The sequence below is a fragment of the Anser brachyrhynchus genome, assembly GCF_964034855.1.
Source record: "Anser brachyrhynchus genome assembly, contig: SCAFFOLD_267, whole genome shotgun sequence".
Lineage (NCBI taxonomy): Eukaryota > Metazoa > Chordata > Aves > Anseriformes > Anatidae > Anser > Anser brachyrhynchus.
In genome coordinates this window covers 79726-150539 of record NW_027663604.1, presented here as the reverse complement: position 1 = coordinate 150539, position 70814 = coordinate 79726, and positions in this window count along the sequence as shown.

Below are 70814 nucleotides of genomic sequence, written 5' to 3'. Positions count from 1 at the left end.
CCCAAGTGGTGCCAATGCACTCTCTGGACTCACTGCAGTGCATCCCCAGTGGTGCCAGTACACTCACTGGACTTACTGCACTGCATCCCCAGTGGTGCCAGTGCAGTCTCTGCACTCACTGAAGTGCATCCCCAGTGGTGCCAGTGAACTCTCTGGACTCACTGCAGTGCGTCCCCAGTGGTGCCAGTGCACTCTCTGGACTCACTGCACTGCATCCCCAGTGGTGCCAGTGCACTCACTGGACTCACTATACTGCATCACCAGTGGTGCCAGTGCACTCTCTGGACTCACTGCACTGCATCCCCAGTGTTGCCAGTGCATTCACTGGACTCACTGTACTGCATCTCCAGTGGTGCCAGTGCACTCTCTGGACTCACTGCAGTGCATCCCCAGTGGTGCCAGTGCACTCTCTGGACTCACTGAAGTGCATTCTCAGTGGTGCCAGTGCACTCTGTGGACTCACTGCAGTGCATCCCCAGTGGTGCCAATGCGCTCTCTGGACTCACTGCAGTGCATCCCCAGTGGTGCCAGTGCACTCTCTGGACTCACTGCACTGCATCCCCAGTGCTGCCAGTGCACTCTGTGGACTCACTGCACTGCATCCCCAGTGGTGCCAGTGCACTCTCTGGACTCACTGCACTGCATCCCCAGTGGTGCCAGTGCACTCTCTGGACTCACTGCACTGCATCCCCAGTGGTGACAGTGCACTCTCTGGACTCACTGCACTGCATCCCCAGTGGTACCAGTGCACACTGTGGACTCACTGCAGTGCATCCCCAGTGCTGCCAGTGCACTCTCTGGACTCACTGCACTGCATCCCCAGTGGTGCCAATGCACTCTCTGGACTCACTGCACTGCATCCCCAGTGGTGCCAGTGCACTCTCTGGACTCACTGCACTGCATCCCAAGTGGTGCCAGTGCACTCTCTGGACTCACTGCACTGCATCCCCAGTGGTGCCAGTGCACTCTCTGGACGCACTGCACTGCATCCCCAGTGGTGCCAGTGCACTCTCTGGACTCACTGCACTGCATCCCAAGTGGTGCCAGTGCACTCTCTGGAGTCACTGCACTGCATCCCCAGTGGTGCCAGTGCACTCTCTGGAGTCACTGCACTACATCCCCAGTGGTGCCAGTGCACTCACTGGACTCACTGTACTGCATCATCAGTGGTGCCAGTGCACTCTCTGGACTCACTGCAGTGCATCCCCAGTGGTGCCAGTGCACTCTCTGGACTCACTGCACTGCATCCCCAGTGGTGCCAGTGCACTCTCTGGACTCACTGCACTGCATCCCCAGTGGTGCAAGTGCACTCTCTGGACTCACTGCAGTGCATCCCAAGTGGTGCCAATGCACTCTCTGGACTCACTGCAGTGCATCCCCAGTGGTGCCAGTACACTCACTGGACTCACTGCAGTGCATCCCCAGTGGTGCCAGTACACTCACTGGACTTACTGCACTGCATCCCCAGTGGTGCCAGTGCAGTCTCTGCACTCACTGAAGTGCATCCCCAGTGGTGCCAGTGAACTCTCTGGACTCACTGCAGTGCGTCCCCAGTGGTGCCAGTGCACTCTCTGGACTCACTGCACTGCATCCCCAGTGGTGCCAGTGCACTCACTGGACTCACTATACTGCATCACCAGTGGTGCCAGTGCACTCTCTGGACTCACTGCACTGCATCCCCAGTGTTGCCAGTGCATTCACTGGACTCACTGTACTGCATCTCCAGTGGTGCCAGTGCACTCTCTGGACTCACTGCAGTGCATCCCCAGTGGTGCCAGTGCACTCTCTGGACTCACTGCAGTGCATCCCCACTGGTGCCAGTGCACTCACTGGATTCACTGCACTACATTCCCAGTGGTGCTAGTTCACTCTCTGGACTCACTGCAGTGCATCCCCAGTGGTGCCAGTGCACTCTTTGGACTCACTGAAGTGCATTCTCAGTGGTGCCAGTCCACTCTCTGGACTCACTGCACTGCATCCCCAGTGGTGCCAGTGCGCTCTCTGGCCTCACTGAAGTGCATTCTCAGTGGTGCCAGTGCACTCTCTGGACTCACTGCAGTGCATCCCCAGTGGTGCCAGTGCACTCTCTGGACTCACTGAAGTGCATTCTCAGTGGTGCCAGTGCACTCTCTGGACTCACTGCACTGCATCCCCAGTGGTGCCAGTACACTCACTGGACTGACTGCACTGCATCCCCAGTGGTGCTAGTGCAGTCTCTGCACTCACTGCACTGCATCGCCAGTGGTGCCAGAGCACTCTCTGGACTCACTGCAGTGCATCCCCAGTGGTGCCAGTGCACTCTCTGGACTCACGGTACTGCATCCACAGTGGTGCCAGTGCACTCTGTGGACTCACTGCTGTGCATCCCCATTGGTGCCAGTGCACTCTCTGGACTCACTGCACTGCATCCCCAGTGGTGCCAGTGCACTCTCTGGACTCACTGCACTGCATCCCCAGTGGTGCAAGTGCACTCTCTGGACTCACTGCAGTGCATCCCAAGTGGTGCCAATGCACTCTCTGGACTCACTGCAGTGCATCCCCAGTGGTGCCAGTACACTCACTGGACTTACTGCACTGCATCCCCAGTGGTGCCAGTGCAGTCTCTGCACTCACTGAAGTGCATCCCCAGTGGTGCCAGTGAACTCTCTGGACTCACTGCTGTGCGTCCCCAGTGGTGCCAGTGCACTCTCTGGACTCACTGCACTGCATCCCCAGTGGTGCCAGTGCACTCTCTGGACTCACTGCACTGCATCCCCAGTGGTGCCAGTGCACTCTCTGGACTCACTGCACTGCATCTCCAATGGTGCCAGTGCACTCTCTGGACTCACTGCACTGCATCCCCAGTGGAGCCAGTGCACTCTCTGGACTCACTGAAGTGCATCCCCATTGGTGCCAGTGCACTCTCTGGACTCACTGCACTGCATCCCCAGTGGTGCCAGTGCACTCTCTGGACTCACTGCACTGCATCCCCAGTGGTGCAAGTGCACTCTCTGGACTCACTGCAGTGCATCCCAAGTGGTGCCAATGCACTCTCTGGACTCACTGTACTGCATCCCCATTGGTGCCAGTACACTCACTGGACTCACTGCACTGCATCCCCAGTGCTGCCAGTGCAGTCTCTGCACTCACTGAAGTGCATCTCCAGTGGTGCCAGTGAACTCTCTGGACTCACTGCAGTGCATCCCCAGTGGTGCCAGTGCACTCTCTGGACTCACTGCACTGCATCCCCAGTGGTGCCAGTGCACTCTCTGGACTCACTGCACTGCATCCCCAGTGGTGCCAGTGCACTCTCTGGACTCACTGCAGTGCATCTCCAATGGTGCCAGTGCACTCTCTTCACTCACTGCACTGCATCCCCAGTGGTGCCAATGCACTCTCTGGACTCACTGCTGTGCATCCCCAGTGGTGCCAGTGCACTCTCTGGACTCACTGCACTGCATCTCCAATGGTGCCAATGCACTCTCTGGACTCACTGTACTGCATCCCCAGTGGTGCCAGTGCACTCTCTTGACTCACTGCACTGCATCCCCAGTGGTGCTAGTGCACTCTCTGGACTCACTGCAGTGCATCCCCAGTGGTACCAGTGCACTCTCTGGACTCACTGAAGTGCATTCTCAGTGGTGCCAGTGCACTCTGTGGACTCACTGCACTGCATCCCCAGTGGTGCCAGTGCGCTCTCTGGACTCACTGCAGTGCATCCCCAGTGGTGCCAGTGCACTCTCTGGACTCACTGCACTGCATCCCCAGTGCTGCCAGTGCACTCTCTGGACTCACTGCACTGCATCCCCAGTGGTGCCAGTGCACTCTCTGGACTCACTGCACTGCATCCCCAGTGGTGCCAGTGCACTCTCTGGACTCACTGCACTGCATCCCCAGTGGTGCCAGTGCACTCTCTGGACTCACTGCACTGCATCCCCAGTGGTACCAGTGCACTCTGTGGACTCAATGCACTGTATCCCCAGTGGTGCCAGAGCACTCTCTGGACTCACTGCACTGCATCCCCAGTGGTGCCAATGCACGCTCTGGACTCACTGCACTGCATCCCCAGTGGTGCCAGTGCACTCTCTGGACTCACTGCACTGCATCCCAAGTGGTGCCAGTGCACTCTCTGGAGTCACTGCACTGCATCCCCAGTGGTGCCAGTGCACTCTCTCGAGTCACTGCACTACATCCCCAGTGGTGCCAGTGCACTCACTGGACTCACTGTACTGCATCATCAGTGGTGCCAGTGCACTCTCTGGACTCACTGCAGTGCATCCCCAGTGGTGCCAGTGCACTCTCTGGACTCACTGCACTGCATCCCCAGTGGTGCCAGTGCACTCTCTGGACTCACTGCACTGCATCCCCAGTGGTGCCAGTGCACTCTCTGGACTCACTGCACTGCATCCCAAGTGGTGCCAGTGCACTCTCTGGAGTCACTGCACTGCATCCCCAGTGGTGCCAGTGCACTCTCTCGAGTCACTGCGCTACATCCCCAGTGGTGCCAGTGCACTCACTGGACTCACTGTACTGCATCATCAGTGGTGCCAGTGCACTCTCTGGACTCACTGCAGTGCATCCCCAGTGGTGCCAGTGCACTCTCTGGACTCACTGCACTGCATCCCCAGTGGTGCCAGTGCACTCTCTGGACTCACTGTACTGCATCCCCAGTGGTGCCAGTGCACTCTGTGGACTCACTGCTGTGCATCCCCATTGGTGCCAGTGCACTCTCTGGACTCACTGCACTGCATCCCCAGTGGTGCCAGTGCACTCTCTGGACTCACTGCACTGCATCCCCAGTGGTGCAAGTGCACTCTCTGGACTCACTGCAGTGCATCCCAAGTGGTGCCAATGCACTCTCTGGACTCACTGCAGTGCATCCCCAGTGGTGCCAGTACACTCACTGGACTTACTGCACTGCATCCCCAGTGGTGCCAGTGCAGTCTCTGCACTCACTGAAGTGCATCCCCAGTGGTGCCAGTGAACTCTCTGGACTCACTGCAGTGCGTCCCCAGTGGTGCCAGTGCACTCTCTGGACTCACTGCACTGCATCCCCAGTGGTGCCAGTGCACTCTCTGGACTCACTGCACTGCATCCCCAGTGGTGCCAGTGCACTTTCTGGACTCACTGCACTGCATCTCCAATGGTGCCAGTGCACTCTCTGGACTCACTGCACTGCATCCCCAGTGGAGCCAGTGCACTCTCTGGACTCACTGAAGTGCATCCCCATTGGTGCCAGTGCACTCTCTGGACTCACTGCACTGCATCCCCAGTGGTGCCAGTGCACTCTCTGGACTCACTGCACTGCATCCCCAGTGGTGCAAGTGCACTCTCTGGACTCACTGCAGTGCATCCCAAGTGGTGCCAATGCACTCTCTGGACTCACTGCAGTGCATCCCCAGTGGTGCCAGTACACTCACTGGACTCACTGCACTGCATCCCCAGTGCTGCCAGTGCAGTCTCTGCACTCACTGAAGTGCATCTCCAGTGGTGCCAGTGAACTCTTTGGACTCACTGCAGTGCATCCCCAGTGGTGCCAGTGCACTCTCTGGACTCACTGCACTGCATCCCCAGTGGTGCCAGTGCACTCTCTGGACTCACTGCACTGCATCCCCAGTGGTGCCAGTGCACTCTCTGGACTCACTGTACTGCATCCCCAGTGGTGCCAGTGCACTCTCTTGACTCACTGCACTGCATCCCCAGTGGTGCCAGTGCACTCACTGGATTCACTGCACTGCATCCCCAGTGGTGCTAGTGCACTCTCTGGACTCACTGCAGTGCATCCCCAGTGGTACCAGTGCACTCTCTGGACTCACTGAAGTGCATTCTCAGTGGTGCCAGTGCACTCTGTGGACTCACTGCAGTGCATCCCCAGTGGTGCCAATGCGCTCTCTGGACTCACTGCAGTGCATCCCCAGTGGTGCCAGTGCACTCTCTGGACTCACTGCACTGCATCCCCAGTGCTGCCAGTGCACTCTGTGGACTCACTGCACTGCATCCCCAGTGGTGCCAGTGCACTCTCTGGACTCACTGCACTGCATCCCCAGTGGTGCCAGTGCACTCTCTGGACTCACTGCACTGCATCCCCAGTGGTGACAGTGCACTCTCTGGACTCACTGCACTGCATCCCCAGTGGTACCAGTGCACACTGTGGACTCACTGCAGTGCATCCCCAGTGCTGCCAGTGCACTCTCTGGACTCACTGCACTGCATCCCCAGTGGTGCCAATGCACTCTCTGGACTCACTGCACTGCATCCCCAGTGGTGCCAGTGCACTCTCTGGACTCACTGCACTGCATCCCAAGTGGTGCCAGTGCACTCTCTGGACTCACTGCACTGCATCCCCAGTGGTGCCAGTGCACTCTCTGGACGCACTGCACTGCATCCCCAGTGGTGCCAGTGCACTCTCTGGACTCACTGCACTGCATCCCAAGTGGTGCCAGTGCACTCTCTGGAGTCACTGCACTGCATCCCCAGTGGTGCCAGTGCACTCTCTGGAGTCACTGCACTACATCCCCAGTGGTGCCAGTGCACTCACTGGACTCACTGTACTGCATCATCAGTGGTGCCAGTGCACTCTCTGGACTCACTGCAGTGCATCCCCAGTGGTGCCAGTGCACTCTCTGGACTCACTGCACTGCATCCCCAGTGGTGCCAGTGCACTCTCTGGACTCACTGCACTGCATCCCCAGTGGTGCAAGTGCACTCTCTGGACTCACTGCAGTGCATCCCAAGTGGTGCCAATGCACTCTCTGGACTCACTGCAGTGCATCCCCAGTGGTGCCAGTACACTCACTGGACTCACTGCAGTGCATCCCCAGTGGTGCCAGTACACTCACTGGACTTACTGCACTGCATCCCCAGTGGTGCCAGTGCAGTCTCTGCACTCACTGAAGTGCATCCCCAGTGGTGCCAGTGAACTCTCTGGACTCACTGCAGTGCGTCCCCAGTGGTGCCAGTGCACTCTCTGGACTCACTGCACTGCATCCCCAGTGGTGCCAGTGCACTCTCTGGACTCACTGCACTGCATCCCCAGTGGTGCCAGTGCACTTTCTGGACTCACTGCACTGCATCTCCAATGGTGCCAGTGCACTCTCTGGACTCACTGCACTGCATCCCCAGTGGTGCCAGTGCACTCTCTGGACTCACTGCACTGCATCCCCAGTGGTGCAAGTGCACTCTCTGGACTCACTGCAGTGCATCCCAAGTGGTGCCAATGCACTCTCTGGACTCACTGCAGTGCATCCCCAGTGGTGCCAGTACACTCACTGGACTCACTGCACTGCATCCCCAGTGCTGCCAGTGCAGTCTCTGCACTCACTGAAGTGCATCCCCAGTGGTGCCAGTGAACTCTCTGGACTCACTGCAGTGCATCCCCAGTGGTGCCAGTGCACTCTCTGGACTCACTGCACTGCATCCCCAGTGGTGCCAGTGCACTCTCTGGACTCACTGCACTGCATCCCCAGTGGTGCCAGTGCACTCTCTGGACTCACTGTACTGCATCCCCAGTGGTGCCAGTGCACTCTCTTGACTCACTGCACTGCATCCCCAGTGGTGCCAGTGCACTCACTGGATTCACTGCACTGCATCCCCAGTGGTGCTAGTGCACTCTCTGGACTCACTGCAGTGCATCCCCAGTGGTACCAGTGCACTCTCTGGACTCACTGAAGTGCATTCTCAGTGGTGCCAGTGCACTCTGTGGACTCACTGCAGTGCATCCCCAGTGGTGCCAATGCGCTCTCTGGACTCACTGCAGTGCATCCCCAGTGGTGCCAGTGCACTCTCTGGACTCACTGCACTGCATCCCCAGTGCTGCCAGTGCACTCTCTGGACTCACTGCACTGCATCCCCAGTGGTGCCAGTGCACTCTCTGGACTCACTGCACTGCATCCCCAGTGGTGCCAGTGCACTCTCTGGACTCACTGCAGTGCATCCCCAGTGGTGCCAGTGCACTCTCTGGACTCACTGCACTGCATCCCCAGTGGTACCAGTGCACACTGTGGACTCACTGCAGTGCATCCCCAGTGCTGCCAGTGCACTCTCTGGACTCACTGCACTGCATCCCCAGTGGTGCCAATGCACTCTCTGGACTCACTGCACTGCATCCCCAGTGGTGCCAGTGCACTCTCTGGACTCACTGCACTGCATCCCAAGTGGTGCCAGTGCACTCTCTGGACTCACTGCACTGCATCCCCAGTGGTGCCAGTGCACTCTCTCGAGTCACTGCACTACATCCCCAGTGGTGCCAGTGCACTCACTGGACTCACTGTACTGCATCATCAGTGGTGCCAGTGCACTCTCTGGACTCACTGCAGTGCATCCCCAGTGGTGCCAGTGCACTCTCTGGACTCACTGCACTGCATCCCCAGTGGTGCCAGTGCACTCTCTGGACTCACTGCACTGCATCCCCAGTGGTGCCAGTGCACTCTCTGGACTCACTGCACTGCATCCCAAGTGGTGCCAGTGCACTCTCTGGAGTCACTGCACTGCATCCCCAGTGGTGCCAGTGCACTCTCTCGAGTCACTGCACTACATCCCCAGTGGTGCCAGTGCACTCACTGGACTCACTGTACTGCATCATCAGTGGTGCCAGTGCACTCTCTGGACTCACTGCAGTGCATCCCCAGTGGTGCCAGTGCACTCTCTGGACTCACTGCACTGCATCCCCAGTGGTGCCAGTGCACTCTCTGGACTCACTGCACTGCATCCCCAGTGGTGCAAGTGCACTCTCTGGACTCACTGCAGTGCATCCCAAGTGGTGCCAATGCACTCTCTGGACTCACTGCAGTGCATCCCCAGTGGTGCCAGTACACTCACTGGACTCACTGCACTGCATCCCCAGTGGTGCCAGTGCAGTCTCTGCACTCACTGAAGTGCATCCCCAATGGTGCCAGTGAACTCTCTGGACTCACTGCAGTGCATCCCCAGTGGTGCCAGTGCACTCTCTGGACTCACTGCACTGCATCCCCAGTGGTGCCAGTGCACTCTCTGGACTCACTGCACTGCATCTCCAATGGTGCCAGTGCACTCTCTGGACTCACTGCACTGCATCCCCAGTGGTGCCAGTGCACTTTCTGGACTCACTGCACTGCATCTCCAATGGTGCCAGTGCACTCTCTGGACTCACTGCACTGCATCCCCAGTGCTGCCAGTGCACTCTCTGGACTCACTGAAGTGCATCCCCATTGGTGCCAGTGCACTCTCTGGACTCACTGCACTGCATCCCCAGTGGTGCCAGTGCACTCTCTGGACTCACTGCACTGCATCCCCAGTGGTGCAAGTGCACTCTCTGGACTCACTGCAGTGCATCCCAAGTGGTGCCAATGCACTCTCTGGACTCACTGCAGTGCATCCCCAGTGGTGCCAGTACACTCACTGGACTCACTGCACTGCATCCCCAGTGCTGCCAGTGCAGTCTCTGCACTCACTGAAGTGCATCTCCAGTGGTGCCAGTGAACTCTTTGGACTCACTGCAGTGCATCCCCAGTGGTGCCAGTGCACTCTCTGGACTCACTGCACTGCATCCCCAGTGGTGCCAGTGCACTCTCTGGACTCACTGCACTGCATCCCCAGTGGTGCCAGTGCACTCTCTGGACTCACTGTACTGCATCCCCAGTGGTGCCAGTGCACTCTCTTGACTCACTGCAGTGCATCCCCAGTGGTGCCAGTGCACTCACTGGATTCACTGCACTGCATCCCCAGTGGTGCTAGTGCACTCTCTGGACTCACTGCAGTGCATCCCCAGTGGTACCAGTGCACTCTCTGGACTCACTGAAGTGCATTCTCAGTGGTGCCAGTGCACTCTGTGGACTCACTGCAGTGCATCCCCAGTGGTGCCAATGCGCTCTCTGGACTCACTGCAGTGCATCCCCAGTGGTGCCAGTGCACTCTCTGGACTCACTGCACTGCATCCCCAGTGCTGCCAGTGCACTCTGTGGACTCACTGCACTGCATCCCCAGTGGTGCCAGTGCACTCTCTGGACTCACTGCACTGCATCCCCAGTGGTGCCAGTGCACTCTCTGGACTCACTGCACTGCATCCCCAGTGGTGACAGTGCACTCTCTGGACTCACTGCACTGCATCCCCAGTGGTACCAGTGCACACTGTGGACTCACTGCAGTGCATCCCCAGTGCTGCCAGTGCACTCTCTGGACTCACTGCACTGCATCCCCAGTGGTGCCAATGCACTCTCTGGACTCACTGCACTGCATCCGCAGTGGTGCCAGTGCACTCTCTGGACTCACTGCACTGCATCCCAAGTGGTGCCAGTGCACTCTCTGGACTCACTGCACTGCATCCCCAGTGGTGCCAGTGCACTCTCTGGACGCACTGCACTGCATCCCCAGTGGTGCCAGTGCACTCTCTGGACTCACTGCACTGCATCCCAAGTGGTGCCAGTGCACTCTCTGGAGTCACTGCACTGCATCCCCAGTGGTGCCAGTGCACTCTCTGGAGTCACTGCACTACATCCCCAGTGGTGCCAGTGCACTCACTGGACTCACTGTACTGCATCATCAGTGGTGCCAGTGCACTCTCTGGACTCACTGCAGTGCATCCCCAGTGGTGCCAGTGCACTCTCTGGACTCACTGCACTGCATCCCCAGTGGTGCCAGTGCACTCTCTGGACTCACTGCACTGCATCCCCAGTGGTGCAAGTGCACTCTCTGGACTCACTGCAGTGCATCCCAAGTGGTGCCAATGCACTCTCTGGACTCACTGCAGTGCATCCCCAGTGGTGCCAGTACACTCACTGGACTCACTGCAGTGCATCCCCAGTGGTGCCAGTACACTCACTGGACTTACTGCACTGCATCCCCAGTGGTGCCAGTGCACTCACTGGATTCACTGCACTGCATCCCCAGTGGTGCTAGTGCACTCTCTGGACTCACTGCAGTGCATCCCCAGTGGTACCAGTGCACTCTCTGGACTCACTGAAGTGCATTCTCAGTGGTGCCAGTGCACTCTGTGGACTCACTGCAGTGCATCCCCAGTGGTGCCAATGCGCTCTCTGGACTCACTGCAGTGCATCCCCAGTGGTGCCAGTGCACTCTCTGGACTCACTGCACTGCATCCCCAGTGCTGCCAGTGCACTCTGTGGACTCACTGCACTGCATCCCCAGTGGTGCCAGTGCACTCTCTGGACTCACTGCACTGCATCCCCAGTGGTGCCAGTGCACTCTCTGGACTCACTGCACTGCATCCCCAGTGGTGACAGTGCACTCTCTGGACTCACTGCACTGCATCCCCAGTGGTACCAGTGCACACTGTGGACTCACTGCAGTGCATCCCCAGTGCTGCCAGTGCACTCTCTGGACTCACTGCACTGCATCCCCAGTGGTGCCAATGCACTCTCTGGACTCACTGCACTGCATCCCCAGTGGTGCCAGTGCACTCTCTGGACTCACTGCACTGCATCCCAAGTGGTGCCAGTGCACTCTCTGGACTCACTGCACTGCATCCCCAGTGGTGCCAGTGCACTCTCTGGACGCACTGCACTGCATCCCCAGTGGTGCCAGTGCACTCTCTGGACTCACTGCACTGCATCCCAAGTGGTGCCAGTGCACTCTCTGGAGTCACTGCACTGCATCCCCAGTGGTGCCAGTGCACTCTCTGGAGTCACTGCACTACATCCCCAGTGGTGCCAGTGCACTCACTGGACTCACTGTACTGCATCATCAGTGGTGCCAGTGCACTCTCTGGACTCACTGCAGTGCATCCCCAGTGGTGCCAGTGCACTCTCTGGACTCACTGCACTGCATCCCCAGTGGTGCCAGTGCACTCTCTGGACTCACTGCACTGCATCCCCAGTGGTGCAAGTGCACTCTCTGGACTCACTGCAGTGCATCCCAAGTGGTGCCAATGCACTCTCTGGACTCACTGCAGTGCATCCCCAGTGGTGCCAGTACACTCACTGGACTCACTGCAGTGCATCCCCAGTGGTGCCAGTACACTCACTGGACTTACTGCACTGCATCCCCAGTGGTGCCAGTGCAGTCTCTGCACTCACTGAAGTGCATCCCCAGTGGTGCCAGTGAACTCTCTGGACTCACTGCAGTGCGTCCCCAGTGGTGCCAGTGCACTCTCTGGACTCACTGCACTGCATCCCCAGTGGTGCCAGTGCACTCTCTGGACTCACTGCACTGCATCCCCAGTGGTGCCAGTGCACTTTCTGGACTCACTGCACTGCATCTCCAATGGTGCCAGTGCACTCTCTGGACTCACTGCACTGCATCCCCAGTGGTGCCAGTGCACTCTCTGGACTCACTGCACTGCATCCCCAGTGGTGCAAGTGCACTCTCTGGACTCACTGCAGTGCATCCCAAGTGGTGCCAATGCACTCTCTGGACTCACTGCAGTGCATCCCCAGTGGTGCCAGTACACTCACTGGACTCACTGCACTGCATCCCCAGTGCTGCCAGTGCAGTCTCTGCACTCACTGAAGTGCATCCCCAGTGGTGCCAGTGAACTCTCTGGACTCACTGCAGTGCATCCCCAGTGGTGCCAGTGCACTCTCTGGACTCACTGCACTGCATCCCCAGTGGTGCCAGTGCACTCTCTGGACTCACTGCACTGCATCCCCAGTGGTGCCAGTGCACTCTCTGGACTCACTGTACTGCATCCCCAGTGGTGCCAGTGCACTCTCTTGACTCACTGCACTGCATCCCCAGTGGTGCCAGTGCACTCACTGGATTCACTGCACTGCATCCCCAGTGGTGCTAGTGCACTCTCTGGACTCACTGCAGTGCATCCCCAGTGGTACCAGTGCACTCTCTGGACTCACTGAAGTGCATTCTCAGTGGTGCCAGTGCACTCTGTGGACTCACTGCAGTGCATCCCCAGTGGTGCCAATGCGCTCTCTGGACTCACTGCAGTGCATCCCCAGTGGTGCCAGTGCACTCTCTGGACTCACTGCACTGCATCCCCAGTGCTGCCAGTGCACTCTCTGGACTCACTGCACTGCATCCCCAGTGGTGCCAGTGCACTCTCTGGACTCACTGCACTGCATCCCCAGTGGTGCCAGTGCACTCTCTGGACTCACTGCAGTGCATCCCCAGTGGTGCCAGTGCACTCTCTGGACTCACTGCACTGCATCCCCAGTGGTACCAGTGCACACTGTGGACTCACTGCAGTGCATCCCCAGTGCTGCCAGTGCACTCTCTGGACTCACTGCACTGCATCCCCAGTGGTGCCAATGCACTCTCTGGACTCACTGCACTGCATCCCCAGTGGTGCCAGTGCACTCTCTGGACTCACTGCACTGCATCCCAAGTGGTGCCAGTGCACTCTCTGGACTCACTGCACTGCATCCCCAGTGGTGCCAGTGCACTCTCTCGAGTCACTGCACTACATCCCCAGTGGTGCCAGTGCACTCACTGGACTCACTGTACTGCATCATCAGTGGTGCCAGTGCACTCTCTGGACTCACTGCAGTGCATCCCCAGTGGTGCCAGTGCACTCTCTGGACTCACTGCACTGCATCCCCAGTGGTGCCAGTGCACTCTCTGGACTCACTGCACTGCATCCCCAGTGGTGCCAGTGCACTCTCTGGACTCACTGCACTGCATCCCAAGTGGTGCCAGTGCACTCTCTGGAGTCACTGCACTGCATCCCCAGTGGTGCCAGTGCACTCTCTCGAGTCACTGCACTACATCCCCAGTGGTGCCAGTGCAGTCACTGGACTCACTGTACTGCATCATCAGTGGTGCCAGTGCACTCTCTGGACTCACTGCAGTGCATCCCCAGTGGTGCCAGTGCACTCTCTGGACTCACTGCACTGCATCCCCAGTGGTGCCAGTGCACTCTCTGGACTCACTGCACTGCATCCCCAGTGGTGCAAGTGCACTCTCTGGACTCACTGCAGTGCATCCCAAGTGGTGCCAATGCACTCTCTGGACTCACTGCAGTGCATCCCCAGTGGTGCCAGTACACTCACTGGACTCACTGCACTGCATCCCCAGTGGTGCCAGTGCAGTCTCTGCACTCACTGAAGTGCATCCCCAATGGTGCCAGTGAACTCTCTGGACTCACTGCAGTGCATCCCCAGTGGTGCCAGTGCACTCTCTGGACTCACTGCACTGCATCCCCAGTGGTGCCAGTGCACTCTCTGGACTCACTGCACTGCATCTCCAATGGTGCCAGTGCACTCTCTGGACTCACTGCACTGCATCCCCAGTGGAGCCAGTGCACTCTCTGGACTCACTGAAGTGCATCCCCATTGGTGCCTGTGCACTCTCTGGACTCACTGCACTGCATCCCCAGTGGTGCCAGTGCACTCTCTGGACTCACTGCAGTGCATCCCCAGTGGTGCAAGTGCACTCTCTGGACTCACTGCAGTGCATCCCAAGTGGTGCCAATGCACTCTCTGGACTCACTGTACTGCATCATCAGTGGTGCCAGTACACTCACTGGACTCACTGCACTGCATCCCCAGTGGTGCCAGTGCAGTCTCTGCACTCACTGAAGTGCATCTCCAGTGGTGCCAGTGAACTCTCTGGACTCACTGCAGTGCATCCCCAGTGGTGCCAGTGCACTCTCTGGACTCACTGCACTGCATCCCCAGTGGTGCCAGTGCACTCTCTGGACTCACTGCACTGCATCCCCAGTGGTGCCAGTGCACTCTCTGGACTCACTGCAGTGCATCTCCAATGGTGCCAGTGCACTCTCTGGACTCACTGCACTGCATCCCCAGTGGTGCCAATGAACTCTCTGGACTCACTGCTGTGCATCCCCAGTGGTGCCAGTGCACTCTCTGGACTCACTGCACTGCATCTCCAATGGTGCCAATGCACTCTCTGGACTCACTGTACTGCATCCCCAGTGGTGCCAGTGCACTCTCTTGACTCACTGCACTGCATCCCCAGTGGTGCCAGTGCACTCACTGGATTCACTGCACTGCATCCCCAGTGGTGCTAGTGCACTCTCTGGACTCACTGCAGTGCATCCCCAGTGGTACCAGTGCACTCTCTGGACTCACTGAAGTGCATTCTCAGTGGTGCCAGTGCACTCTGTGGACTCACTGCAGTGCATCCCCAGTGGTGCCAGTGCGCTCTCTGGACTCACTGCAGTGCATCCCCAGTGGTGCCAGTGCACTCTCTGGACTCACTGCAGTGCATCCCCAGTGCTGCCAGTGCACTCTCTGGACTCACTGCACTGCATCCCCAGTGGTGCCAGTGCACTCTCTGGACTCACTGCACTGCATCCCCAGTGGTGCCAGTGCACTCTCTGGACTCACTGCACTGCATCTCCAATGGTGCCAGTGCACTCTCTGGACTCACTGCACTGCATCCCCAGTGGAGCCAGTGCACTCTCTGGACTCACTGAAGTGCATTCTCAGTGGTGCCAGTGCACTCTGTGGACTCACTGCACTGCATCCCCAGTGGTGCCAGTGCAGTCTCTGCACTCACTGAAGTGCATCCCCAGTGGTGCCAGTGAACTCTCTGGACTCACTGCTGTGCGTCCCCAGTGGTGCCAGTGCACTCTCTGGACTCACTGCACTGCATCCCCAGTGGTGCCAGTGCACTCTCTGGACTCACTGCACTGCATCCCCAGTGGTGCCAGTGCACTCTCTGGACTCACTGCACTGCATCTCCAATGGTGTCAGTGCACTCTCTGGACTCACTGCACTGCATCCCCAGTGGAGCCAGTGCACTCTCTGGACTCACTGAAGTGCATCCCCATTGGTGCCAGTGCACTCTCTGGACTCACTGCACTGCATCCCCAGTGGTGCCAGTGCACTCTCTGGACTCACTGCACTGCATCCCCAGTGGTGCAAGTGCACTCTCTGGACTCACTGCAGTGCATCCCAAGTGGTGCCAATGCACTCTCTGGACTCACTGCAGTGCATCCCCAGTGGTGCCAGTACACTCACTGGACTCACTGCACTGCATCCCCAGTGCTGCCAGTGCAGTCTCTGCACTCACTGAAGTGCATCTCCAGTGGTGCCAGTGAACTCTCTGGACTCACTGCACTGCATCCCCAGTGCTGCCAGTGCACTCTCTGGACTCACTGCACTGCATCCCCAGTGGTGCCAGTGCACTCTCTGGACTCACTGCACTGCATCCCCAGTGGTGCCAGTGCACTCTCTGGACTCACTGCACTGCATCCCCAGTGGTGCCAGTGCACTCTCTGGACTCACTGCACTGCATCCCCAGTGGTGCCAGTGCACTCTCTGGACTCACTGCAGTGCATCCCCAGTGGTGCCAGTGCACTCTCTGGAGTCACTGCACTGCATCCCCAGTGGTGCCAGTGCACTCTCTCGAGTCACTGCACTACATCCCCAGTGGTGCCAGTGCACTCACTGGACTCACTGTACTGCATCATCAGTGGTGCCAGTGCACTCTCTGGACTCACTGCAGTGCATCCCCAGTGGTGCCAGTGCACTCTCTGGACTCACTGCACTGCATCCCCAGTGGTGCCAGTGCACTCACTGGACTCACTATACTGCATCACCAGTGGTGCCAGTGCACTCTCTGGACTCACTGCACTGCATCCCCAGTGTTGCCAGTGCATTCACTGGACTCACTGTACTGCATCTCCAGTGGTGCCAGTGCACTCTCTGGACTCACTGCAGTGCATCCCCAGTGGTGCCAGTGCACTCTCTGGACTCACTGCAGTGCATCCCCACTGGTGCCAGTGCACTCACTGGATTCACTGCACTACATTCCCAGTGGTGCTAGTTCACTCTCTGGACTCACTGCAGTGCATCCCCAGTGGTGCCAGTGCACTCTTTGGACTCACTGAAGTGCATTCTCAGTGGTGCCAGTCCACTCTCTGGACTCACTGCACTGCATCCCCAGTGGTGCCAGTGCGCTCTCTGGCCTCACTGAAGTGCATTCTCAGTGGTGCCAGTGCACTCTCTGGACTCACTGCAGTGCATCCCCAGTGGTGCCAGTGCACTCTCTGGACTCACTGAAGTGCATTCTCAGTGGTGCCAGTGCACTCTCTGGACTCACTGCACTGCATCCCCAGTGGTGCCAGTACACTCACTGGACTGACTGCACTGCATCCCCAGTGGTGCTAGTGCAGTCTCTGCACTCACTGCACTGCATCGCCAGTGGTGCCAGAGCACTCTCTGGACTCACTGCAGTGCATCCCCAGTGGTGCCAGTGCACTCTCTGGACTCACGGTACTGCATCCACAGTGGTGCCAGTGCACTCTGTGGACTCACTGCTGTGCATCCCCATTGGTGCCAGTGCACTCTCTGGACTCACTGCACTGCATCCCCAGTGGTGCCAGTGCACTCTCTGGACTCACTGCACTGCATCCCCAGTGGTGCAAGTGCACTCTCTGGACTCACTGCAGTGCATCCCAAGTGGTGCCAATGCACTCTCTGGACTCACTGCAGTGCATCCCCAGTGGTGCCAGTACACTCACTGGACTTACTGCACTGCATCCCCAGTGGTGCCAGTGCAGTCTCTGCACTCACTGAAGTGCATCCCCAGTGGTGCCAGTGAACTCTCTGGACTCACTGCTGTGCGTCCCCAGTGGTGCCAGTGCACTCTCTGGACTCACTGCACTGCATCCCCAGTGGTGCCAGTGCACTCTCTGGACTCACTGCACTGCATCCCCAGTGGTGCCAGTGCACTCTCTGGACTCACTGCACTGCATCTCCAATGGTGCCAGTGCACTCTCTGGACTCACTGCACTGCATCCCCAGTGGAGCCAGTGCACTCTCTGGACTCACTGAAGTGCATCCCCATTGGTGCCAGTGCACTCTCTGGACTCACTGCACTGCATCCCCAGTGGTGCCAGTGCACTCTCTGGACTCACTGCACTGCATCCCCAGTGGTGCAAGTGCACTCTCTGGACTCACTGCAGTGCATCCCAAGTGGTGCCAATGCACTCTCTGGACTCACTGCAGTGCATCCCCATTGGTGCCAGTACACTCACTGGACTCACTGCACTGCATCCCCAGTGCTGCCAGTGCAGTCTCTGCACTCACTGAAGTGCATCTCCAGTGGTGCCAGTGAACTCTCTGGACTCACTGCAGTGCATCCCCAGTGGTGCCAGTGCACTCTCTGGACTCACTGCACTGCATCCCCAGTGGTGCCAGTGCACTCTCTGGACTCACTGCACTGCATCCCCAGTGGTGCCAGTGCACTCTCTGGACTCACTGCAGTGCATCTCCAATGGTGCCAGTGCACTCTCTTCACTCACTGCACTGCATCCCCAGTGGTGCCAATGCACTCTCTGGACTCACTGCTGTGCATCCCCAGTGGTGCCAGTGCACTCTCTGGACTCACTGCACTGCATCTCCAATGGTGCCAATGCACTCTCTGGACTCACTGTACTGCATCCCCAGTGGTGCCAGTGCACTCTCTTGACTCACTGCACTGCATCCCCAGTGGTGCCAGTGCACTCACTGGATTCACTGCACTGCATCCCCAGTGGTGCTAGTGCACTCTCTGGACTCACTGCAGTGCATCCCCAGTGGTACCAGTGCACTCTCTGGACTCACTGAAGTGCATTCTCAGTGGTGCCAGTGCACTCTGTGGACTCACTGCACTGCATCCCCAGTGGTGCCAGTGCGCTCTCTGGACTCACTGCAGTGCATCCCCAGTGGTGCCAGTGCACTCTCTGGACTCACTGCACTGCATCCCCAGTGCTGCCAGTGCACTCTCTGGACTCACTGCACTGCATCCCCAGTGGTGCCAGTGCACTCTCTGGACTCACTGCACTGCATCCCCAGTGGTGCCAGTGCACTCTCTGGACTCACTGCACTGCATCCCCAGTGGTGCCAGTGCACTCTCTGGACTCACTGCACTGCATCCCCAGTGGTACCAGTGCACTCTGTGGACTCACTGCACTGTATCCCCAGTGGTGCCAGAGCACTCTCTGGACTCACTGCACTGCATCCCCAGTGGTGCCAATGCATGCTCTGGACTCACTGCACTGCATCCCCAGTGGTGCCAGTGCACTCTCTGGACTCACTGCACTGCATCCCAAGTGGTGCCAGTGCACTCTCTGGAGTCACTGCACTGCATCCCCAGTGGTGCCAGTGCACTCTCTCGAGTCACTGCACTACATCCCCAGTGGTGCCAGTGCACTCACTGGACTCACTGTACTGCATCATCAGTGGTGCCAGTGCACTCTCTGGACTCACTGCAGTGCATCCCCAGTGGTGCCAGTGCACTCTCTGGAGTCACTGCACTGCATCCCCAGTGGTGCCAGTGCACTCTCTGGACTCACTGCACTGCATCCCCAGTGGTGCCAGTGCACTCTCTGGACTCACTGCACTGCATCCCAAGTGGTGCCAGTGCACTCTCTGGAGTCACTGCACTGCATCCCCAGTGGTGCCAGTGCACTCTCTCGAGTCACTGCGCTACATCCCCAGTGGTGCCAGTGCACTCACTGGACTCACTGTACTGCATCATCAGTGGTGCCAGTGCACTCTCTGGACTCACTGCAGTGCATCCCCAGTGGTGCCAGTGCACTCTCTGGACTCACTGCACTGCATCCCCAGTGGTGCCAGTGCACTCTCTGGACTCACTGCACTGCATCCCCAGTGGTGCAAGTGCACTCTCTGGACTCACTGCAGTGCATCCAAGTGGTGCCAATGCACTCTCTGGACTCACTGCAGTGCATCCCCAGTGGTGCCAGTACACTCACTGGACTCACTGCACTGCATCCCCAGTGGTGCCAGTGCAGTCTCTGCACTCACTGAAGTGCATCCCCAGTGGTGCCAGTGAACTCTCTGGACTCACTGCAGTGCATCCCCAGTGGTGCCAGTGCACTCTCTGGACTCACTGCACTGCATCCCCAGTGGTGCCAGTGCACTCTCTGGACTCACTGCACTGCATCCCCAGTGGTGCCAGTGCACTCTCTGGACTCACTGCACTGCATCTCCAATGGTGCCAGTGCACTCTCTGGACTCACTGCACTGCATCCCCAGTGGAGCCAGTGCACTCTCTGGACTCACTGAAGTGCATCCCCATTGGTGCCAGTGCACTCTCTGGACTCACTGCACTGCATCCCCACTGGTGCCAGTGCACTCTCTGGACTCACTGTACTGCATCCCCAGTGGTGCAAGTGCACTCTCTGGACTCACTGCAGTGCATCCCAAGTGGTGCCAGTGCACTCTCTGGACTCACTGCAGTGCATCCCCAGTGGTGCCAGTACACTCACTGGACTCACTGCACTGCATCTCCAGTGGTGCCAGTGCAGTCTCTGCACTCACTGAAGTGCATCTCCAGCGGTGCCAGTGAACTCTCTGGACTCACTGCAGTGCATCCCCAGTGGTGCCAGTGCACTCTCTGGACTCACTGCACTGCATCCCCAGTGGTGCCAGTGCACTCTCTGGACTCACTGCACTGCATCCCCAGTGGTGCCAGTGCACTCTCTGGACTCACTGCAGTGCATCTCCAATGGTGCCAGTCCACTCTCTGGACTCACTGCACTGCATCCCCAGTGGTGCCAATGCACTCTCTGGACTCACTGCAGTGCATCCCCAGTGGTGCCAGTGCACTCTCTGGACTCACTGCACTGCATCTCCAATGGTGCCAATGCACTCTCTGGACTCACTGTACTGCATCCCCAGTGGTGCCAGTGCACTCTCTTGACTCACTGCACTGCATCCCCAGTGGTGCCAGTGCACTCACTGGATTCACTGCACTGCATCCCCAGTGGTGCTAGTGCACTCTCTGGACTCACTGCAGTGCATCCCCAGTGGTGCCAGTGCACTCTCTGGACTCACTGCACTGCATCCCCAGTGCTGCCAGTGCACTCTCTGGACTCACTGCACTGCATCCCCAGTGGTGCCAGTGCACTCTCTGGACTCACTGCACTGCATCCCCAGTGGTGCCAGTGCACTCTCTGGACTCACTGCACTGCATCCCCAGTGGTACCAGTGCACTCTGTGGACTCACTGCAGTGCATCCCCAGTGCTGCCAGTGCACTCTCTGGACTCACTGCACTGCATCCCCAGTGGTGCCAATGCACTCTCTGGACTCACTGCACTGCATCCCCAGTGGTGCCAGTGCACTCTCTGGACTCACTGCACTGCATCCCAAGTGGTGCCAGTGCACTCTCTGGAGTCACTGCACTGCATCCCCTGTGGTGCCAGTGCACTCTCTCGAGTCACTGCACTACATTCCCAGTGGTGCCAGTGCACTCACTGGACTCACTGTACTGCATCATCAGTGGTGCCAGTGCACTCTCTGGACTCACTGCAGTGCATCCCCAGTGGTGCCAGTGCACTCTCTGGACTCACTGCACTGCATCCCCAGTGGTGCCAGTGCACTCTCTGGACTCACTGCAGTGCATCCCCAGTGGTGCCAGTACGCTCTCTGGACTCACTGCACTGCATCCCCAGTGGTGCTAGTGCACTCTGTGGACTCACTGCAGTGCATCCCCAGTGGTGCCAGTGCACTCTCTGGACTCACTGAAAGGCATTCTCAGTGGTGCCAGTGCACTCTCTGGACTCACTGCAGTGAATCCCCAGTGGTGCCAGTGCACTCTCTGGACTCACTGTACTGCATCACCAGTGGTGCCAGTGCACTCTCTGGAGTAACTGCAGTGCATCACCAGAGGTGCCAGTGCACTCTCTGGACTCACTGCACTGCATCCCCAGTGGTGCCAGTGCACTCTCTGGACTCACTGCACTGTAACCCCAGTGGTGCCAGAGCACTCTCTGGACTCACTGCACTGCATCCCCAGTGGTGCCTGTGCACTCTCTGGACTCACTGCACTGCATCCCCAGTGGTGCCACTGCACTCTCTGGACTCACTGCACTGCATCCACAGTGGTGCCAGTGCACTCCCTGCACTCACTGCACTGCATCCCCAGTGGTGCCAGTGCACTCACTGGACTCACTGCAGTGCATTCCCTCTGGTGCCAGTGCACTCTCTGGACTCACTGCACTGCATCCCCAGTGGTGCCAGTGCACTCTCTGGACTCACTGCAGTGCATCCCCAGTGGTGCCAGTGCACTCTGTGGACTCACTGCAGTGCATCCCCAGTGGTGCCAGTGCACTCTCTGGACTCACTGAAGTGCATCCCCCGTGGTGCCAGTGCGATCTCTGGACTCACTGCACTGCATTCCCAGTGGTGCCAGTGCACACTCTGGACTCACTGCACTGCATCCCCAGTGGTGCCAGTGCACTGTCTGGACTCACTGCAGTGCGTCCCCAGTTTTGCCTGTGCACTCTCTGGACTCACTGCACTGCATACCCAGTGGTGCCAGTGCACTCTCTGGACTAACTGCACTGCATCCCCATTGGAGCCAGTGCACTCTCTGGCCTCACTGCACTGCATCCCCAGTGGTGCCAGTGCACTCTGTGGACTCACTGCAGTGCATCCCCAGTGGAGCCCGTGCACTCTCTGGACTCACTGAAGTGCATCCCCAGTGGTGCCAGTGCACTCTCTGGACTCACTGCACTGCATCCCCAGTGGTGCCAGTGCACTCTGTGGACTCACTGCAGTGCATCAACAGTGGTGCCAGTGCACTCTCTGGACTCACTGAAGTGCATTCTCAGTGGTGCCAGTGCACTCTCTGGACTCACTGCAGTGCATCCCCAGTGGTGCCAGTACACTCACTGGACTGACTGCACTGCATCCCCAGTGGTGCTAGTGCACTCTCTGGACTCACTGCACTGCATCCCCAGTGGTGCCAATGCACTCTCTGGACTCACTGCTGTGCATCCCCAGTGGTGCCAGTGCACTCTCTGGACTCACAGTACTGCATCCCCAGTGGTGCCAGTGCACTCTGTGGACTCACTGCTTTGCATCCCCATTGGTGCCAGTGCATTCTCTGGACTCACTGCACTGCATCCCCAGTGGTGCCAGTGCACTCTCTGGACTCACTGCAGTGCATCCCCAGTGGTGCAAGAGCACTCTCTGGACTTACTGCAGTGCATCCCAAGTGGTGCCAATGCACTCTCTGGACTCACTGCAGTGCATCCCCAGTGGTGCCAGTACACTCTGTGGACTCACTGCACTGCATCCCCAGTGGTGCCAGTGCAGTCTCTGCACTCACTGAAGTGCATCCCCAGTGGTGCCAGTGAACTCTCTGGACTCACTGCAGTGCATCCCCAGTGGTGCCAGTGCACTCTCTGGACTCACTGCACTGCATCCCCAGTGGTGCCAGTGCACTCTCTGGACTCACTGCACTGCATCCCCAGTGGTGCCAGTGCACTCTCTGGACTCACTGCACTGCATGCCCAGTGGTGCCAGTGCACTCTCTGGACTCACTGCACTGCATCCCCAGTGGAGCCAGTGCACTCTGTGGACTCACTGAAGTGCATCCCCATTGGTGCCAGTGCACTCTCTGGACTCACTGCAGTGCATCCCCAGTGGTGCCAGCGCACTCTCTGGACTCACTGCACTGCATCCCCAGTGGTGCCAGTGCACTCTCTGGACTCACTGCAGTGCATCCCAAGTGGTGCCAATGCACTCTCTGGACTCACTGCAGTGCATCCCCAGTGGTGCCAGTGCACTCTCTGGACTCACTGCAGTGCATCCCAAGTGGTGCCAATGCACTCTCTGGACTCACTGCACTGCATCCCCAGTGGTGCCAGTGCAGTCTCTGGACTCACTGAAGTACATCTCCAGTGGTGCCAGTGAACTCTCTGGACTCACTGCAGTGCATCCCCAGTGGTGCCAGTGCACTCTCTGGACTCACTGCACTGCATCCCCACTGGTGCCAGTGCACTCTCTGGACTCACTGTACTGCATCACCAGTGGTGCCAGTGCACTCTCTGGACTCACTGCACTGCATCCCCAGTGGTGCCAGTGCACTCTGTGGACTCACTGCAGTGCATCCCCATTGGTGCCAGTGCACTCTCTGGACTCACTGCACTGCATCCCCAGTGGTGCAAGTGCACTCTCTGGACTCACTGCAGTGCATCCCAAGTGGTGCCAATGCACTCTCTGGACTCACTGCAGTGCATCCCCAGTGGTGCCAGTACACTCTCTGGACTCACTGCACTGCATCCCCAGTGGTGCCAGTGCAGTCTCTGCACTCACTGAAGTGCATCTCCAGTGGTGCCAGTGAACTCTCTGGACTCACTGCAGTGCATACCCAGTGGTGCCAGTGCACTCTCTGGACTCACTGCACTGCATCCCCAGTGGTGCCAGTGCACTCTCTGGACTCACTGCACTGCATCTCCAATGGTGCCAGTGCACTCTCTGGACTCACTGCACTGCATCCCCAGTGGTGTCAGTGCACTCTCTGGACTCACTGCACTGCATCCCCAGGGGTGCAAGTGCACTCTCTGGACTCACTGCAGTGCATCCCAAGTGGTGCCAATGCACTCTCTGGACTCACTGCAGTGCATCCCCAGTGGTGCCAGTACACTCTCTGGACTCACTGCACTGCATCCCCAGTGGTGCCAGTGCACTCTCTGGACTCACTGCAGTGCATCCCCAGTGTTGCCAGTACACTCTCTGGACTCACTGCACTGCATCCCCAGTGGTGCCAGTGCAGTCTCTGCACTCACTGAAGTGCATCTCCAGTGGTGCCAGTGAACTCTCTGGACTCACTGCAGTGCATCCCCAGTGTTGCCAGTACACTCTCTGGACTCACTGCACTGCATCCCCAGTGGTGCCAGTGCAGTCTCTGCACTCACTGAAGTGCATCTCCAGTGGTGCCAGTGAACTCTCTGGACTCACTGCAGTGCATCCCCAGTGGTGCCAGTGCACTCTCTGGACTCACTGCACTGCATCCCCAGTGGTGCCAGTGCACTCTCTGGACTCACTGCACTGCACCCCCAGTGGTGCCAGTGCACTCTCTGGACTCACTGCACTGCATCTCCAATGGTGCCAGTGCACTCTCTGGACTCACTGCACTGCATCCCAAGTGGTGCCAATGCACTCTCTGGACACACTGAAGTGCATCCCCAGTGGTGCCAGTGCACTCTCTGGACTCACTGCACTACTCCAGCCGCGGCAGTCGCTCCAGCCGCGGTAGCCCTCCAGCCTCGGCAGCCGCGGCAGCCGCGGCAGCCGCTCCGTCCGCGGCATACGCGGCAGACTGTCCAACCGCGGCAGCCGCTCCAGCCGCGGAAGCCGCGGCAGCCGCTCCAAACACGGCAGGCGCTCCAACCGCGGCAACCGCTCCAGCCGTGGCAGCCGCTCCACTCGGTAGCGGCTGGAGCGGCTGCCCCGGCTGGAGCTCCTGCCGCGTTTGGAGCGGTTACCGCGGCTGGGGCGGCTGCCGCGGCTGGAGCGGCTGCCGCGGCTGGAGGGGCTAACGCGGCTGGAGAGGCTGACGCGGTTGGAGCGTCTAGAGCGTCTGCCTCGGCTGGAGGGGCTACCGCGGCTGGAGCGGTTGACGCGGCTGGAGCGGAAAACGAGGCTGGAGCGCCACTCTCTGGACTCACTGCACTGCATCACCTGTGGTGCCAGTGCACTCTCTGGACTCACTGCAGTGCATCCCCAGTGGTGCCAGTGCACTCTCTGGACTCACTGCACTGCATCCCCTGTGGTGCCAGTACACTCTCTGGACTCACTGCACTGCATCCCCAGTGGCGCTAGTGCACTCTCTGGACTCACTGCAGTGCATCCCCAGTGGTGCCAGTGCACTCTCTGGACACACTGAAGTGCATTTTCAGTGGTGCCAGTGCACTCTCTGGACTCACTGCACTACATCCCCAGTGGTGCCAGTGCACTCTCTGGACTCACTGCACTGAAGCTCCATTGGTGCCAGTGCACTCTCTGGACTCACTGCAGTGCATCCCCAGTGGTGCCAGTGCACTCTCTGGACTCACTGCTCTGCATCCCCAGTGGTGCCATTGCACTCTGTGGACTCACTGCAGTGCATCCCCAGTGGTGCCAGTGCGCTCTCTGGACTCACTGCACTGCATCCCCCGTGGTGCAAGTGCACTCTCTGGACTCACTGGAGTGCATCACCTGTGGTGCCAGTGCACTCTCTGGACTCACTGCACTGCATCCCCAGTGCTGCCAGTGCACTCTCTGGACTCACTGCACTGCATCCCCAGTGGTGCCAGTGCACTCTCTGGACTCACTGAAGTGCATTCTCAGTGGAGCCTGTGCACTCTCTGGACTCACTGCACTGCATCCCCAGTGGTGCCAGTGCACTCTCTGGACTCACTGCACTGCATCCCCAGTGGTGCCAGTGCACTCTCTGGACTCACTGCAGTGCATCCCCAGTGGTGCCAGTGCACTCTCTGGGCTCACTGCAGGGCATCCCCAGTGGTGCCAGTGCACTCTCTGGACTCACTGCACTGCATCCCCAGTGGTGCCAGTGCTATCCCTGGACTCACTGTAGTGCATCCCCAGTGGTGCCAGTGCACTCTCTGGACTCACTGCAGGGCATCCCCAGTGGTGCCAGTGCACTCTCTGGACTCACTGCACTGCATCCCCAGTGGTGACAGTGAAGTCTTTGGACTCACTGCACTCCATCCCCACTGGTGCCTTTGCACTCCCTGGACTCACTGCACTGCTCCAGCCGCGGCAGCCGCTCCAGCCGCGGTAGCCCTCCAGCCGTGGCAGCCGCTCCACTCGGTAGCGGCTGGAGCGGCTGCCGCGGCTGGAGCGGCTGGAGCGGCTGCCGCGACTGGAGCGGCTGCCGCGGTTGGAGCGGCTGCCGCGGCTGGAGCGGCTGGAGCGGATGCCGCGGCTGGAGCGGCTGGAGCGGCTGCCGCGGCTGGAGCGGCTGGCGCGGCTGGAGGAGCTACCGCGGCTGGAGCGGTTAACGCGGCTGGAGCGGATGCCGAGGCTGGAGCGGATGCCGCGGCTGGTGCGCCTGGAGAGGCTGCCGCGGCTGGAGCAGTGCAGTGAGTCCAGAGAGTGCACTGGCACCATTGGGGATGCAGTGCAGTGAGTCCAGAGAGTGCACTGGCAGGACTGGGGATGCAGTGCAGTGAGTCCAGAGAGTGCACTGGCACCACTGAGGATGCAATGCAGTGAGTCCAGAGAGTGCACTGGCACCACTGGGCATGCAGTGCTGTGAGTCCAGAGAGTGCACTGGCACCACTGGGGATGCACTTCAGTCAGTCCAGTGAGTGTACTGGCACCACTGGGGATGCACTGCAGTGAGTCAAGAGAGTGCACTGGCAGGACTGGGGATGCAGTGCAGTGAGTCCAGAGAGTGCACTGGCACCACTGGGGATGCCCTGCAGTGAGTCCTGAGAGCGCACTGGCACCACTGGGGATGCAGTGCAGTGAGTCCAGAGAGCGCACTGGCACCAGTGGGAATGCGGTGCAGTGAGTCCAGAGAGTGCAATGGCACCACTGGGGATGCACTGCAGTGAGTCCAGAGAGTGCACTAGCACCACTGGGGATGCAGAGCAGTGAGTCCAGAGAGTGCACTGGCACCACTGAGAATGCATTTCAGTGAGTCCAGAGAGTGCCGTTCCAGCCTCGGCATCCGCTCCAGCCGAGTCAACCCCGCGGTAGCCCCTCCAGCCGCGGCAGACGCTCCAGCCGCGGCAGCCGCTCCAGCCGCTCCAGCCGCGGCAGCCGCTCCAGCCCCTCCAGCCGCGCCAGCCTCTCCATCCGCGGCAGCCGCTCCAGCCGCGGCAGCCGCTCCAGCCGCTCCAGCCGCGGCAGCCGCTCCAGCCGCTACCGAGTGGAGCGGCTGCCACGGCTGGAGGGCTACCGCGGCTGGAGCGGCTGCCGCGGCTGGAGCAGTGCAGTGAGTCCAGGGAGTGCAAAGGCACCAGTGGGGATGGAGTGCAGTGAGTCCAAAGACTTCAATGTCACCACTGGGAATGCACTTCAGTCAGTCCAGTGAGTGTACTGGCACCACTGGGGATGCACAGCAGTGAGTCCAGAGAGTGCATTGGCACCACTGGGGATGCAGTGCAGTGAGTCCAGAGAGTGCACTGGCACCATTGGAGATGCAGTGCAGTGAGTCCAGAGAGTGCACTGGCACCACTGGGGATGCAGTGCAGTGAGTCCAGAGAGTGCACTGGCACCAGTGGGGATGCAGTGCAGTGACTCCAGTGAGTGCACTGACACCACTGGGATGCACTGCAGTGAGTCCAGAGAGTGCTCTGGCACCACTGGAGATGCACTTCAGTGAGTGCAGAGACTGCACTGGCACCACTGGGGATGCAGTGCAGTGAGTCCAGTGAGTATACTGGCACCACTGGGGATGCACTGCAGTGAGTCCAGAGAGTGCATTGGCACCACTTGGGATGCAGTGCAGTGAGTCCACAGAGTGCACTGACACCAGTGGGAATGCGGTGCAGTGAGTCCAGAGAGTGCACTGGCACCACTGGGGATGCACTGCAGTGAGTCCAGAGTGCACTAGCACCACTGGGGATGCAGAGCAGTGAGTCCAGAGAGTGCACTGGCACCACTGAGAATGCATTTCAGTGAGTCCAGAGAGTGCCGTTCCAGCCTCGGTATCCGCTCCAGCCGAGTCAACCCCGCGGTAGGCCCTCCAGCCGCGGCAGACGCTCCAGCCGCGGCAGCCGCTCCAGCCGCTCCAGCCGCGGCAGCCGCTCCAGCCCCTCCAGCCTCGCCAGCCTCTCCATCCGCGGCAGCCGCTCCAGCCGCGGCAGCCGCTCCAGCCGCTCCAACCGCGGCAGCCGCTCCAGCCGCTACCGAGTGGAGCGGCTGCCACGGCTGGAGGGCTACCGCGGCTGGAGCGGCTGCCGCGGCTGGAGCAGTGCAGTGAGTCCAGGGAGTGCAAAGGCACCAGTGGGGATGGAGTGCAGTGAGTCCAAAGACTTCACTGTCACCACTGGGAATGCAGTGCAGTGAGTCCAGGGAGTGCACTTGCACCACTGGGGATGCAGTGCAGTGACTCCAGTGAGTGCACTGACACCACTGGGGATGCACTTCAGTCAGTCCAGTGAGTGTACTGGCACCACTGGGGATGCACTGCAGTGAGTCAAGAGAGTGCACTGGCAGGACTGGGGATGCAGTGCAGTGAGTCCAGAGAGTGCACTGGCACCACTGGGGATGCCCTGCAGTGAGTCCTGAGAGCGCACTGGCACCACTGGGGATGCAGTGCAGTGAGTCCAGAGAGCGCACTGGCACCAGTGGGAATGCGGTGCAGTGAGTCCAGAGAGTGCAATGGCACCACTGGGGATGCACTGCAGTGAGTCCAGAGAGTGCACTAGCACCACTGGGGATGCAGAGCAGTGAGTCCAGAGAGTGCACTGGCACCACTGAGAATGCATTTCAGTGAGTCCAGAGAGTGCCGTTCCAGCCTCGGCATCCGCTCCAGCCGAGTCAACCCCGCGGTAGCCCCTCCAGCCGCGGCAGACGCTCCAGCCGCGGCAGCCGCTCCAGCCGCTCCAGCCGCGGCAGCCGCTCCAGCCCCTCCAGCCGCGCCAGCCTCTCCATCCGCGGCAGCCGCTCCAGCCGCGGCAGCCGCTCCAGCCGCTCCAACCGCGGCAGCCGCTCCAGCCGCGGCAGCCGCTCCAGCCGCTCCAGCCGCGGCAGCCGCTCCAGCCGCTACCGAGTGGAGCGGCTGCCACGGCTGGAGGGCTACCGCGGCTGGAGCGGCTGCCGCGGCTGGAGCAGTGCAGTGAGTCCAGGGAGTGCAAAGGCACCAGTGGGGATGGAGTGCAGTGAGTCCAAAGACTTCAATGTCACCACTGGGAATGCACTTCAGTCAGTCCAGTGAGTGTACTGGCACCACTGGGGATGCACAGCAGTGAGTCCAGAGAGTGCATTGGCACCACTGGGGATGCAGTGCAGTGAGTCCAGAGAGTGCACTGGCACCATTGGAGATGCAGTGCAGTTAGTCCAGAGAGTGCACTGGCACCACTGGGGATGCAGTGCAGTGAGTCCAGAGAGTGCACTGGCACCAGTGGGGATGCAGTGCAGAGTGTCCAGAGAGTGCACTGGCACCACTGGGATGCACTTCAGTGAGTGCAGAGACTGCACTGGCACCACTGGGGATGCAGTGCAGTGAGTCCAGTGAGTGTACTGGCACCACTGGGGATGCACTGCAGTGAGTCCAGAGAGTGCATTGGCACCACTTGGGATGCACTGCAGTGAGTCCAGAGAGTGCACTGGCACCACTGGGGATGCAGTGCAGTGAGTCCAGAGAGTGCACTGGCTCCACTGAGAATGCACTTCAGTGAGTCCAGAGAGTGCACTGGCACCACTGGGGATGCAGTGCCGTGAGTCCAGCGAATGCACTGGCACCACTGGGGATACGGTGCCGGGAGTCCAGAGAGTGCACTGACACCACTGGGGATGCAGTGCAGTGAGTCCACAGAGTGCACTGACACCAGTGGGAATGCGGTGCAGTGAGTCCAGAGAGTGCACTAGCACCACTGGGGATGCACTGCAGTGAGTCCAGAGTGCACTAGCACCACTGGGGATGCAGAGCAGTGAGTCCAGAGAGTGCACTGGCACCACTGAGAATGCATTTCAGTGAGTCCAGAGAGTGCCGTTCCAGCCTCGGTATCCGCTCCAGCCGAGTCAACCCCGCGGTAGGCCCTCCAGCCGCGGCAGACGCTCCAGCCGCGGCAGCCGCTCCAGCCGCTCCAGCCGCGGCAGCCGCTCCAGCCCCTCCAGCCTCGCCAGCCTCTCCATCCGCGGCAGCCGCTCCAGCCGCGGCAGCCGCTCCAGCCGCTCCAACCGCGGCAGCCGCTCCAGCCGCTACCGAGTGGAGCGGCTGCCACGGCTGGAGGGCTACCGCGGCTGGAGCGGCTGCCGCGGCTGGAGCAGTGCAGTGAGTCCAGGGAGTGCAAAGGCACCAGTGGGGATGGAGTGCAGTGAGTCCAAAGACTTCACTGTCACCACTGGGAATGCAGTGCAGTGAGTCCAGGGAGTGCACTTGCACCACTGGGGATGCAGTGCAGTGACTCCAGTGAGTGCACTGACACCACTGGGGATGCACTTCAGTCAGTCCAGTGAGTGTACTGGCACCACTGGGGATGCACTGCAGTGAGTCAAGAGAGTGCACTGGCAGGACTGGGGATGCAGTGCAGTGAGTCCAGAGAGTGCACTGGCACCACTGGGGATGCCCTGCAGTGAGTCCTGAGAGCGCACTGGCACCACTGGGGATGCAGTGCAGTGAGTCCAGAGAGCGCACTGGCACCAGTGGGAATGCGGTGCAGTGAGTCCAGAGAGTGCAATGGCACCACTGGGGATGCACTGCAGTGAGTCCAGAGAGTGCACTAGCACCACTGGGGATGCAGAGCAGTGAGTCCAGAGAGTGCACTGGCACCACTGAGAATGCATTTCAGTGAGTCCAGAGAGTGCCGTTCCAGCCTCGGCATCCGCTCCAGCCGAGTCAACCCCGCGGTAGCCCCTCCAGCCGCGGCAGACGCTCCAGCCGCGGCAGCCGCTCCAGCCGCTCCAGCCGCGGCAGCCGCTCCAGCCCCTCCAGCCGCGCCAGCCTCTCCATCCGCGGCAGCCGCTCCAGCCGCGGCAGCCGCTCCAGCCGCGGCAGCCGCTCCAGCCGCTACCGAGTGGAGCGGCTGCCACGGCTGGAGGGCTACCGCGGCTGGAGCGGCTGCCGCGGCTGGAGCAGTGCAGTGAGTCCAGGGAGTGCAAAGGCACCAGTGGGGATGGAGTGCAGTGAGTCCAAAGACTTCAATGTCACCACTGGGAATGCACTTCAGTCAGTCCAGTGAGTGTACTGGCACCACTGGGGATGCACAGCAGTGAGTCCAGAGAGTGCATTGGCACCACTGGGGATGCAGTGCAGTGAGTCCAGAGAGTGCACTGGCACCATTGGAGATGCAGTGCAGTGAGTCCAGAGAGTGCACTGGCACCACTGGGGATGCAGTGCAGTGAGTCCAGAGAGTGCACTGGCACCAGTGGGGATGCAGTGCAGAGTGTCCAGAGAGTGCACTGGCACCACAGGTGATGCACTGCAGTGAGTCCAGAGAGTGCTCTGGCACCACTGGAGATGCACTTCAGTGAGTGCAGAGACTGCACTGGCACCACTGGGGATGCAGTGCAGTGAGTCCAGTGAGTGTACTGGCACCACTGGGGATGCACTGCAGTGAGTCCAGAGAGTGCATTGGCACCACTTGGGATGCACTGCAGTGAGTCCAGAGAGTGCACTGGCACCACTGGGGATGCAGTGCAGTGAGTCCAGAGAGTGCACTGGCTCCACTGAGAATGCACTTCAGTGAGTCCAGAGAGTGCACTGGCACCACTGTGGATGCAGTGCCGTGAGTCCAGCGAATGCACTGGCACCACTGGGGATACGGTGCCGGGAGTCCAGAGAGTGCACTGACACCACTGGGGATGCAGTGCAGTGAGTCCAGAGACTGCACTGGCACCACTGGGGATGCAGTGCAGTGAGTCCAGAGAGTGCACTGACACCAGTGGGAATGCGGTGCAGTGAGTCCAGAGAGTGCACTGGCACCACTGGGGATGCACTGCAGTGAGTCCAGAGTGCACTAGCACCACTGGGGATGCAGAGCAGTGAGTCCAGAGAGTGCACTGGCACCACTGAGAATGCATTTCAGTGAGTCCAGAGAGTGCCGTTCCAGCCTCGGTATCCGCTCCAGCCGAGTCAACCCCGCGGTAGGCCCTCCAGCCGCGGCAGACGCTCCAGCCGCGGCAGCCGCTCCAGCCGCTCCAGCCGCGGCAGCCGCTCCAGCCCCTCCAGCCTCGCCAGCCTCTCCATCCGCGGCAGCCGCTCCAGCCGCGGCAGCCGCTCCAGCCGCTCCAACCGCGGCAGCCGCTCCAGCCGCTACCGAGTGGAGCGGCTGCCACGGCTGGAGGGCTACCGCGGCTGGAGCGGCTGCCGCGGCTGGAGCAGTGCAGTGAGTCCAGGGAGTGCAAAGGCACCAGTGGGGATGGAGTGCAGTGAGTCCAAAGACTTCACTGTCACCACTGGGAATGCAGTGCAGTGAGTCCAGGGAGTGCACTTGCACCACTGGGGATGCAGTGCAGTGACTCCAGTGAGTGCACTGACACCACTGGGGATGCACTTCAGTCAGTCCAGTGAGTGTACTGGCACCACTGGGGATGCACTGCAGTGAGTCAAGAGAGTGCACTGGCAGGACTGGGGATGCAGTGCAGTGAGTCCAGAGAGTGCACTGGCACCACTGGGGATGCCCTGCAGTGAGTCCTGAGAGCGCACTGGCACCACTGGGGATGCAGTGCAGTGAGTCCAGAGAGCGCACTGGCACCAGTGGGAATGCGGTGCAGTGAGTCCAGAGAGTGCACTGGCACCACTGGGGATGCACTGCAGTGAGTCCAGAGTGCACTAGCACCACTGGGGATGCAGAGCAGTGAGTCCAGAGAGTGCACTGGCACCACTGAGAATGCATTTCAGTGAGTCCAGAGAGTGCCGTTCCAGCCTCGGCATCCGCTCCAGCCGAGTCAACCCCGCGGTAGCCCCTCCAGCCGCGGCAGACGCTCCAGCCGCGGCAGCCGCTCCAGCCGCTCCAGCCGCGGCAGCCGCTCCAGCCCCTCCAGCCGCGCCAGCCTCTCCATCCGCGGCAGCCGCTCCAGCCGCGGCAGCCGCTCCAGCCGCTCCAGCCGCGGCAGCCGCTCCAGCCGCTACCGAGTGGAGCGGCTGCCACGGCTGGAGGGCTACCGCGGCTGGAGCGGCTGCCGCGGCTGGAGCAGTGCAGTGAGTCCAGGGAGTGCAAAGGCACCAGTGGGGATGGAGTGCAGTGAGTCCAAAGACTTCACTGTCACCACTGGGAATGCAGTGCAGTGAGTCCAGGGAGTGCACTTGCACCACTGGGGATGCAGTGCAGTGACTCCAGTGAGTGCACTGACACCACTGGGGATGCACTTCAGTCAGTCCAGTGAGTGTACTGGCACCACTGGGGATGCACTGCAGTGAGTCAAGAGAGTGCACTGGCAGGACTGGGGATGCCCTGCAGTGAGTCCTGAGAGCGCACTGGCACCACTGGGGATGCAGTGCAGTGAGTCCAGAGAGCGCACTGGCACCAGTGGGAATGCGGTGCAGTGAGTCCAGAGAGTGCAATGGCACCACTGGGGATGCACTGCAGTGAGTCCAGAGAGTGCACTAGCACCACTGGGGATGCAGAGCAGTGAGTCCAGAGAGTGCACTGGCACCACTGAGAATGCATTTCAGTGAGTCCAGAGAGTGCCGTTCCAGCCTCGGCATCCGCTCCAGCCGAGTCAACCCCGCGGTAGCCCCTCCAGCCGCGGCAGACGCTCCAGCCCCTCCAGCCGCGCCAGCCGCTCCAGCCGCGGCAGCCGCTCCAGCCGCGGTAGCCCTCCAGCCGTGGCAGCCTTTCCACTCGGTAGCGGCTGGAGCGGCTGCCGCGGCTGGAGCGGCTGGAGCGGCTGCCGCGACTGGAGCGGCTGCCGCGGTTGGAGCGGCTGCCGCGGCTGGAGCGGCTGGAGCGGATGCCGCGGCTGGAGCGGCTGGAGCGGCTGCCGCGGCTGGAGCGGCTGGCGCGGCTGGAGGAGCTACCGCGGCTGGAGCGGTTAACGCGGCTGGAGCGGATGCCGAGGCTGGAGCGGATGCCGCGGCTGGTGCGCCTGGAGAGGCTGCCGCGGCTGGAGCAGTGCAGTGAGTCCAGAGAGTGCACTGGCACCATTGGGGATGCAGTGCAGTGAGTCCAGAGAGTGCACTGGCAGGACTGGGGATGCAGTGCAGTGAGTCCAGAGAGTGCACTGGCACCACTGAGGATGCAATGCAGTGAGTCCAGAGAGTGCACTGGCACCACTGGGCATGCAGTGCTGTGAGTCCAGAGAGTGCACTGGCACCACTGGGGATGCACTTCAGTCAGTCCAGTGAGTGTACTGGCACCACTGGGGATGCACTGCAGTGAGTCAAGAGAGTGCACTGGCAGGACTGGGGATGCAGTGCAGTGAGTCCAGAGAGTGCACTGGCACCACTGGGGATGCCCTGCAGTGAGTCCTGAGAGCGCACTGGCACCACTGGGGATGCAGTGCAGTGAGTCCAGAGAGAGCACTGGCACCAGTGGGAATGCGGTGCAGTGAGTCCAGAGAGTGCAATGGCACCACTGGGGATGCACTGCAGTGAGTCCAGAGAGTGCACTAGCACCACTGGGGATGCAGAGCAGTGAGTCCAGAGAGTGCACTGGCACCACTGAGAATGCATTTCAGTGAGTCCAGAGAGTGCCGTTCCAGCCTCGGCATCCGCTCCAGCCGAGTCAACACCGCGGTAGCCCCTCCAGCCGCGGCAGACGCTCCAGCCGCGGCAGCCGCTCCAGCCGCTCCAGCCGCGGCAGCCGCTCCAGCCCCTCCAGCCGCGCCAGCCTCTCCATCCGCGGCAGCCGCTCCAGCCGCGGCAGCCGCTCCAGCCGCGGCAGCCGCTCCAGCCGCTACCGAGTGGAGCGGCTGCCACGGCTGGAGGGCTACCGCGGCTGGAGCGGCTGCCGCGGCTGGAGCAGTGCAGTGAGTCCAGGGAGTGCAAAGGCACCAGTGGGGATGGAGTGCAGTGAGTCCAAAGACTTCACTGTCACCACTGGGAATGCAGTGCAGTGAGTCCAGGGAGTGCACTTGCACCACTGGGGATGCAGTGCAGTGACTCCAGTGAGTGCACTGACACCACTGGGGATGCACTTCAGTCAGTCCAGTGAGTGTACTGGCACCACTGGGGATGCAGTGCAGTGAGTCCAGAGAGTGCACTGGCAGCACTGGGGATGCAGTGCAGTGAGTCCAGAGAGTGCACTGGCACCACTGGGGATGCCCTGCAGTGAGTCCTGAGAGCGCACTGGCACCACTGGGGATGCAGTGCAGTGAGTCCAGAGAGCGCACTGGCACCAGTGGGAATGCGGTGCAGTGAGTCCAGAGAGTGCAATGGCACCACTGGGGATGCACTGCAGTGAGTCCAGAGAGTGCACTAGCACCACTGGGGATGCAGAGCAGTGAGTCCAGAGAGTGCACTGGCACCACTGAGAATGCATTTCAGTGAGTCCAGAGAGTGCCGTTCCAGCCTCGGCATCCGCTCCAGCCGAGTCAACCCCGCGGTAGCCCCTCCAGCCGCGGCAGACGCTCCAGCCGCGGCAGCCGCTCCAGCCGCTCCAGCCGCGGCAGCCGCTCCAGCCCCTCCAGCCGCGCCAGCCTCTCCATCCGCGGCAGCCGCTCCAGCCGCGGCAGCCGCTCCAGCCGCTCCAGCCGCGGCAGCCGCTCCAGCCGCTACCGAGTGGAGCGGCTGCCACGGCTGGAGGGCTACCGCGGCTGGAGCGGCTGCCGCGGCTGGAGCAGTGCAGTGAGTCCAGGGAGTGCAAAGGCACCAGTGGGGATGGAGTGCAGTGAGTCCAAAGACTTCAATGTCACCACTGGGAATGCACTTCAGTCAGTCCAGTGAGTGTACTGGCACCACTGGGGATGCACAGCAGTGAGTCCAGAGAGTGCATTGGCACCACTGGGGATGCAGTGCAGTGAGTCCAGAGAGTGCACTGGCACCATTGGAGATGCAGTGCAGTGAGTCCAGAGAGTGCACTGGCACCACTGGGGATGCAGTGCAGTGAGTCCAGAGAGTGCACTGGCACCAGTGGGGATGCAGTGCAGAGTGTCCAGAGAGTGCACTGGCACCACTGGGATGCACTGCAGTGAGTCCAGAGAGTGCTCTGGCACCACTGGAGATGCACTTCAGTGAGTGCAGAGACTGCACTGGCACCACTGGGGATGCAGTGCAGTGAGTCCAGTGAGTGTACTGGCACCACTGGGGATGCACTGCAGTGAGTCCAGAGAGTGCATTGGCACCACTTGGGATGCACTGCAGTGAGTCCAGAGAGTGCACTGGCACCACTGGGGATGCAGTGCAGTGAGTCCAGAGAGTGCACTGGCTCCACTGAGAATGCACTTCAGTGAGTCCAGAGAGTGCACTGGCACCACTGTGGATGCAGTGCCGTGAGTCCAGCGAATGCACTGGCACCACTGGGGATACGGTGCCGGGAGTCCAGAGAGTGCACTGACACCACTGGGGATGCAGTGCAGTGAGTCCACAGAGTGCACTGACACCAGTGGGAATGCGGTGCAGTGAGTCCAGAGAGTGCACTGGCACCACTGGGGATGCACTGCAGTGAGTCCAGAGAGTGCACTGGCACCACTGGGGATGCAGAGCAGTGAGTCCAGAGAGTGCACTGGCACCACTGAGAATGCATTTCAGTGAGTCCAGAGAGTGCCGTTCCAGCCTCGGTATCCGCTCCAGCCGAGTCAACCCCGCGGTAGGCCCTCCAGCCGCGGCAGACGCTCCAGCCGCGGCAGCCGCTCCAGCCGCTCCAGCCGCGGCAGCCGCTCCAGCCCCTCCAGCCTCGCCAGCCTCTCCATCCGCGGCAGCCGCTCCAGCCGCGGCAGCCGCTCCAGCCGCTCCAACCGCGGCAGCCGCTCCAGCCGCTACCGAGTGGAGCGGCTGCCACGGCTGGAGGGCTACCGCGGCTGGAGCGGCTGCCGCGGCTGGAGCAGTGCAGTGAGTCCAGGGAGTGCAAAGGCACCAGTGGGGATGGAGTGCAGTGAGTCCAAAGACTTCACTGTCACCACTGGGAATGCAGTGCAGTGAGTCCAGGGAGTGCACTTGCACCACTGGGGATGCAGTGCAGTGACTCCAGTGAGTGCACTGACACCACTGGGGATGCACTTCAGTCAGTCCAGTGAGTGTACTGGCACCACTGGGGATGCACTGCAGTGAGTCAAGAGAGTGCACTGGCAGGACTGGGGATGCAGTGCAGTGAGTCCAGAGAGTGCACTGGCACCACTGGGGATGCCCTGCAGTGAGTCCTGAGAGCGCACTGGCACCACTGGGGATGCAGTGCAGTGAGTCCAGAGAGCGCACTGGCACCAGTGGGAATGCGGTGCAGTGAGTCCAGAGAGTGCAATGGCACCACTGGGGATGCACTGCAGTGAGTCCAGAGAGTGCACTAGCACCACTGGGGATGCAGAGCAGTGAGTCCAGAGAGTGCACTGGCACCACTGAGAATGCATTTCAGTGAGTCCAGAGAGTGCCGTTCCAGCCTCGGCATCCGCTCCAGCCGAGTCAACCCCGCGGTAGCCCCTCCAGCCGCGGCAGACGCTCCAGCCGCGGCAGCCGCTCCAGCCGCTCCAGCCGCGGCAGCCGCTCCAGCCCCTCCAGCCGCGCCAGCCTCTCCAGCCGCGGCAGCCGCTCCAGCCGCGGTAGCCCTCCAGCCGTGGCAGCCGCTCCACTCGGTAGCGGCTGGAGCGGCTGCCGCGGCTGGAGCGGCTGGAGCGGCTGCCGCGACTGGAGCGGCTGCCGCGGTTGGAGCGGCTGCCGCGGCTGGAGCGGCTGGAGCGGATGCCGCGGCTGGAGCGGCTGGAGCGGCTGCCGCGGCTGGAGGAGCTACCGCGGCTGGAGCGGTTAACGCGGCTGGAGCGGATGCCGAGGCTGGAGCGGATGCCGCGGCTGGTGCGCCTGGAGAGGCTGCCGCGGCTGGAGCAGTGCAGTGAGTCCAGAGAGTGCACTGGCACCATTGGGGATGCAGTGCAGTGAGTCCAGAGAGTGCACTGGCAGGACTGGGGATGCAGTGCAGTGAGTCCAGAGAGTGCACTGGCACCACTGAGGATGCAATGCAGTGAGTCCAGAGAGTGCACTGGCACCACTGGGCATGCAGTGCTGTGAGTCCAGAGAGTGCACTGGCACCACTGGGGATGCACTTCAGTCAGTCCAGTGAGTGTACTGGCACCACTGGGGATGCACTGCAGTGAGTCAAGAGAGTGCACTGGCAGGACTGGGGATGCAGTGCAGTGAGTCCAGAGAGTGCACTGGCACCACTGGGGATGCCCTGCAGTGAGTCCTGAGAGCGCACTGGCACCACTGGGGATGCAGTGCAGTGAGTCCAGAGAGCGCACTGGCACCAGTGGGAATGCGGTGCAGTGAGTCCAGAGAGTGCAATGGCACCACTGGGGATGCACTGCAGTGAGTCCAGAGAGTGCACTAGCACCACTGGGGATGCAGAGCAGTGAGTCCAGAGAGTGCACTGGCACCACTGAGAATGCATTTCAGTGAGTCCAGAGAGTGCCGTTCCAGCCTCGGCATCCGCTCCAGCCGAGTCAACCCCGCGGTAGCCCCTCCAGCCGCGGCAGACGCTCCAGCCGCGGCAGCCGCTCCAGCCGCTCCAGCCGCGGCAGCCGCTCCAGCCCCTCCAGCCGCGCCAGCCTCTCCATCCGCGGCAGCCGCTCCAGCCGCGGCAGCCGCTCCAGCCGCTCCAGCCGCGGCAGCCGCTCCAGCCGCTACCGAGTGGAGCGGCTGCCACGGCTGGAGGGCTACCGCGGCTGGAGCGGCTGCCGCGGCTGGAGCAGTGCAGTGAGTCCAGGGAGTGCAAAGGCACCAGTGGGGATGGAGTGCAGTGAGTCCAAAGACTTCAATGTCACCACTGGGAATGCACTTCAGTCAGTCCAGTGAGTGTACTGGCACCACTGGGGATGCACAGCAGTGAGTCCAGAGAGTGCATTGGCACCACTGGGGATGCAGTGCAGTGAGTCCAGAGAGTGCACTGGCACCATTGGAGATGCAGTGCAGTGAGTCCAGAGAGTGCACTGGCACCACTGGGGATGCAGTGCAGTGAGTCCAGAGAGTGCACTGGCACCAGTGGGGATGCAGTGCAGAGTGTCCAGAGAGTGCACTGGCACCACTGGGATGCACTGCAGTGAGTCCAGAGAGTGCTCTGGCACCACTGGAGATGCACTTCAGTGAGTGCAGAGACTGCACTGGCACCACTGGGGATGCAGTGCAGTGAGTCCAGTGAGTGTACTGGCACCACTGGGGATGCACTGCAGTGAGTCCAGAGAGTGCATTGGCACCACTTGGGATGCACTGCAGTGAGTCCAGAGAGTGCACTGGCACCACTGGGGATGCAGTGCAGTGAGTCCAGAGAGTGCACTGGCTCCACTGAGAATGCACTTCAGTGAGTCCAGAGAGTGCACTGGCACCACTGTGGATGCAGTGCCGTGAGTCCAGCGAATGCACTGGCACCACTGGGGATACGGTGCCGGGAGTCCAGAGAGTGCACTGACACCACTGGGGATGCAGTGCAGTGAGTCCACAGAGTGCACTGACACCAGTGGGAATGCGGTGCAGTGAGTCCAGAGAGTGCACTGGCACCACTGGGGATGCACTGCAGTGAGTCCAGAGTGCACTAGCACCACTGGGGATGCAGAGCAGTGAGTCCAGAGAGTGCACTGGCACCACTGAGAATGCATTTCAGTGAGTCCAGAGAGTGCCGTTCCAGCCTCGGTATCCGCTCCAGCCGAGTCAACCCCGCGGTAGGCCCTCCAGCCGCGGCAGACGCTCCAGCCGCGGCAGCCGCTCCAGCCGCTCCAGCCGCGGCAGCCGCTCCAGCCCCTCCTGCCTCGCCAGCCTCTCCATCCGCGGCAGCCGCTCCAGCCGCGGCAGCCGCTCCAGCCGCTCCAACCGCGGCAGCCGCTCCAGCCGCTACCGAGTGGAGCGGCTGCCACGGCTGGAGGGCTACCGCGGCTGGAGCGGCTGCCGCGGCTGGAGCAGTGCAGTGAGTCCAGGGAGTGCAAAGGCACCAGTGGGGATGGAGTGCAGTGAGTCCAAAGACTTCACTGTCACCACTGGGAATGCAGTGCAGTGAGTCCAGGGAGTGCACTTGCACCACTGGGGATGCAGTGCAGTGACTCCAGTGAGTGCACTGACACCACTGGGGATGCACTTCAGTCAGTCCAGTGAGTGTACTGGCACCACTGGGGATGCACTGCAGTGAGTCAAGAGAGTGCACTGGCAGGACTGGGGATGCAGTGCAGTGAGTCCAGAGAGTGCACTGGCACCACTGGGGATGCCCTGCAGTGAGTCCTGAGAGCGCACTGGCACCACTGGGGATGCAGTGCAGTGAGTCCAGAGAGCGCACTGGCACCAGTGGGAATGCGGTGCAGTGAGTCCAGAGAGTGCAATGGCACCACTGGGGATGCACTGCAGTGAGTCCAGAGAGTGCACTAGCACCACTGGGGATGCAGAGCAGTGAGTCCAGAGAGTGCACTGGCACCACTGAGAATGCATTTCAGTGAGTCCAGAGAGTGCCGTTCCAGCCTCGGCATCCGCTCCAGCCGAGTCAACCCCGCGGTAGCCCCTCCAGCCGCGGCAGACGCTCCAGCCGCGGCAGCCGCTCCAGCCGCTCCAGCCGCGGCAGCCGCTCCAGCCCCTCCAGCCGCGCCAGCCTCTCCAGCCGCGGCAGCCGCTCCAGCCGCGGTAGCCCTCCAGCCGTGGCAGCCGCTCCAACCGCGGCAGCCGCTCCAGTCGCGGCAGCCGCTCCAGCCGCTCCAGCCGCGGCAGCCGCTCCAGCCGCTACCGAGTGGAGCGGCTGCCACGGCTGGAGGGCTACCGCGGCTGGAGCGGCTGCCGCGGCTGGAGCAGTGCAGTGAGTCCAGGGAGTGCAAAGGCACCAGTGGGGATGGAGTGCAGTGAGTCCAAAGACTTCAATGTCACCACTGGGAATGCACTTCAGTCAGTCCAGTGAGTGTACTGGCACCACTGGGGATGCACAGCAGTGAGTCCAGAGAGTGCATTGGCACCACTGGGGATGCAGTGCAGTGAGTCCAGAGAGTGCACTGGCACCATTGGAGATGCAGTGCAGTGAGTCCAGAGAGTGCACTGGCACCACTGGGGATGCAGTGCAGTGAGTCCAGAGAGTGCACTGGCACCAGTGGGGATGCAGTGCAGAGTGTCCAGAGAGTGCACTGGCACCACTGGGATGCACTGCAGTGAGTCCAGAGAGTGCTCTGGCACCACTGGAGATGCACTTCAGTGAGTGCAGAGACTGCACTGGCACCACTGGGGATGCAGTGCAGTGAGTCCAGTGAGTGTACTGGCACCACTGGGGATGCACTGCAGTGAGTCCAGAGAGTGCATTGGCACCACTTGGGATGCACTGCAGTGAGTCCAGAGAGTGCACTGGCACCACTGGGGATGCAGTGCAGTGAGTCCAGAGAGTGCACTGGCTCCACTGAGAATGCACTTCAGTGAGTCCAGAGAGTGCACTGGCACCACTGTGGATGCAGTGCCGTGAGTCCAGCGAATGCACTGGCACCACTGGGGATACGGTGCCGGGAGTCCAGAGAGTGCACTGACACCACTGGGGATGCAGTGCAGTGAGTCCACAGAGTGCACTGACACCAGTGGGAATGCGGTGCAGTGAGTCCAGAGAGTGCACTGGCACCACTGGGGATGCACTGCAGTGAGTCCAGAGTGCACTAGCACCACTGGGGATGCAGAGCAGTGAGTCCAGAGAGTGCACTGGCACCACTGAGAATGCATTTCAGTGAGTCCAGAGAGTGCCGTTCCAGCCTCGGTATCCGCTCCAGCCGAGTCAACCCCGCGGTAGGCCCTCCAGCCGCGGCAGACGCTCCAGCCGCGGCAGCCGCTCCAGCCGCTCCAGCCGCGGCAGCCGCTCCAGCCCCTCCAGCCTCGCCAGCCTCTCCATCCGCGGCAGCCGCTCCAGCCGCGGCAGCCGCTCCAGCCGCTCCAACCGCGGCAGCCGCTCCAGCCGCTACCGAGTGGAGCGGCTGCCACGGCTGGAGGGCTACCGCGGCTGGAGCGGCTGCCGCGGCTGGAGCAGTGCAGTGAGTCCAGGGAGTGCAAAGGCACCAGTGGGGATGGAGTGCAGTGAGTCCAAAGACTTCACTGTCACCACTGGGAATGCAGTGCAGTGAGTCCAGGGAGTGCACTTGCACCACTGGGGATGCAGTGCAGTGACTCCAGTGAGTGCACTGACACCACTGGGGATGCACTTCAGTCAGTCCAGTGAGTGTACTGGCACCACTGGGGATGCACTGCAGTGAGTCAAGAGAGTGCACTGGCAGGACTGGGGATGCAGTGCAGTGAGTCCAGAGAGTGCACTGGCACCACTGGGGATGCCCTGCAGTGAGTCCTGAGAGCGCACTGGCACCACTGGGGATGCAGTGCAGTGAGTCCAGAGAGCGCACTGGCACCAGTGGGAATGCGGTGCAGTGAGTCCAGAGAGTGCAATGGCACCACTGGGGATGCACTGCAGTGAGTCCAGAGAGTGCACTAGCACCACTGGGGATGCAGAGCAGTGAGTCCAGAGAGTGCACTGGCACCACTGAGAATGCATTTCAGTGAGTCCAGAGAGTGCCGTTCCAGCCTCGGCATCCGCTCCAGCCGAGTCAACCCCGCGGTAGCCCCTCCAGCCGCGGCAGACGCTCCAGCCGCGGCAGCCGCTCCAGCCGCTCCAGCCGCGGCAGCCGCTCCAGCCCCTCCAGCCGCGCCAGCCTCTCCAGCCGCGGCAGCCGCTCCAGCCGCGGTAGCCCTCCAGCCGTGGAAGCCGCTCCACTCGGTAGCGGCTGGAGCGGCTGCCGCGGCTGGAGCGGCTGGAGCGGCTGCCGCGACTGGAGCGGCTGCCGCGGTTGGAGCGGCTGCCGCGGCTGGAGCGGCTGGAGCGGATGCCGCGGCTGGAGCGGCTGGAGCGGCTGCCGCGGCTGGAGCGGCTGGCGCGGCTGGAGGAGCTACCGCGGCTGGAGCGGTTAACGCGGCTGGAGCGGATGCCGAGGCTGGAGCGGATGCCGCGGCTGGTGCGCCTGGAGAGGCTGCCGCGGCTGGAGCAGTGCAGTGAGTCCAGAGAGTGCACTGGCACCATTGGGGATGCAGTGCAGTGAGTCCAGAGAGTGCACTGGCAGGACTGGGGATGCAGTGCAGTGAGTCCAGAGAGTGCACTGGCACCACTGAGGATGCAATGCAGTGAGTCCAGAGAGTGCACTGGCACCACTGGGCATGCAGTGCTGTGAGTCCAGAGAGTGCACTGGCACCACTGGGGATGCACTTCAGTCAGTCCAGTGAGTGTACTGGCACCACTGGGGATGCACTGCAGTGAGTCAAGAGAGTGCACTGGCACCACTGGGGATGCAGTGCAGTGAGTCCAGAGAGTGCACTGGCACCACTGGGGATGCCCTGCAGTGAGTCCTGAGAGCGCACTGGCACCACTGGGGATGCAGTGCAGTGAGTCCAGAGAGCGCACTGGCACCAGTGGGAATGCGGTGCAGTGAGTCCAGAGAGTGCAATGGCACCACTGGGGATGCACTGCAGTGAGTCCAGAGAGTGCACTAGCACCACTGGGGATGCAGAGCAGTGAGTCCAGAGAGTGCACTGGCACCACTGAGAATGCATTTCAGTGAGTCCAGAGAGTGCCGTTCCAGCCTCGGCATCCGCTCCAGCCGAGTCAACCCCGCGGTAGCCCCTCCAGCCGCGGCAGACGCTCCAGCCGCGGCAGCCGCTCCAGCCGCTCCAGCCGCGGCAGCCGCTCCAGCCCCTCCAGCCGCGCCAGCCTCTCCATCCGCGGCAGCCGCTCCAGCCGCGGCAGCCGCTCCAGCCGCTCCAGCCGCGGCAGCCGCTCCAGCCGCTACCGAGTGGAGCGGCTGCCACGGCTGGAGGGCTACCGCGGCTGGAGCGGCTGCCGCGGCTGGAGCAGTGCAGTGAGTCCAGGGAGTGCAAAGGCACCAGTGGGGATGGAGTGCAGTGAGTCCAAAGACTTCAATGTCACCACTGGGAATGCACTTCAGTCAGTCCAGTGAGTGTACTGGCACCACTGGGGATGCACAGCAGTGAGTCCAGAGAGTGCATTGGCACCACTGGGGATGCAGTGCAGTGAGTCCAGAGAGTGCACTGGCACCATTGGAGATGCAGTGCAGTGAGTCCAGAGAGTGCACTGGCACCACTGGGGATGCAGTGCAGTGAGTCCAGAGAGTGCACTGGCACCAGTGGGGATGCAGTGCAGAGTGTCCAGAGAGTGCACTGGCACCACTGGGATGCACTGCAGTGAGTCCAGAGAGTGCTCTGGCACCACTGGAGATGCACTTCAGTGAGTGCAGAGACTGCACTGGCACCACTGGGGATGCAGTGCAGTGAGTCCAGTGAGTGTACTGGCACCACTGGGGATGCACTGCAGTGAGTCCAGAGAGTGCATTGGCACCACTTGGGATGCACTGCAGTGAGTCCAGAGAGTGCACTGGCACCACTGGGGATGCAGTGCAGTGAGTCCAGAGAGTGCACTGGCTCCACTGAGAATGCACTTCAGTGAGTCCAGAGAGTGCACTGGCACCACTGTGGATGCAGTGCCGTGAGTCCAGCGAATGCACTGGCACCACTGGGGATACGGTGCCGGGAGTCCAGAGAGTGCACTGACACCACTGGGGATGCAGTGCAGTGAGTCCACAGAGTGCACTGACACCAGTGGGAATGCGGTGCAGTGAGTCCAGAGAGTGCACTGGCACCACTGGGGATGCACTGCAGTGAGTCCAGAGTGCACTAGCACCACTGGGGATGCAGAGCAGTGAGTCCAGAGAGTGCACTGGCACCACTGAGAATGCATTTCAGTGAGTCCAGAGAGTGCCGTTCCAGCCTCGGTATCCGCTCCAGCCGAGTCAACCCCGCGGTAGGCCCTCCAGCCGCGGCAGACGCTCCAGCCGCGGCAGCCGCTCCAGCCGCTCCAGCCGCGGCAGCCGCTCCAGCCCCTCCAGCCTCGCCAGCCTCTCCATCCGCGGCAGCCGCTCCAGCCGCGGCAGCCGCTCCAGCCGCTCCAACCGCGGCAGCCGCTCCAGCCGCTACCGAGTGGAGCGGCTGCCACGGCTGGAGGGCTACCGCGGCTGGAGCGGCTGCCGCGGCTGGAGCAGTGCAGTGAGTCCAGGGAGTGCAAAGGCACCAGTGGGGATGGAGTGCAGTGAGTCCAAAGACTTCACTGTCACCACTGGGAATGCAGTGCAGTGAGTCCAGGGAGTGCACTTGCACCACTGGGGATGCAGTGCAGTGACTCCAGTGAGTGCACTGACACCACTGGGGATGCACTTCAGTCAGTCCAGTGAGTGTACTGGCACCACTGGGGATGCACTGCAGTGAGTCAAGAGAGTGCACTGGCAGGACTGGGGATGCAGTGCAGTGAGTCCAGAGAGTGCACTGGCACCACTGGGGATGCCCTGCAGTGAGTCCTGAGAGCGCACTGGCACCACTGGGGATGCAGTGCAGTGAGTCCAGAGAGCGCACTGGCACCAGTGGGAATGCGGTGCAGTGAGTCCAGAGAGTGCAATGGCACCACTGGGGATGCACTGCAGTGAGTCCAGAGAGTGCACTAGCACCACTGGGGATGCAGAGCAGTGAGTCCAGAGAGTGCACTGGCACCACTGAGAATGCATTTCAGTGAGTCCAGAGAGTGCCGTTCCAGCCTCGGCATCCGCTCCAGCCGAGTCAACCCCGCGGTAGCCCCTCCAGCCGCGGCAGACGCTCCAGCCGCGGCAGCCGCTCCAGCCGCTCCAGCCGCGGCAGCCGCTCCAGCCCCTCCAGCCGCGCCAGCCTCTCCAGCCGCGGCAGCCGCTCTAGCCGCGGTAGCCCTCCAGCCGTGGCAGCCGCTCCACTCGGTAGCGGCTGGAGCGGCTGCCGCGGCTGGAGCGGCTGGAGCGGCTGCCGCGACTGGAGCGGCTGCCGCGGTTGGAGCGGCTGCCGCGGCTGGAGCGGCTGGAGCGGATGCCGCGGCTAGAGCGGCTGGAGCGGCTGCCGCGGCTGGAGCGGCTGGCGCGGCTGGAGGAGCTACCGCGGCTGGAGCGGTTAACGCGGCTGGAGCGGATGCCGAGGCTGGAGCGGATGCCGCGGCTGGTGCGCCTGGAGAGGCTGCCGCGGCTGGAGCAGTGCAGTGAGTCCAGAGAGTGCACTGGCACCATTGGGGATGCAGTGCAGTGAGTCCAGAGAGTGCACTGGCAGGACTGGGGATGCAGTGCAGTGAGTCCAGAGAGTGCACTGGCACCACTGAGGATGCAATGCAGTGAGTCCAGAGAGTGCACTGGCACCACTGGGCATGCAGTGCTGTGAGTCCAGAGAGTGCACTGGCACCACTGGGGATGCACTTCAGTCAGTCCAGTGAGTGTACTGGCACCACTGGGGATGCACTGCAGTGAGTCAAGAGAGTGCACTGGCAGGACTGGGGATGCAGTGCAGTGAGTCCAGAGAGTGCACTGGCACCACTGGGGATGCCCTGCAGTGAGTCCTGAGAGCGCACTGGCACCACTGGGGATGCAGTGCAGTGAGTCCAGAGAGCGCACTGGCACCAGTGGGAATGCGGTGCAGTGAGTCCAGAGAGTGCAATGGCACCACTGGGGATGCACTGCAGTGAGTCCAGAGAGTGCACTAGCACCACTGGGGATGCAGAGCAGTGAGTCCAGAGAGTGCACTGGCACCACTGAGAATGCATTTCAGTGAGTCCAGAGAGTGCCGTTCCAGCCTCGGCATCCACTCCAGCCGAGTCAACCCCGCGGTAGCCCCTCCAGCCGCGGCAGACGCTCCAGCCGCGGCAGCCGCTCCAGCCGCTCCAGCCGCGGCAGCCGCTCCAGCCCCTCCAGCCGCGCCAGCCTCTCCATCCGCGGCAGCCGCTCCAGCCGCGGCAGCCGCTCCAGCCGCTCCAGCCGCGGCAGCCGCTCCAGCCGCTACCGAGTGGAGCGGCTGCCACGGCTGGAGGGCTACCGCGGCTGGAGCGGCTGCCGCGGCTGGAGCAGTGCAGTGAGTCCAGGGAGTGCAAAGGCACCAGTGGGGATGGAGTGCAGTGAGTCCAAAGACTTCAATGTCACCACTGGGAATGCACTTCAGTCAGTCCAGTGAGTGTACTGGCACCACTGGGGATGCACAGCAGTGAGTCCAGAGAGTGCATTGGCACCACTGGGGATGCAGTGCAGTGAGTCCAGAGAGTGCACTGGCACCATTGGAGATGCAGTGCAGTGAGTCCAGAGAGTGCACTGGCACCACTGGGGATGCAGTGCAGTGAGTCCAGAGAGTGCACTGGCACCAGTGGGGATGCAGTGCAGAGTGTCCAGAGAGTGCACTGGCACCACTGGGATGCACTGCAGTGAGTCCAGAGAGTGCTCTGGCACCACTGGAGATGCACTTCAGTGAGTGCAGAGACTGCACTGGCACCACTGGGGATGCAGTGCAGTGAGTCCAGAGAGTGCACTGGCACCACTGGGGATGCAGTGCAGTGAGTCCAGAGAGTGCACTGGCACCACTGGGGATGCAGAGCAGTGAGTCCAGAGAGTGCACTGGCACCACTGAGAATGCATTTCAGTGAGTCCAGAGAGTGCCGTTCCAGCCTCGGCATCCGCTCCAGCCGAGTCAACCCCGCGGTAGCCCCTCCAGCCGCGGCAGACGCTCCAGCCGCGGCAGCCGCTCCAGCCGCTCCAGCCGCGGCAGCCACTCCAGCCCCTCCAGCCGCGCCAGCCTCTCCAGCCGCGGCAGCCGCTCCAGCCGCGGTAGCCCTCCAGCCGTGGCAGCCGCTCCACTCGGTAGCGGCTGGAGCGGCTGCCGCGGCTGGAGCGGCTGGAGCGGCTGCCCCGACTGGAGCGGCTGCCGCGGTTGGAGCGGCTGCCGCGGCTGGAGGAGCTACCGCGGCTGGAGCGGTTAACGCGGCTGGAGCGGATGCCGATGCTGGAGCGGATGCCGCGGCTGGTGCGCCTGGAGAGGCTGCCGCGGCTGGAGCAGTGCAGTGAGTCCAGAGAGTGCACTGGCACCATTGGGGATGCAGTGCAGTGAGTCCAGAGAGTGCACTGGCAGGACTGGGGATGCAGTGCAGTGAGTCCAGAGAGTGCACTGGCACCACTGAGGATGCAATGCAGTGAGTCCAGAGAGTGCACTGGCACCACTGGGCATGCAGTGCTGTGAGTCCAGAGAGTGCACTGGCACCACTGGGGATGCACTTCAGTCAGTCCAGTGAGTGTACTGGCACCACTGGGGATGCACTGCAGTGAGTCAAGAGAGTGCACTGGCAGGACTGGGGATGCAGTGCAGTGAGTCCAGAGAGTGCACTGGCACCACTGGGGATGCCCTGCAGTGAGTCCTGAGAGCGCACTGGCACCACTGGGGATGCAGTGCAGTGAGTCCAGAGAGAGCACTGGCACCAGTGGGAATGCGGTGCAGTGAGTCCAGAGAGTGCAATGGCACCACTGGGGATGCACTGCAGTGAGTCCAGAGAGTGCACTAGCACCACTGGGGATGCAGAGCAGTGAGTCCAGAGAGTGCACTGGCACCACTGAGAATGCATTTCAGTGAGTCCAGAGAGTGCCGTTCCAGCCTCGGCATCCGCTCCAGCCGAGTCAACCCCGCGGTAGCCCCTCCAGCCGCGGCAGACGCTCCAGCCGCGGCAGCCGCTCCAGCCGCTCCAGCCGCGGCAGCCGCTCCAGCCCCTCCAGCCGCGCCAGCCTCTCCATCCGCGGCAGCCGCTCCAGCCGCGGCAGCCGCTCCAGCCGCGGCAGCCGCTCCAGCCGCTACCGAGTGGAGCGGCTGCCACGGCTGGAGGGCTACCGCGGCTGGAGCGGCTGCCGCGGCTGGAGCAGTGCAGTGAGTCCAGGGAGTGCAAAGGCACCAGTGGGGATGGAGTGCAGTGAGTCCAAAGACTTCAATGTCACCACTGGGAATGCACTTCAGTCAGTCCAGTGAGTGTACTGGCACCACTGGGGATGCACAGCAGTGAGTCCAGAGAGTGCATTGGCACCACTGGGGATGCAGTGCAGTGAGTCCAGAGAGTCCACTGGCACCACTGGGGATGCAGTGCAGTGAGTCCAGAGAGTGCACTGGCACCAGTGGGGATGCAGTGCAGAGTGTCCAGAGAGTGCACTGGCACCACAGGTGATGCACTGCAGTGAGTCCAGAGAGTGCTCTGGCACCACTGGAGATGCACTTCAGTGAGTGCAGAGACTGCACTGGCACCACTGGGGATGCAGTGCAGTGAGTCCAGTGAGTGTACTGGCACCACTGGGGATGCACTGCAGTGAGTCCAGAGAGTGCATTGGCACCACTTGGGATGCACTGCAGTGAGTCCAGAGAGTGCACTGGCACCACTGGGGATGCAGTGCAGTGAGTCCAGAGAGTGCACTGGCTCCACTGAGAATGCACTTCAGTGAGTCCAGAGAGTGCACTGGCACCACTGTGGATGCAGTGCCGTGAGTCCAGCGAATGCACTGGCACCACTGGGGATACGGTGCCGGGAGTCCAGAGAGTGCACTGACACCACTGGGGATGCAGTGCAGAGTGTCCAGAGAGTGCACTGGCACCACAGGTGATGCACTGCAGTGAGTCCAGAGAGTGCTCTGGCACCACTGGAGATGCACTTCAGTGAGTGCAGAGACTGCACTGGCACCACTGGGGATGCAGTGCAGTGAGTCCAGTGAGTGTACTGGCACCACTGGGGATGCACTGCAGTGAGTCCAGAGAGTGCATTGGCACCACTTGGGATGCACTGCAGTGAGTCCAGAGAGTGCACTGGCACCACTGGGGATGCAGTGCAGTGAGTCCAGAGAGTGCACTGGCTCCACTGAGAATGCACTTCAGTGAGTCCAGAGAGTGCACTGGCACCACTGTGGATGCAGTGCCGTGAGTCCAGCGAATGCACTGGCACCACTGGGGATACGGTGCCGGGAGTCCAGAGAGTGCACTGACACCACTGGGGATGCAGTGCAGTGAGTCCACAGAGTGCACTGACACCAGTGGGAATGCGGTGCAGTGAGTCCAGAGAGTGCACTGGCACCACTGGGGATGCACTGCAGTGAGTCCAGAGTGCACTAGCACCACTGGGGATGCAGAGCAGTGAGTCCAGAGAGTGCACTGGCACCACTGAGAATGCATTTCAGTGAGTCCAGAGAGTGCCGTTCCAGCCTCGGTATCCGCTCCAGCCGAGTCAACCCCGCGGTAGGCCCTCCAGCCGCGGCAGACGCTCCAGCCGCGGCAGCCGCTCCAGCCGCTCCAGCCGCGGCAGCCGCTCCAGCCCCTCCAGCCTCGCCAGCCTCTCCATCCGCGGCAGCCGCTCCAGCCGCGGCAGCCGCTCCAGCCGCTCCAACCGCGGCAGCCGCTCCAGCCGCTACCGAGTGGAGCGGCTGCCACGGCTGGAGGGCTACCGCGGCTGGAGCGGCTGCCGCGGCTGGAGCAGTGCAGTGAGTCCAGGGAGTGCAAAGGCACCAGTGGGGATGGAGTGCAGTGAGTCCAAAGACTTCACTGTCACCACTGGGAATGCAGTTCAGTGAGTCCAGGGAGTGCACTTGCACCACTGGGGATGCAGTGCAGTGACTCCAGTGAGTGCACTGACACCACTGGGGATGCACTTCAGTCAGTCCAGTGAGTGTACTGGCACCACTGGGGATGCACTGCAGTGAGTCAAGAGAGTGCACTGGCAGGACTGGGGATGCAGTGCAGTGAGTCCAGAGAGTGCACTGGCACCACTGGGGATGCCCTGCAGTGAGTCCTGAGAGCGCACTGGCACCACTGGGGATGCAGTGCAGTGAGTCCAGAGAGTTCACTGGCACCAGTGGGGATGCAGTGCAGTGAGTCCAGAGAGCGCACTGGCACCAGTGGGAATGCGGTGCAGTGAGTCCAGAGAGTGCACTGGCACCACTGGGGATGCACTGCAGTGAGTCCAGAGTGCACTAGCACCACTGGGGATGCAGAGCAGTGAGTCCAGAGAGTGCACTGGCACCACTGAGAATGCATTTCAGTGAGTCCAGAGAGTGCCGTTCCAGCCTCGGCATCCGCTCCAGCCGAGTCAACCCCGCGGTAGCCCCTCCAGCCGCGGCAGACGCTCCAGCCGCGGCAGCCGCTCCAGCCGCTCCAGCCGCGGCAGCCGCTCCAGCCCCTCCAGCCGCGCCAGCCTCTCCATCCGCGGCAGCCGCTCCAGCCGCGGCAGCCGCTCCAGCCGCTCCAGCCGCGGCAGCCGCTCCAGCCGCTACCGAGTGGAGCGGCTGCCACGGCTGGAGGGCTACCGCGGCTGGAGCGGCTGCCGCGGCTGGAGCAGTGCAGTGAGTCCAGGGAGTGCAAAGGCACCAGTGGGGATGGAGTGCAGTGAGTCCAAAGACTTCACTGTCCCCACTGGGAATGCAGTGCAGTGAGTCCAGGGAGTGCACTTGCACCACTGGGGATGCAGTGCAGTGACTCCAGTGAGTGCACTGACACCACTGGGGATGCACTTCAGTCAGTCCAGTGAGTGTACTGGCACCACTGGGGATGCACTGCAGTGAGTCAAGAGAGTGCACTGGCAGGACTGGGGATGCAGTGCAGTGAGTCCAGAGAGTGCACTGGCACCACTGGGGATGCCCTGCAGTGAGTCCTGAGAGCGCACTGGCACCACTGGGGATGCAGTGCAGTGAGTCCAGAGAGCGCACTGGCACCAGTGGGAATGCGGTGCAGTGAGTCCAGAGAGTGCAATGGCACCACTGGGGATGCACTGCAGTGAGTCCAGAGAGTGCACTAGCACCACTGGGGATGCAGAGCAGTGAGTCCAGAGAGTGCACTGGCACCACTGAGAATGCATTTCAGTGAGTCCAGAGAGTGCCGTTCCAGCCTCGGCATCCGCTCCAGCCGAGTCAACCCCGCGGTAGCCCCTCCAGCCGCGGCAGACGCTCCAGCCGCGGCAGCCGCTCCAGCCGCTCCAGCCGCGGCAGCCGCTCCAGCCCCTCCAGCCGCGCCAGCCTCTCCATCCGCGGCAGCCGCTCCAGCCGCGGCAGCCGCTCCAGCCGCTCCAGCCGCGGCAGCCGCTCCAGCCGCTACCGAGTGGAGCGGCTGCCACGGCTGGAGGGCTACCGCGGCTGGAGCGGCTGCCGCGGCTGGAGCAGTGCAGTGAGTCCAGGGAGTGCAAAGGCACCAGTGGGGATGGAGTGCAGTGAGTCCAAAGACTTCAATGTCACCACTGGGAATGCACTTCAGTCAGTCCAGTGAGTGTACTGGCACCACTGGGGATGCACTGCAGTGAGTCCAGAGAGTGCATTGGCACCACTGGGGATGCAGTGCAGTGAGTCCAGAGAGTGCACTGGCACCATTGGAGATGCAGTGCAGTGAGTCCAGAGAGTGCACTGGCACCACTGGGGATGCAGTGCAGTGAGTCCAGAGAGTGCACTGGCACCAGTGGGGATGCAGTGCAGAGTGTCCAGAGAGTGCACTGGCACCACTGGGATGCACTGCAGTGAGTCCAGAGAGTGCTCTGGCACCACTGGAGATGCACTTCAGTGAGTGCAGAGACTGCACTGGCACCACTGGGGATGCAGTGCAGTGAGTCCAGTGAGTGTACTGGCACCACTGGGGATGCACTGCAGTGAGTCCAGAGAGTGCATTGGCACCACTTGGGATGCACTGCAGTGAGTCCAGAGAGTGCACTGGCACCACTGGGGATGCAGTGCAGTGAGTCCAGAGAGTGCACTGGCTCCACTGAGAATGCACTTCAGTGAGTCCAGAGAGTGCACTGGCACCACTGTGGATGCAGTGCCGTGAGTCCAGCGAATGCACTGGCACCACTGGGGATACGGTGCCGGGAGTCCAGAGAGTGCACTGACACCACTGGGGATGCAGTGCAGTGAGTCCACAAGTGCACTGACACCAGTGGGAATGCGGTGCAGTGAGTCCAGAGAGTGCACTGGCACCACTGGGGATGCACTGCAGTGAGTCCAGAGTGCACTAGCACCACTGGGGATGCAGAGCAGTGAGTCCAGAGAGTGCACTGGCACCACTGAGAATGCATTTCAGTGAGTCCAGAGAGTGCCGTTCCAGCCTCGGTATCCGCTCCAGCCGAGTCAACCCCGCGGTAGGCCCTCCAGCCGCGGCAGACGCTCCAGCCGCGGCAGCCGCTCCAGCCGCTCCAGCCGCGGCAGCCGCTCCAGCCCCTCCAGCCTCGCCAGCCTCTCCATCCGCGGCAGCCGCTCCAGCCGCGGCAGCCGCTCCAGCCGCTCCAACCGCGGCAGCCGCTCCAGCCGCTACCGAGTGGAGCGGCTGCCACGGCTGGAGGGCTACCGCGGCTGGAGCGGCTGCCGCGGCTGGAGCAGTGCAGTGAGTCCAGGGAGTGCAAAGGCACCAGTGGGGATGGAGTGCAGTGAGTCCAAAGACTTCACTGTCACCACTGGGAATGCAGTGCAGTGAGTCCAGGGAGTGCACTTGCACCACTGGGGATGCAGTGCAGTGACTCCAGTGAGTGCACTGACACCACTGGGGATGCACTTCAGTCAGTCCAGTGAGTGTACTGGCACCACTGGGGATGCACTGCAGTGAGTCAAGAGAGTGCACTGGCAGGACTGGGGATGCAGTGCAGTGAGTCCAGAGAGTGCACTGGCACCACTGGGGATGCCCTGCAGTGAGTCCTGAGAGCGCACTGGCACCACTGGGGATGCAGTGCAGTGAGTCCAGAGAGCGCACTGGCACCAGTGGGAATGCGGTGCAGTGAGTCCAGAGAGTGCAATGGCACCACTGGGGATGCACTGCAGTGAGTCCAGAGAGTGCACTAGCACCACTGGGGATGCAGAGCAGTGAGTCCAGAGAGTGCACTGGCACCACTGAGAATGCATTTCAGTGAGTCCAGAGAGTGCCGTTCCAGCCTCGGCATCCGCTCCAGCCGAGTCAACCCCGCGGTAGCCCCTCCAGCCGCGGCAGACGCTCCAGCCGCGGCAGCCGCTCCAGCCGCTCCAGCCGCGGCAGCCGCTCCAGCCCCTCCAGCCGCGCCAGCCTCTCCAGCCGCGGCAGCCGCTCCAGCCGCGGTAGCCCTCCAGCCGTGGCAGCCGCTCCACTCGGTAGCGGCTGGAGCGGCTGCCGCGGCTGGAGCGGCTGGAGCGGCTGCCGCGACTGGAGCGGCTGCCGCGGTTGGAGCGGCTGCCGCGGCTGGAGCGGCTGGAGCGGATGCCGCGGCTGGAGCGGCTGGAGCGGCTGCCGCGGCTGGAGCGGCTGGCGCGGCTGGTGCGCCTGGAGAGGCTGCCGCGGCTGGAGCAGTGCAGTGAGTCCAGAGAGTGCACTGGCACCATTGGGGATGCAGTGCAGTGAGTCCAGAGAGTGCACTGGCAGGACTGGGGATGCAGTGCAGTGAGTCCAGAGAGTGCACTGGCACCACTGAGGATGCAATGCAGTGAGTCCAGAGAGTGCACTGGCACCACTGGGCATGCAGTGCTGTGAGTCCAGAGAGTGCACTGGCACCACTGGGGATGCACTTCAGTCAGTCCAGTGAGTGTACTGGCACCACTGGGGATGCACTGCAGTGAGTCAAGAGAGTGCACTGGCAGGACTGGGGATGCAGTGCAGTGAGTCCAGAGAGTGCACTGGCACCACTGGGGATGCCCTGCAGTGAGTCCTGAGAGCGCACTGGCACCACTGGGGATGCAGTGCAGTGAGTCCAGAGAGAGCACTGGCACCAGTGGGAATGCGGTGCAGTGAGTCCAGAGAGTGCAATGGCACCACTGGGGATGCACTGCTGTGAGTCCAGAGAGTGCACTAGCACCACTGGGGATGCAGAGCAGTGAGTCCAGAGAGTGCACTGGCACCACTGAGAATGCATTTCAGTGAGTCCAGAGAGTGCCGTTCCAGCCTCGGCATCCGCTCCAGCCGAGTCAACCCCGCGGTAGCCCCTCCAGCCGCGGCAGACGCTCCAGCCGCGGCAGCCGCTCCAGCCGCTCCAGCCGCGGCAGCCGCTCCAGCCCCTCCAGCCGCGCCAGCCTCTCCATCCGCGGCAGCCGCTCCAGCCGCGGCAGCCGCTCCAGCCGCGGCAGCCGCTCCAGCCGCTACCGAGTGGAGCGGCTGCCACGGCTGGAGGGCTACCGCGGCTGGAGCGGCTGCCGCGGCTGGAGCAGTGCAGTGAGTCCAGGGAGTGCAAAGGCACCAGTGGGGATGGAGTGCAGTGAGTCCAAAGACTTCAATGTCACCACTGGGAATGCACTTCAGTCAGTCCAGTGAGTGTACTGGCACCACTGGGGATGCACAGCAGTGAGTCCAGAGAGTGCATTGGCACCACTGGGGATGCAGTGCAGTGAGTCCAGAGAGTGCACTGGCACCATTGGAGATGCAGTGCAGTGAGTCCAGAGAGTGCACTGGCACCACTGGGGATGCAGTGCAGTGAGTCCAGAGAGTGCACTGGCACCAGTGGGGATGCAGTGCAGAGTGTCCAGAGAGTGCACTGGCACCACAGGTGATGCACTGCAGTGAGTCCAGAGAGTGCTCTGGCACCACTGGAGATGCACTTCAGTGAGTGCAGAGACTGCACTGGCACCACTGGGGATGCAGTGCAGTGAGTCCAGTGAGTGTACTGGCACCACTGGGGATGCACTGCAGTGAGTCCAGAGAGTGCATTGGCACCACTTGGGATGCACTGCAGTGAGTCCAGAGAGTGCACTGGCACCACTGGGGATGCAGTGCAGTGAGTCCAGAGAGTGCACTGGCTCCACTGAGAATGCACTTCAGTGAGTCCAGAGAGTGCACTGGCACCACTGTGGATGCAGTGCCGTGAGTCCAGCGAATGCACTGGCACCACTGGGGATACGGTGCCGGGAGTCCAGAGAGTGCACTGACACCACTGGGGATGCAGTGCAGTGAGTCCACAGAGTGCACTGACACCAGTGGGAATGCGGTGCAGTGAGTCCAGAGAGTGCACTGGCACCACTGGGGATGCACTGCAGTGAGTCCAGAGTGCACTAGCACCACTGGGGATGCAGAGCAGTGAGTCCAGAGAGTGCACTGGCACCACTGAGAATGCATTTCAGTGAGTCCAGAGAGTGCCGTTCCAGCCTCGGTATCCGCTCCAGCCGAGTCAACCCCGCGGTAGGCCCTCCAGCCGCGGCAGACGCTCCAGCCGCGGCAGCCGCTCCAGCCGCTCCAGCCGCGGCAGCCGCTCCAGCCCCTCCAGCCTCGCCAGCCTCTCCATCCGCGGCAGCCGCTCCAGCCGCGGCAGCCGCTCCAGCCGCTCCAACCGCGGCAGCCGCTCCAGCCGCTACCGAGTGGAGCGGCTGCCACGGCTGGAGGGCTACCGCGGCTGGAGCGGCTGCCGCGGCTGGAGCAGTGCAGTGAGTCCAGGGAGTGCAAAGGCACCAGTGGGGATGGAGTGCAGTGAGTCCAAAGACTTCACTGTCACCACTGGGAATGCAGTGCAGTGAGTCCAGGGAGTGCACTTGCACCACTGGGGATGCAGTGCAGTGACTCCAGTGAGTGCACTGACACCACTGGGGATGCACTTCAGTCAGTCCAGTGAGTGTACTGGCACCACTGGGGATGCACTGCAGTGAGTCAAGAGAGTGCACTGGCAGGACTGGGGATGCAGTGCAGTGAGTCCAGAGAGTGCACTGGCACCACTGGGGATGCCCTGCAGTGAGTCCTGAGAGCGCACTGGCACCACTGGGGATGCAGTGCAGTGAGTCCAGAGAGCGCACTGGCACCAGTGGGAATGCGGTGCAGTGAGTCCAGAGAGTGCAATGGCACCACTGGGGATGCACTGCAGTGAGTCCAGAGAGTGCACTAGCACCACTGGGGATGCAGAGCAGTGAGTCCAGAGAGTGCACTGGCACCACTGAGAATGCATTTCAGTGAGTCCAGAGAGTGCCGTTCCAGCCTCGGCATCCGCTCCAGCCGAGTCAACCCCGCGGTAGCCCCTCCAGCCGCGGCAGACGCTCCAGCCGCGGCAGCCGCTCCAGCCGCTCCAGCCGCGGCAGCCGCTCCAGCCCCTCCAGCCGCGCCAGCCTCTCCATCCGCGGCAGCCGCTCCAGCCGCGGCAGCCGCTCCAGCCGCTCCAGCCGCGGCAGCCGCTCCAGCCGCTACCGAGTGGAGCGGCTGCCACGGCTGGAGGGCTACCGCGGCTGGAGCGGCTGCCGCGGCTGGAGCAGTGCAGTGAGTCCAGGGAGTGCAAAGGCACCAGTGGGGATGGAGTGCAGTGAGTCCAAAGACTTCAATGTCACCACTGGGAATGCACTTCAGTCAGTCCAGTGAGTGTACTGGCACCACTGGGGATGCACAGCAGTGAGTCCAGAGAGTGCATTGGCACCACTGGGGATGCAGTGCAGTGAGTCCAGAGAGTGCACTGGCACCATTGGAGATGCAGTGCAGTGAGTCCAGAGAGTGCACTGGCACCACTGGGGATGCAGTGCAGTGAGTCCAGAGAGTGCACTGGCACCAGTGGGGATGCAGTGCAGAGTGTCCAGAGAGTGCACTGGCACCACTGGGATGCACTGCAGTGAGTCCAGAGAGTGCTCTGGCACCACTGGAGATGCACTTCAGTGAGTGCAGAGACTGCACTGGCACCACTGGGGATGCAGTGCAGTGAGTCCAGTGAGTGTACTGGCACCACTGGGGATGCACTGCAGTGAGTCTAGAGAGTGCATTGGCACCACTTGGGATGCACTGCAGTGAGTCCAGAGAGTGCACTGGCACCACTGGGGATGCAGTGCAGTGAGTCCAGAGAGTGCACTGGCTCCACTGAGAATGCACTTCAGTGAGTCCAGAGAGTGCACTGGCACCACTGTGGATGCAGTGCCGTGAGTCCAGCGAATGCACTGGCACCACTGGGGATACGGTGCCGGGAGTCCAGAGAGTGCACTGACACCACTGGGGATGCAGTGCAGTGAGTCCACAGAGTGCACTGACACCAGTGGGAATGCGGTGCAGTGAGTCCAGAGAGTGCACTGGCACCACTGGGGATGCACTGCAGTGAGTCCAGAGTGCACTAGCACCACTGGGGATGCAGAGCAGTGAGTCCAGAGAGTGCACTGGCACCACTGAGAATGCATTTCAGTGAGTCCAGAGAGTGCCGTTCCAGCCTCGGTATCCGCTCCAGCCGAGTCAACCCCGCGGTAGGCCCTCCAGCCGCGGCAGACGCTCCAGCCGCGGCAGCCGCTCCAGCCGCTCCAGCCGCGGCAGCCGCTCCAGCCCCTCCAGCCTCGCCAGCCTCTCCATCCGCGGCAGCCGCTCCAGCCGCGGCAGCCGCTCCAGCCGCTCCAACCGCGGCAGCCGCTCCAGCCGCTACCGAGTGGAGCGGCTGCCACGGCTGGAGGGCTACCGCGGCTGGAGCGGCTGCCGCGGCTGGAGCAGTGCAGTGAGTCCAGGGAGTGCAAAGGCACCAGTGGGGATGGAGTGCAGTGAGTCCAAAGACTTCACTGTCACCACTGGGAATGCAGTGCAGTGAGTCCAGGGAGTGCACTTGCACCACTGGGGATGCAGTGCAGTGACTCCAGTGAGTGCACTGACACCACTGGGGATGCACTTCAGTCAGTCCAGTGAGTGTACTGGCACCACTGGGGATGCACTGCAGTGAGTCAAGAGAGTGCACTGGCAGGACTGGGGATGCAGTGCAGTGAGTCCAGAGAGTGCACTGGCACCACTGGGGATGCCCTGCAGTGAGTCCTGAGAGCGCACTGGCACCACTGGGGATGCAGTGCAGTGAGTCCAGAGAGCGCACTGGCACCACTGGGGATGCCCTGCAGTGAGTCCTGAGAGCGCACTGGCACCACTGGGGATGCAGTGCAGTGAGTCCAGAGAGCGCACTGGCACCAGTGGGAATGCGGTGCAGTGAGTCCAGAGAGTGCAATGGCACCACTGGGGATGCACTGCAGTGAGTCCAGAGAGTGCACTAGCACCACTGGGGATGCAGAGCAGTGAGTCCAGAGAGTGCACTGGCACCACTGAGAATGCATTTCAGTGAGTCCAGAGAGTGCCGTTCCAGCCTCGGCATCCGCTCCAGCCGAGTCAACCCCGCGGTAGCCCCTCCAGCCGCGGCAGACGCTCCAGCCGCGGCAGCCGCTCCAGCCGCTCCAGCCGCGGCAGCCGCTCCAGCCCCTCCAGCCGCGCCAGCCTCTCCATCCGCGGCAGCCGCTCCAGCCGCGGCAGCCGCTCCAGCCGCTCCAGCCGCGGCAGCCGCTCCAGCCGCTACCGAGTGGAGCGGCTGCCACGGCTGGAGGGCTACCGCGGCTGGAGCGGCTGCCGCGGCTGGAGCAGTGCAGTGAGTCCAGGGAGTGCAAAGGCACCAGTGGGGATGGAGTGCAGTGAGTCCAAAGACTTCAATGTCACCACTGGGAATGCACTTCAGTCAGTCCAGTGAGTGTACTGGCACCACTGGGGATGCACAGCAGTGAGTCCAGAGAGTGCATTGGCACCACTGGGGATGCAGTGCAGTGAGTCCAGAGAGTGCACTGGCACCATTGGAGATGCAGTGCAGTGAGTCCAGAGAGTGCACTGGCACCACTGGGGATGCAGTGCAGTGAGTCCAGAGAGTGCACTGGCACCAGTGGGGATGCAGTGCAGAGTGTCCAGAGAGTGCACTGGCACCACTGGGATGCACTGCAGTGAGTCCAGAGAGTGCTCTGGCACCACTGGAGATGCACTTCAGTGAGTGCAGAGACTGCACTGGCACCACTGGGGATGCAGTGCAGTGAGTCCAGTGAGTGTACTGGCACCACTGGGGATGCACTGCAGTGAGTCCAGAGAGTGCATTGGCACCACTTGGGATGCACTGCAGTGAGTCCAGAGAGTGCACTGGCACCACTGGGGATGCAGTGCAGTGAGTCCAGAGAGTGCACTGGCTCCACTGAGAATGCACTTCAGTGAGTCCAGAGAGTGCACTGGCACCACTGTGGATGCAGTGCCGTGAGTCCAGCGAATGCACTGGCACCACTGGGGATACGGTGCCGGGAGTCCAGAGAGTGCACTGACACCACTGGGGATGCAGTGCAGTGAGTCCACAGAGTGCACTGACACCAGTGGGAATGCGGTGCAGTGAGTCCAGAGAGTGCACTGGCACCACTGGGGATGCACTGCAGTGAGTCCAGAGTGCACTAGCACCACTGGGGATGCAGAGCAGTGAGTCCAGAGAGTGCACTGGCACCACTGAGAATGCATTTCAGTGAGTCCAGAGAGTGCCGTTCCAGCCTCGGTATCCGCTCCAGCCGAGTCAACCCCGCGGTAGGCCCTCCAGCCGCGGCAGACGCTCCAGCCGCGGCAGCCGCTCCAGCCGCTCCAGCCGCGGCAGCCGCTCCAGCCCCTCCAGCCTCGCCAGCCTCTCCATCCGCGGCAGCCGCTCCAGCCGCGGCAGCCGCTCCAGCCGCTCCAACCGCGGCAGCCGCTCCAGCCGCTACCGAGTGGAGCGGCTGCCACGGCTGGAGGGCTACCGCGGCTGGAGCGGCTGCCGCGGCTGGAGCAGTGCAGTGAGTCCAGGGAGTGCAAAGGCACCAGTGGGGATGGAGTGCAGTGAGTCCAAAGACTTCACTGTCACCACTGGGAATGCAGTGCAGTGAGTCCAGGGAGTGCACTTGCACCACTGGGGATGCAGTGCAGTGACTCCAGTGAGTGCACTGACACCACTGGGGATGCACTTCAGTCAGTCCAGTGAGTGTACTGGCACCACTGGGGATGCACTGCAGTGAGTCAAGAGAGTGCACTGGCAGGACTGGGGATGCAGTGCAGTGAGTCCAGAGAGTGCACTGGCACCACTGGGGATGCCCTGCAGTGAGTCCTGAGAGCGCACTGGCACCACTGGGGATGCAGTGCAGTGAGTCCAGAGAGCGCACTGGCACCAGTGGGAATGCGGTGCAGTGAGTCCAGAGAGTGCAATGGCACCACTGGGGATGCACTGCAGTGAGTCCAGAGAGTGCACTAGCACCACTGGGGATGCAGAGCAGTGAGTCCAGAGAGTGCACTGGCACCACTGAGAATGCATTTCAGTGAGTCCAGAGAGTGCCGTTCCAGCCTCGGCATCCGCTCCAGCCGAGTCAACCCCGCGGTAGCCCCTCCAGCCGCGGCAGACGCTCCAGCCGCGGCAGCCGCTCCAGCCGCTCCAGCCGCGGCAGCCGCTCCAGCCCCTCCAGCCGCGCCAGCCTCTCCAGCCGCGGCAGCCGCTCCAGCCGCGGTAGCCCTCCAGCCGTGGCAGCCGCTCCACTCGGTAGCGGCTGGAGCGGCTGCCGCGGCTGGAGCGGCTGGAGCGGCTGCCGCGACTGGAGCGGCTGCCGCGGTTGGAGCGGCTGCCGCGGCTGGAGCGGCTGGAGCGGATGCCGCGGCTGGAGCGGCTGGAGCGGCTGCCGCGGCTGGAGCGGCTGGCGCGGCTGGAGGAGCTACCGCGGCTGGAGCGGTTAACGCGGCTGGAGCGGATGCCGAGGCTGGAGCGGATGCCGCGGCTGGTGCGCCTGGAGAGGCTGCCGCGGCTGGAGCAGTGCAGTGAGTCCAGAGAGTGCACTGGCACCATTGGGGATGCAGTGCAGTGAGTCCAGAGAGTGCACTGGCAGGACTGGGGATGCAGTGCAGTGAGTCCAGAGAGTGCACTGGCACCACTGAGGATGCAATGCAGTGAGTCCAGAGAGTGCACTGGCACCACTGGGCATGCAGTGCTGTGAGTCCAGAGAGTGCACTGGCACCACTGGGGATGCACTTCAGTCAGTCCAGTGAGTGTACTGGCACCACTGGGGATGCACTGCAGTGAGTCAAGAGAGTGCACTGGCAGGACTGGGGATGCAGTGCAGTGAGTCCAGAGAGTGCACTGGCACCACTGGGGATGCCCTGCAGTGAGTCCTGAGAGCGCACTGGCACCACTGGGGATGCAGTGCAGTGAGTCCAGAGAGCGCACTGGCACCAGTGGGAATGCGGTGCAGTGAGTCCAGAGAGTGCAATGGCACCACTGGGGATGCACTGCAGTGAGTCCAGAGAGTGCACTAGCACCACTGGGGATGCAGAGCAGTGAGTCCAGAGAGTGCACTGGCACCACTGAGAATGCATTTCAGTGAGTCCAGAGAGTGCCGTTCCAGCCTCGGCATCCGCTCCAGCCGAGTCAACCCCGCGGTAGCCCCTCCAGCCGCGGCAGACGCTCCAGCCGCGGCAGCCGCTCCAGCCGCTCCAGCCGCGGCAGCCGCTCCAGCCCCTCCAGCCGCGCCAGCCTCTCCATCCGCGGCAGCCGCTCCAGCCGCGGCAGCCGCTCCAGCCGCTCCAGCCGCGGCAGCCGCTCCAGCCGCTACCGAGTGGAGCGGCTGCCACGGCTGGAGGGCTACCGCGGCTGGAGCGGCTGCCGCGGCTGGAGCAGTGCAGTGAGTCCAGGGAGTGCAAAGGCACCAGTGGGGATGGAGTGCAGTGAGTCCAAAGACTTCAATGTCACCACTGGGAATGCACTTCAGTCAGTCCAGTGAGTGTACTGGCACCACTGGGGATGCACAGCAGTGAGTCCAGAGAGTGCATTGGCACCACTGGGGATGCAGTGCAGTGAGTCCAGAGAGTGCACTGGCACCATTGGAGATGCAGTGCAGTGAGTCCAGAGAGTGCACTGGCACCACTGGGGATGCAGTGCAGTGAGTCCAGAGAGTGCACTGGCACCAGTGGGGATGCAGTGCAGAGTGTCCAGAGAGTGCACTGGCACCACTGGGATGCACTGCAGTGAGTCCAGAGAGTGCTCTGGCACCACTGGAGATGCACTTCAGTGAGTGCAGAGACTGCACTGGCACCACTGGGGATGCAGTGCAGTGAGTCCAGTGAGTGTACTGGCACCACTGGGGATGCACTGCAGTGAGTCCAGAGAGTGCATTGGCACCACTTGGGATGCACTGCAGTGAGTCCAGAGAGTGCACTGGCACCACTGGGGATGGAGTGCAGTGAGTCCAAAGACTTCACTGTCACCACTGGGAATGCAGTGCAGTGAGTCCAGGGAGTGCACTTGCACCACTGGGGATGCAGTGCAGTGACTCCAGTGAGTGCACTGACACCACTGGGGATGCACTTCAGTCAGTCCAGTGAGTGTACTGGCACCACTGGGGATGCACTGCAGTGAGTCAAGAGAGTGCACTGGCAGGACTGGGGATGCAGTGCAGTGAGTCCAGAGAGTGCACTGGCACCACTGGGGATGCCCTGCAGTGAGTCCTGAGAGCGCACTGGCACCACTGGGGATGCAGTGCAGTGAGTCCAGAGAGCGCACTGGCACCAGTGGGAATGCGGTGCAGTGAGTCCAGAGAGTGCAATGGCACCACTGGGGATGCACTGCAGTGAGTCCAGAGAGTGCACTAGCACCACTGGGGATGCAGAGCAGTGAGTCCAGAGAGTGCACTGGCACCACTGAGAATGCATTTCAGTGAGTCCAGAGAGTGCCGTTCCAGCCTCGGCATCCGCTCCAGCCGAGTCAACCCCGCGGTAGCCCCTCCAGCCGCGGCAGACGCTCCAGCCGCGGCAGCCGCTCCAGCCGCTCCAGCCGCGGCAGCCGCTCCAGCCCCTCCAGCCGCGCCAGCCTCTCCAGCCGCGGCAGCCGCTCCAGCCGCGGTAGCCCTCCAGCCGTGGCAGCCGCTCCACTCGGTAGCGGCTGGAGCGGCTGCCGCGGCTGGAGCGGCTGGAGCGGCTGCCGCGACTGGAGCGGCTGCCGCGGTTGGAGCGGCTGCCGCGGCTGGAGCGGCTGGAGCGGATGCCGCGGCTGGAGCGGCTGGAGCGGCTGCCGCGGCTGGAGCGGCTGGCGCGGCTGGAGGAGCTACCGCGGCTGGAGCGGTTAACGCGGCTGGAGCGGATGCCGAGGCTGGAGCGGATGCCGCGGCTGGTGCGCCTGGAGAGGCTGCCGCGGCTGGAGCAGTGCAGTGAGTCCAGAGAGTGCACTGGCACCATTGGGGATGCAGTGCAGTGAGTCCAGAGAGTGCACTGGCAGGACTGGGGATGCAGTGCAGTGAGTCCAGAGAGTGCACTGGCACCACTGAGGATGCAATGCAGTGAGTCCAGAGAGTGCACTGGCACCACTGGGCATGCAGTGCTGTGAGTCCAGAGAGTGCACTGGCACCACTGGGGATGCACTTCAGTCAGTCCAGTGAGTGTACTGGCACCACTGGGGATGCACTGCAGTGAGTCAAGAGAGTGCACTGGCAGGACTGGGGATGCAGTGCAGTGAGTCCAGAGAGTGCACTGGCACCACTGGGGATGCCCTGCAGTGAGTCCTGAGAGCGCACTGGCACCACTGGGGATGCAGTGCAGTGAGTCCAGAGAGCGCACTGGCACCAGTGGGAATGCGGTGCAGTGAGTCCAGAGAGTGCAATGGCACCACTGGGGATGCACTGCAGTGAGTCCAGAGAGTGCACTAGCACCACTGGGGATGCAGAGCAGTGAGTCCAGAGAGTGCACTGGCACCACTGAGAATGCATTTCAGTGAGTCCAGAGAGTGCCGTTCCAGCCTCGGCATCCGCTCCAGCCGAGTCAACCCCGCGGTAGCCCCTCCAGCCGCGGCAGACGCTCCAGCCGCTCCAGCCGCGGCAGCCGCTCCAGCCCCTCCAGCCGCGCCAGCCTCTCCATCCGCGGCAGCCGCTCCAGCCGCGGCAGCCGCTCCAGCCGCTCCAGCCGCGGCAGCCGCTCCAGCCGCTACCGAGTGGAGCGGCTGCCACGGCTGGAGGGCTACCGCGGCTGGAGCGGCTGCCGCGGCTGGAGCAGTGCAGTGAGTCCAGGGAGTGCAAAGGCACCAGTGGGGATGGAGTGCAGTGAGTCCAAAGACTTCAATGTCACCACTGGGAATGCACTTCAGTCAGTCCAGTGAGTGTACTGGCACCACTGGGGATGCACAGCAGTGAGTCCAGAGAGTGCATTGGCACCACTGGGGATGCAGTGCAGTGAGTCCAGAGAGTGCACTGGCACCATTGGAGATGCAGTGCAGTGAGTCCAGAGAGTGCACTGGCACCACTGGGGATGCAGTGCAGTGAGTCCAGAGAGTGCACTGGCACCAGTGGGGATGCAGTGCAGAGTGTCCAGAGAGTGCACTGGCACCACTGGGATGCACTGCAGTGAGTCCAGAGAGTGCTCTGGCACCACTGGAGATGCACTTCAGTGAGTGCAGAGACTGCACTGGCACCACTGGGGATGCAGTGCAGTGAGTCCAGTGAGTGTACTGGCACCACTGGGGATGCACTGCAGTGAGTCCAGAGAGTGCATTGGCACCACTTGGGATGCACTGCAGTGAGTCCAGAGAGTGCACTGGCACCACTGGGGATGCAGTGCAGTGAGTCCAGAGAGTGCACTGGCTCCACTGAGAATGCACTTCAGTGAGTCCAGAGAGTGCACTGGCACCACTGTGGATGCAGTGCCGTGAGTCCAGCGAATGCACTGGCACCACTGGGGATACGGTGCCGGGAGTCCAGAGAGTGCACTGACACCACTGGGGATGCAGTGCAGTGAGTCCACAGAGTGCACTGACACCAGTGGGAATGCGGTGCAGTGAGTCCAGAGAGTGCACTGGCACCACTGGGGATGCACTGCAGTGAGTCCAGAGTGCACTAGCACCACTGGGGATGCAGAGCAGTGAGTCCAGAGAGTGCACTGGCACCACTGAGAATGCATTTCAGTGAGTCCAGAGAGTGCCGTTCCAGCCTCGGTATCCGCTCCAGCCGAGTCAACCCCGCGGTAGGCCCTCCAGCCGCGGCAGACGCTCCAGCCGCGGCAGCCGCTCCAGCCGCTCCAGCCGCGGCAGCCGCTCCAGCCCCTCCAGCCTCGCCAGCCTCTCCATCCGCGGCAGCCGCTCCAGCCGCGGCAGCCGCTCCAGCCGCTCCAACCGCGGCAGCCGCTCCAGCCGCTACCGAGTGGAGCGGCTGCCACGGCTGGAGGGCTACCGCGGCTGGAGCGGCTGCCGCGGCTGGAGCAGTGCAGTGAGTCCAGGGAGTGCAAAGGCACCAGTGGGGATGGAGTGCAGTGAGTCCAAAGACTTCACTGTCACCACTGGGAATGCAGTGCAGTGAGTCCAGGGAGTGCACTTGCACCACTGGGGATGCAGTGCAGTGACTCCAGTGAGTGCACTGACACCACTGGGGATGCACTTCAGTCAGTCCAGTGAGTGTACTGGCACCACTGGGGATGCACTGCAGTGAGTCAAGAGAGTGCACTGGCAGGACTGGGGATGCAGTGCAGTGAGTCCAGAGAGTGCACTGGCACCACTGGGGATGCCCTGCAGTGAGTCCTGAGAGCGCACTGGCACCACTGGGGATGCAGTGCAGTGAGTCCAGAGAGCGCACTGGCACCAGTGGGAATGCGGTGCAGTGAGTCCAGAGAGTGCAATGGCACCACTGGGGATGCACTGCAGTGAGTCCAGAGAGTGCACTAGCACCACTGGGGATGCAGAGCAGTGAGTCCAGAGAGTGCACTGGCACCACTGAGAATGCATTTCAGTGAGTCCAGAGAGTGCCGTTCCAGCCTCGGCATCCGCTCCAGCCGAGTCAACCCCGCGGTAGCCCCTCCAGCCGCGGCAGACGCTCCAGCCGCGGCAGCCGCTCCAGCCGCTCCAGCCGCGGCAGCCGCTCCAGCCCCTCCAGCCGCGCCAGCCTCTCCAGCCGCGGCAGCCGCTCCAGCCGCGGTAGCCCTCCAGCCGTGGCAGCCGCTCCACTCGGTAGCGGCTGGAGCGGCTGCCGCGGCTGGAGCGGCTGGAGCGGCTGCCGCGACTGGAGCGGCTGCCGCGGTTGGAGCGGCTGCCGCGGCTGGAGCGGCTGGAGCGGATGCCGCGGCTGGAGCGGCTGGAGCGGCTGCCGCGGCTGGAGCGGCTGGCGCGGCTGGAGGAGCTACCGCGGCTGGAGCGGTTAACGCGGCTGGAGCGGATGCCGAGGCTGGAGCGGATGCCGCGGCTGGTGCGCCTGGAGAGGCTGCCGCGGCTGGAGCAGTGCAGTGAGTCCAGAGAGTGCACTGGCACCATTGGGGATGCAGTGCAGTGAGTCCAGAGAGTGCACTGGCAGGACTGGGGATGCAGTGCAGTGAGTCCAGAGAGTGCACTGGCACCACTGAGGATGCAATGCAGTGAGTCCAGAGAGTGCACTGGCACCACTGGGCATGCAGTGCTGTGAGTCCAGAGAGTGCACTGGCACCACTGGGGATGCACTTCAGTCAGTCCAGTGAGTGTACTGGCACCACTGGGGATGCACTGCAGTGAGTCAAGAGAGTGCACTGGCAGGACTGGGGATGCAGTGCAGTGAGTCCAGAGAGTGCACTGGCACCACTGGGGATGCCCTGCAGTGAGTCCTGAGAGCGCACTGGCACCACTGGGGATGCAGTGCAGTGAGTCCAGAGAGCGCACTGGCACCAGTGGGAATGCGGTGCAGTGAGTCCAGAGAGTGCAATGGCACCACTGGGGATGCACTGCAGTGAGTCCAGAGAGTGCACTAGCACCACTGGGGATGCAGAGCAGTGAGTCCAGAGAGTGCACTGGCACCACTGAGAATGCATTTCAGTGAGTCCAGAGAGTGCCGTTCCAGCCTCGGCATCCGCTCCAGCCGAGTCAACCCCGCGGTAGCCCCTCCAGCCGCGGCAGACGCTCCAGCCGCGGCAGCCGCTCCAGCCGCTCCAGCCGCGGCAGCCGCTCCAGCCCCTCCAGCCGCGCCAGCCTCTCCATCCGCGGCAGCCGCTCCAGCCGCGGCAGCCGCTCCAGCCGCGGCAGCCGCTCCAGCCGCTACCGAGTGGAGCGGCTGCCACGGCTGGAGGGCTACCGCGGCTGGAGCGGCTGCCGCGGCTGGAGCAGTGCAGTGAGTCCAGGGAGTGCAAAGGCACCAGTGGGGATGGAGTGCAGTGAGTCCAAAGACTTCAATATCACCACTGGGAATGCACTTCAGTCAGTCCAGTGAGTGTACTGGCACCACTGGGGATGCACAGCAGTGAGTCCAGAGAGTGCATTGGCACCACTGGGGATGCAGTGCAGTGAGTCCAGAGAGTGCACTGGCACCATTGGAGATGCAGTGCAGTGAGTCCAGAGAGTGCACTGGCACCACTGGGGATGCAGTGCAGTGAGTCCAGAGAGTGCACTGGCACCAGTGGGGATGCAGTGCAGAGTGTCCAGAGAGTGCACTGGCACCACTGGGATGCACTGCAGTGAGTCCAGAGAGTGCTCTGGCACCACTGGAGATGCACTTCAGTGAGTGCAGAGACTGCACTGGCACCACTGGGGATGCAGTGCAGTGAGTCCAGTGAGTGTACTGGCACCACTGGGGATGCACTGCAGTGAGTCCAGAGAGTGCATTGGCACCACTTGGGATGCACTGCAGTGAGTCCAGAGAGTGCACTGGCTCCACTGAGAATGCACTTCAGTGAGTCCAGAGAGTGCACTGGCACCACTGTGGATGCAGTGCCGTGAGTCCAGCGAATGCACTGGCACCACTGGGGATACGGTGCCGGGAGTCCAGAGAGTGCACTGACACCACTGGGGATGCAGTGCAGTGAGTCCACAGAGTGCACTGACACCAGTGGGAATGCGGTGCAGTGAGTCCAGAGAGTGCACTGGCACCACTGGGGATGCACTGCAGTGAGTCCAGAGTGCACTAGCACCACTGGGGATGCAGAGCAGTGAGTCCAGAGAGTGCACTGGCACCACTGAGAATGCATTTCAGTGAGTCCAGAGAGTGCCGTTCCAGCCTCGGTATCCGCTCCAGCCGAGTCAACCCCGCGGTAGGCCCTCCAGCCGCGGCAGACGCTCCAGCCGCGGCAGCCGCTCCAGCCGCTCCAGCCGCGGCAGCCGCTCCAGCCCCTCCAGCCTCGCCAGCCTCTCCATCCGCGGCAGCCGCTCCAGCCGCGGCAGCTGCTCCAGCCGCTCCAACCGCGGCAGCCGCTCCAGCCGCTACCGAGTGGAGCGGCTGCCACGGCTGGAGGGCTACCGCGGCTGGAGCGGCTGCCGCGGCTGGAGCAGTGCAGTGAGTCCAGGGAGTGCAAAGGCACCAGTGGGGATGGAGTGCAGTGAGTCCAAAGACTTCACTGTCACCACTGGGAATGCAGTGCAGTGAGTCCAGGGAGTGCACTTGCACCACTGGGGATGCAGTGCAGTGACTCCAGTGAGTGCACTGACACCACTGGGGATGCACTTCAGTCAGTCCAGTGAGTGTACTGGCACCACTGGGGATGCACTGCAGTGAGTCAAGAGAGTGCACTGGCAGGACTGGGGATGCAGTGCAGTGAGTCCAGAGAGTGCACTGGCACCACTGGGGATGCCCTGCAGTGAGTCCTGAGAGCGCACTGGCACCACTGGGGATGCAGTGCAGTGAGTCCAGAGAGCGCACTGGCACCAGTGGGAATGCGGTGCAGTGAGTCCAGAGAGTGCAATGGCACCACTGGGGATGCACTGCAGTGAGTCCAGAGAGTGCACTAGCACCACTGGGGATGCAGAGCAGTGAGTCCAGAGAGTGCACTGGCACCACTGAGAATGCATTTCAGTGAGTCCAGAGAGTGCCGTTCCAGCCTCGGCATCCGCTCCAGCCGAGTCAACCCCGCGGTAGCCCCTCCAGCCGCGGCAGACGCTCCAGCCGCGGCAGCCGCTCCAGCCGCTCCAGCCGCGGCAGCCGCTCCAGCCCCTCCAGCCGCGCCAGCCTCTCCAGCCGCGGCAGCCGCTCCAGCCGCGGTAGCCCTCCAGCCGTGGCAGCCGCTCCACTCGGTAGCGGCTGGAGCGGCTGCCGCGGCTGGAGCGGCTGGAGCGGCTGCCGCGACTGGAGCGGCTGCCGCGGTTGGAGCGGCTGCCGCGGCTGGAGGAGCTACCGCGGCTGGAGCGGTTAACGCGGCTGGAGCGGATGCCGAGGCTGGAGCGGATGCCGCGGCTGGTGCGCCTGGAGAGGCTGCCGCGGCTGGAGCAGTGCAGTGAGTCCAGAGAGTGCACTGGCACCATTGGGGATGCAGTGCAGTGAGTCCAGAGAGTGCACTGGCAGGACTGGGGATGCAGTGCAGTGAGTCCAGAGAGTGCACTGGCACCACTGAGGATGCAATGCAGTGAGTCCAGAGAGTGCACTGGCACCACTGGGCATGCAGTGCTGTGAGTCCAGAGAGTGCACTGGCACCACTGGGGATGCACTTCAGTCAGTCCAGTGAGTGTACTGGCACCACTGGGGATGCACTGCAGTGAGTCAAGAGAGTGCACTGGCAGGACTGGGGATGCAGTGCAGTGAGTCCAGAGAGTGCACTGGCACCACTGGGGATGCCCTGCAGTGAGTCCTGAGAGCGCACTGGCACCACTGGGGATGCAGTGCAGTGAGTCCAGAGAGAGCACTGGCACCAGTGGGAATGCGGTGCAGTGAGTCCAGAGAGTGCAATGGCACCACTGGGGATGCACTGCAGTGAGTCCAGAGAGTGCACTAGCACCACTGGGGATGCAGAGCAGTGAGTCCAGAGAGTGCACTGGCACCACTGAGAATGCATTTCAGTGAGTCCAGAGAGTGCCGTTCCAGCCTCGGCATCCGCTCCAGCCGAGTCAACCCCGCGGTAGCCCCTCCAGCCGCGGCAGACGCTCCAGCCGCGGCAGCCGCTCCAGCCGCTCCAGCCGCGGCAGCCGCTCCAGCCCCTCCAGCCGCGCCAGCCTCTCCATCCGCGGCAGCCGCTCCAGCCGCGGCAG